At 40.5% G+C, this 72,089-nt stretch overlaps 1 protein-coding gene across 1 annotated transcript; it reads right to left on the minus strand.

Moving 5' to 3' along the window:
* Positions 1 to 6,256: 6,256 nt before the first annotated feature.
* Positions 6,257 to 21,370, minus strand: TSPAN8 (tetraspanin 8). The gene is made up of 8 exons (XM_009812436.2): positions 21,311 to 21,370; positions 16,668 to 16,730; positions 13,833 to 13,961; positions 13,118 to 13,192; positions 12,925 to 13,032; positions 11,074 to 11,223; positions 8,897 to 8,980; positions 6,257 to 6,310 (listed from the first exon to the last, which is right to left on the minus strand). The coding sequence occupies exons 1-8, from the start codon at positions 21,368 to 21,370 to the stop codon at positions 6,257 to 6,259; spliced, it is 723 nt and encodes a 240-aa protein (XP_009810738.1).
* Positions 21,371 to 72,089: the final 50,719 nt, after the last annotated feature.

A 72,089-nucleotide genomic window follows, 5' to 3' on the forward strand; every position in this document is an offset into this window, starting at 1 on the left:
CAAAAAGCAGTTTAATCCAAACCACTGCACAAAAAGAGAGCCCTTCAGTGAAAGGATGAGAATATTGCTATTGACAGGGGTGGGGAGAAAACCTGCCAGTTTTCTTGATATATAATTATCAAGAATAATCGCATTGCCATGGATGAAGCCAGAAGAGATCCAAGCCTCCCTTTGGTCCCTGAATGAGGTCCTAATGTAACATTTCCCCAGATCGACACAGCCCAGTTCTCTCCTGGAGGAGAGGTGTCCAGGCAGCTTCCTCAGCCTGAACCTTTGTGGGGGTAGATTTTGGTTCTAGCCTGGAACAGCATTAGGTATGCTCTCTATAACTGGCTGACCCAAACAACCCAAAGTCAAATATCCCCTCAACTGAGGAGGGTTGAATCCAGCCTAAATCAGCCGAGTTTTCTCCCATGCCAGAAAACCTTTGGCTAAGCAGTTAGGACAGGTCTTAAGCAGAGCCAAAGAACTGGCTTTTAATTTTGTGGTTTCAAACCTATTTCAGAATTTAAACTGATAATCCTTCGTCTTAATTTAAAAAAAAACCCTGCTGCCTCACTTAATCATGTTTCTAAACATACTTGGGTCAGATCTGCAGTGCCCTGGTGTCCTTCCCAGAGGGGAAGCCAGCAGTTCCAGCTCCTTAGGTTCACTCTCCAGGCATCCCTGAGGACCATACAGCTAACAGAGCTATCTCTTGGGGCACCCTTTGGCTACCAGCTCTGCTCTGATGAGCCCCAGCTGCAACATTGGCTTCTTAGGGGCCCTGACAGCCAGCCAAATTTGGGGCAGATTAGGCATTGCATGAACAGGTTGAACTGGCTGTCAACACAACAGCCAGGACACAAAGGTGGATCGGGGCCAAATTCCGCTCACGCTGAGCTGAGTGCAGCAAACCCTTGGATCTTGATAAGCTCAATATCTTTATTCTTTTTTCTTTCAAATTAACCTCTCCTGTTTTGCTTCACTCTTCTTTCATTTTTCAAAATCAGATTTCTTTTTTGTTTGTCTATCTGCCTCTGTCTTTTTCTTCATTGTTTTGTGTTTCCAGTAACAGATTTATTAACACTCCCTTCATTGTTTATGGCATTCCTGACATTGCTTTACTGACTCATATTTTACCATAAACTGTAACTTCTTCCTTTTTCTATTCATGCTGTATTTTTCCCCCAAATGCAATCCCCTCTGAGAACAACACGTTCCCCCGAAATCCCTTAAATGATGTAACAAATCATTCTTTGGAGATAGTTTGACCCATGTGTGATGTCTTATCTCTTGCCATTAAATCATTGTTTGGCTTTGACATGAAAAATCACTAGTTTATATTAAATAGACTTGGTTTTAAGTTGGCATTCAGCTCTCCTAGCAAAGGCAGGGACGCATTGTCTTTCTTCCTACCACTCTTTTCTTATACTATTTAAGATCATAATATAAGTTTTTTCTCCCTTTGCTATTCCAAAGCACTAAGGTCTTGGCTATGTGTCTTTCCTCTGTATGCTTGATTTTATTGGGTAACATTGAGAGGAACATAACCTTTGATGAGATTGTTGTGAAAAAACAAAAACAATCTTCTCCAACACCCCACAAAAGAAAACCCTTATGGTTTTATTGTCCTATCAAGGATTTATTGTCAAATTCCATTTCAGCAATTCCAGACATCATGATTAAAAAGTGGATGTGGGCTCAGAAAAATGTCCCATTGTTACTTTGAGTCAACTGCTAACTCAAAATATTCTCTGATAAAAATACCAAGAGGACTCCATGAAGCAGTAGTGCTGGGATCTCTGTTACAGCATCGTGGCTCTGAGAGGGACTTCCTGCAGAGCAGATGAATCCATCCTACCAGCCCAGAGAGTAAGTAGGACTCATTTCCTAGCAGGCTGGATTGACTGAGCAAAAAGGTCAATGTATCAATGCATAATCAATGCACCCTAATGCAATATTACACTAATGCTTTTTCTTGACTGACCGCTGCTTCTATTGATTTTAAGAAGTTCAGTATTGCAGGGCAGGATTCATTCACTCCAGCTTCACCTATCTGCAATGCAAATGACTCATCTTACCTCTTTGGACATCTATTTTAGAATGAGATGGCTCAAATCCTAGATGTGCTTATTTCTCTTCATTGATTATAAGGAGAGTCCAAACAGGTAGCTCAGATACAGCAGAGGGGTTGGACTAGATGATCTTTAAAGGTCCCTTCCAACTCAAAGCATTCTGTGATTCTGTGATTCTATGAGATTAATTTCTACTGTGTAGAGTTCTGTGTATGGCCAGGTAAATCCCATCCAGACAGATTTCTATTTGTTTTGTGCTTGGTATTTTGCTGTTTCCATGGAAAAATGGAGGAGAAAACTTCAGGAGGCTACAGAATATTATAAGTAAATAAATTTTCCAACATCAAAGGCACTGGGCGAGTTTTAGAGGCAAATTCACTTCAGTGGCAAGTTGGTAATATTCTGAATTACTTCCTTGATTCAATCTCATTTAAACAGTCATAGTAGCATATAATCATAGTACTTCAGTTTTATTCCTTAGAGCATTAGGAAATAAAGACAAATTGTCTAAATAAACAGAGGAACTGTTCACCTCACTCCAGATGAAACTCTTGTGTCAAAGTTCCTCACTGAAGACAATATTTTGCTGTTGATTTTAATGGCACCACAGTTTTAACCAAAAAGTATGTTGTATCATACATCATTATGTTGACACAAAAGGAGGATATTTTGAGGGCTGTATCCAAAATGTTGAAGTACTATGATTATATGCTACCATGACTGTAGGAAGGGCCACAATCCCTTCAGAGGTACACCTGCTGTGGCACAGACATAACCATGGCCACAGACACTTCGAGATGTACCTGCTCTGGTGTGGACTTATTCATGGCCACAGATGCTTCGGGGTGTCCTGCTCCCATGTGGACTCATCCACAGGTCACAGTCCCTTCAACTTGAGTTCACACTGGAGTTCCAGCAGCACAGAAACAGCAGCGATGCCCTGGCCATCTGCCAGCCCAGGTCTGTGTCCATTGCTGTTGTCAAAATGTCCCCAGGCACAGCAGAGTCAGATGATAAGCAGTACAGCAAGCAACGAAAGCAAAAAGCAGCCACTAATGAGCACTAGACTAATACACAGTGAGGCAGGCAAGCCCCATGGCAAGCACAGAAGCCTGCCAATTAATAGGCAAACAGCAATAACAGCAATAAATTCAATCTAGCACATTCCAAGCAAACCTGTCATTATCTCAAACCCTCAAGCCCCATGTTGGGCGCCAAAAAAGGACTGTCATGGTTTAGCCCCAGCCGGCAACTAAGCACCACACAGCCGCTCACTCAATCCCCCTGCAGCGGGATGGGGAAAGAGAATCAGAAGGGTCAAAGTGAGAAAACTCGTGGGTTGAGAAAAAAACAATAAAATAAAATAAAATAATAATGAAAATAATAATAATAATTTGTAAAGAAAAGGAAAATAACAAAGACAGAGAAATAAAACCCAAGAAAAACAAGTGATGCAAATGAAAACAATTGCTCACCACCAACCGATTGATGCCCCGCCTGTCCCCGAGCAGCTGCCTCCCTGCCAACCTTCCCCCTAGTTTTATGGCTGAGCATGACATCATATGGTATGGCATATCCCTTTGGTCAGTTGGGGTCAGCTGTCCCGGCTGTGTCCCCTCCCAACTTCTTGTGCACCCCCAGCCTACTCGCTGGTGGGGTGGTGTGAGAAGCAGAAAAGGCCTTGACTCTGTGTAAGCACTGCTCAGCAGTAACTAAAACATCCCTGTGTTATCAACACTGTTTTCAGCACAAATCCAAAACACAGCCCCTTACCAGCTACTATGAAGAAAATTAACTCTATCCCAGGCAAAACCAGCATACCAGGCTGTAGACAAACAAAATTTACATGTATGAACACGTTGCTTTTTTACATCTGTCTCCCCCAGAGTAGATACAGGATTGGACTGGTGTCCAAGCCAGCGTACATTGTGCCAACCTCGGGTCAATGTTCATCACAAATCCCTAGCAGTAACACTCAAGTTTACAGCTGCCTGAAGCTAGCAACTTCTGGTAGTAAGGGTGAGCTGCAATTTCCCCTTCATGTGCGTCTATTAGGCATCCGCAGCTCTGAGCCCCCTCTCTATGGGAGACCTTCTGGTCCTTTGTTCAAAGAGGAAAACATCCCTTCTCATGGGAAGGAGTAGAAGGAAGAGGAAGATGCAATTGTCTCTGTGTTTTGCCCCTCTACTCCCAATTTTTTCTGTAGAGATAATCCAAGAGTCTAGCCACCATCTCATGATCTGGGTGATTAAGGCTCAGCTCCCAGGATTTCAAATCACGGGTAAGATATGCCCAAGGAAAACCAGTCTTTGGAGGAGGAGGAACCAGAAGTCAGTATTTCTCCTTCCAGTGAGTATGGCTAGGTTATGGAGTTATGCTTTTTCTCTGGTCTAGCAAAGTTTGAATTCTTCTGGCACAGTTTCTGAGGTTCGGCAGATGGAAGGGCAACTGCCAGAACTGTCTGGTAGCTAGATGACTTTCCTGGGAGACACACGAATTTCTGAAAGCAGCTCTCACTGCTTGGACTAAAGGTCTGAGTGCTAGGGAAAGGGTGGGGGATGGGACAGAAACTTTTCCTCCGGACCTGTTTTAAAAGAAAGTGGTTGCTGCAGGTGAATTTTACCTGAACCCAATCCTGTCAGTATAAGGCACGGGCAAAGGTCTCTGCTCAAGGAGATCTTTTAATGTATTTATAAGCCACAGTTGCATGGCTTTGTCCAGATGGAGGCAGTCTGGGTGTGCTTTGAGACAGTCGTGGGCACTTGAGGGGTCTTAAAGTAGAACAGCATGGTACGTGGTTTTCTCTTAAGAGCAGCTGTCTGAAGGTGTTTAAAGTCGCTCCTGAAGATGAAGATGGGGCCCTGGTGGAAACAGCTAGCCCCCAGAGCACAGCAGTGAGGCCACCAGCACGCTGTGGAAAACCTCAGCAGAATCCTATGGGCATACCTTTAAAAAATCTGTTCCCTGACGCCATTTGCTTTCTGTCAGGGAGCCGCCTGGGCCCCACCCGGGCTCCCCTGGGGTGACAGGGCAGGGCCTGGCAGCCAGCGTCCTTCCCACCGCCCCAGCCAGGAGCAGGGCAGCAGGGGGGCAGCAGGGCAGCCCCAGCCCCCGGCATCAGGCATCATCCTGGGGATGGGGATGGGCTGAGGCCAGGCCAGGACATGGGCCCACGGGTGGGCCCAGCTTGGTGGGACCCCATGACCAAGCAGGGCAGGGCTGTGGGGAGCTGGAGACTGGCCCTGCTGCAGCATGGCTGGGGCAGGGGCTGACGGCCCCAGGGGGCTGACATGGGGTCCTGGGCCGTGGGCAGGGACAGTCAGGGCTGTCAGTGCCTCAAGGCCCCAACACCTGCAAGCACTGGTCAATCCAAAGGCAGGAATGCTTTACACTGCTGCTGCATCACTAGCTGTGCCCTCTGTGGCCCACCCGCTGCTGGGGAGCCCACTGCTCACCTCAGCCGCTCTGGGTGAAGCCTCACCTGCATGACTTCTGTGTACGTCTTGCCTCCACATGGATTTCACCCTTGATGCATATTTGGAAACACGTGCCACTAAATCCAACTCCCGTATGCAATCTAAGAATCATTTGGGCCTGACAGTGACCATTCTGTGATCTCAGCTGTCAGGATATTAATTTAAATATCCCTGCAGGGAAATGCAGCTTTCCTATTTGGATGACAGCCCCCGTGCTTCTCACAAGTAACAAAACCCTGACCGTATATACCATACTGAGTGTCAAACTGACCTGTGACACTTGTAATGAAAATACTCTGCCCCACAAACAAAGCTGCCTGGGGGCATTTGATTCCCCGAACCAGTCAGCCACCGCAAGATCGTTTGCAGCTGTTTAGGGTGACTCTGCTACGTGTGGCGTAACACCCATGTGGACACACTGCGTGGTGAACTTGGAATATCAACATGGCTTAAATGCTATCTTCAGACAAAATAAACTCCTCAGAAACATAAACAAAGACGTTTATTGAAAATAAAAATTCACACTCACATCATTAAATCTTATGAAGTATAAGGAGGTCATTTTGCAAATTGTGATGCATCCATGTGCACAAGGCCTGCCGTTTTAATCAGAACAGCTGCCTGGGACATGCATATATTTATCCGAATGTGCCAAGCCAAATATCCCTCTATCTACAAAGGTTTTGATTTGGCTGATGACATCGTTCTGACACTTCGACAGTTTCATTTTCTCTGGATCTGGCAGTAAAGGCTCATAGAAAACCCCAAACCAAGAATCTGGAAAACAAAGACATTTCTGGTATTACTTGGCAGTCCTGGAAATCCCAGGATACAACTGATACACAGTGGGAACATTTTGTTTGCAAAGGTCTTGGATTTACATGCAGGCTAAATCTGCTATGCAGAAGAACTTTTCCAATGTAATTCTTAAAGAACATTACTCCAGAATATAGCCATTTTAACGAAATCAGTATGTACCACAGGTAAGACTGCAGACATGATAGAAAACTGTCATTTGTTTAAAAGATGGATTGCCTCTGTGGATGGGGAACCCTGTAACTCTGGGGGTTTAAAATGCAGTTGTTTGTTAGCTGCAATGGAGCAGAAAATACTGAGAAGTTCAAGAAATTGGGACAAAAAGTCAATCTTTTATTTTCTAAGAAAGTTGGAGGAACTTTCTCATTCCATTGTGTATTCTAAGGGTTGTTTCTCTTTGAAATCTCTTTTCTTCCACTGCCAGTCTCTTTTATGTAAATATATGTGTAAAGGCATACATATGTATCTGTATACAGGCATACATCTATACACATACCCCACCATTTTGAGTAGCAAATGATCATGCAACAAATATTTTACATTAATCAGTAATAGATTTGGGATAGAAACACTGAGTCCACTGAAGAAGCTGTTGCTTGAAATATAAAATTCAGTAGGGTCACCTTCTGTAGGTTCACCTTCTGTGCAATTACTGGGTGAAATTCCACAGCCTATGACAGACAGCTGGCGAGATCAGAAGATCAGAAAGCTTCCTTCTGGATTTAAAATTAGCTAGTCTGTGAAGGTGTTTCACAAAAGTGCAAAGTATCCAAACGACATTTATGAAGCCATGAACACCAGGATGCTTCATTTATTTAAGGAAGAGACATTTAGGTGGAGAGCATAGAGAACACAGGGGTACAGCTAAGATGAGGGGAGGAATGCACAGCTGGAATAAGCTTCCCTAACATACCATGCCTGCATTTTCACTTGCGCCCAAGTGAAACTGGGCCCTTCTTCTCACCTTCTTTCAGGGTGAGATGAAACCATTAATGGCCCACAAGTGGCATAATGGAGCAGGCAGAGGGGGGATGCTAGGAGAGAGCGCTTTTCCTTGTCCACTTCTTTTTATCTGGGTGTTTCCAGAGCAGAGAGATGGTTAAGCATGTGGCCTTTGATTTGCAATTGCTTGAGAAGTATCTTAATATCTTTGGAAAGACTAAATGTTTATCAAGTGTAAATTGCCAGCTGACAATTTGTACCAGCTGAAGGTCATATTGTTTATTCATGTTGTTTTCTAATCCTCTTATGTTTGGGAGAGGCAGCCACCACAGAAAATGCCAACTAGAGAACAGGAAAGAATGATAGCTAATGAACTAAAGGCTACAACTCATGTAACTGCAGTAACTAGAGCAAAGTGCCTTATAACTTACCTTTGGGATATGGATCCGATTTTATACTTCTATTATATTTTTAAAGGCCTTTTACTATTGGTGTATTTCACCTATTTTCCCCCCAAAGTCTACGTATAGGCAAGAGACCTGACCCCCCACATATAGCACCTTAAATAACATGAAGCCTGTGCCGAGTAAGAAGTTAGTGGCCTGTCCTCTCCCAGCGCTGCAGCTGTGTAACTCTTCCCCGCTTACTATTATTTTCCTGGAAATGTATTTTTGAGTTGGGGCTCCTGCCCACTCTTCTACCACGAGGAACAATCCTCTGCCAATGATGTTAAGAAGTTTTCACTCGGAATAACAGACTGAACTCTGCACAGCAATCTTTGCCATTTCTGCTTTTCCCTCAAACATCCATCGGCGGGGGGTGGGGGAGGAGGGAAACCACAGAGGAATAGTGAAAAGAAAGAAAATGACTGAAGAAAGCAACATGATGAAATCCCCTGTTTCTTTGTCATTTTCTCCTAATCAAAACCTATCATTCATCAAGTAGCTGACTGGATAACCTCACTGTTTTTCCTCCTCTCTTTGGAGAAAATTTTGCATGTTATTCTTCAGTGTATGATGAAGCAATTAAAATAAAGAGCTCACATACTCTGTTTTTTTTACACACAGGAATATATGGAGCAGCACAGGTGTGCACTCAGGCGCATTCATGCACCATCTTGATGGATAAATTGTGCCTCAGAATAATAATTTTGTACCATAATTTCTCCGTGATAAGAATACGCCGTTTAGGGGCTAAGTTTTCTTACGAGATGACTTTTTCCTCAAGCAAAGAAGGGAAAGAGGAGGAAAAGACCAGCTATTCTGCCTCATGTCTTCCTGGGGCTGGGTATCCGCACACCCCTCTGTCCACAGGGCTCGCTGTCAAGGCACAGCCTGGCTCCAGGACTATCAAATCTTTGCAGAAAAAGTGCCATGCGATACACTTATGCAGGCAGCAGGGTGGTCTGATCCCACCTGAAATTCTCAGCTCAGCAGCCGTACACTGTTTATATGAAATAACAGTAAGATTATAGCTAAAGTGAGAGGTGGTTTTCCCTTGTCTATTAATTGAGCAAGCCAGGTGTTTAATCCCATTCCCAGTGTATTTCTAAGTAGAACATATTGCCTGTCAGCTACTAAATATTTTAATGGTGTATACTGGTACCTCGATAATGGCCAGTCCAAAGGCGATCCCCATAATTATGAGCAGATGGTGTTTAAGGTATTCGATAATCACATCTCCACAAGGCTGAAAATTAAGACAAAATGATTAATTATAGGTAAGCAATATTATCCCAAGGATATGAGGAATGCATCCTCTAAAATAACTCCTCTCACCATCTCTCTCTTTCTCTCTCTCTCTGTGTTAAAGAAAGGCTATTTGAATTTACTCTGTCTTGTTGCTAACAGAGAACACAGCTATATGTACCTTGTGCTCTGGGAAAGATATCTAGTCTTTGCCTTCCCAAATATGAAGACGAATTTAATAACTGACCAAAAAATGGTACAATTTCAAATTAAAACATGCAGCTGTAATGCCTAAGATTTATATGATTTTCAGTTGACAAGGAAAGAAACATTTATTCTTACTTTCACTTGATAATCATTCACTGCTAGGAAAGAGCCAATGCAGCAACGATCAGATCTGAAAGAGAACTTCAGTTTACCACTACTCTGATAGTTGGATTTGAAACTTCAAAGCCTATTATTAGAATCAGGCTCAACTATCAATATTTGGATATAAAACCTAGCTTAAATATTAATTTTGACAAATGTTTGGTGGTCTTGGGTTGGGGCTGGGAGGAAGAGAATGATCATATCTGAAGTTCTATGCAGAGCTACTCTCCTTTTTAATAAATGCATACATCTGTTCTTATAATGACTACATCTTCTCCAGGCATTGACAATACTCCTTTGCAAACTGTAGGGAAAGCCAAGTAAGGATTAAATCCATCAAAACTATGGTACTGTTCCAACACTACAACTGCGTTCCCGCCAAATATATTTATACTCTTTCACCATATTTCCTCCCTCACATTAAACACATGGGTCTTCTCCTTCTAGTCCTTCTAAAAAACCCCTCATTTAAGCTGACTCAGAACTGTACTGAATTTGAAATCTTTTTTCCTGGGTCATAACAATTGAATGTCTTTACTAGCATCTAACACCACCATGAAATGTTCATGTGAGCGGTATCTTGCACCTGCAGTAATTTCACTGATGGCTTCTTATGTGTCCTTTGAGGGTTTGCCTGAGGCCAAAAAGACATTAAAATGTGGCCAAAACAGCCTCTTTGTATACATCTTATTTCCAGATTGGGTTCTGGCATCCTCTACTTAACCAGACTGTTCCCTTGCTTTAAAAGAGTATTTGCTTCTGTGGGACTGCACAAGGAGGAAATTAGTGTTCAGGCAGGACCTGGATAAGGAGCTATGCATTTAGAGAAGTATACAACCAGATTTGGACATTTGCTAAAATCTGCTTTGTGCTAGGTGCAGACTGGCAAACTTTGTACCACCAGCATTCTAAAAATGCAGCTATTTTGTGCTAGTTTTCCACTTCTTTTTCATATTTTTCATTGTATGCAGGGAGTCCAAATTTCCATATAAAGAGACAGATAAATCTTGAAATTAATTAATTAAGATCTCTGCTGCCCAACTACCAATTTTTGAGTATGCTTTCTTGTTGCCTGTCACCGGACATTTTTGACTTATTATTATATTAACTGTCACAAGCTTTTCAAAATGCTGTAGTTATAGGAAATTATATTTTGAGTATGCTGCCATGAAGCCTATGTTATGTAAGGTTTCTTTCCAGCAGATTCTGCAGAATGAGTGTGGGGTTTTTTATTAAAGGACTATAAAACACCAAAGGTCTTGCATTTAATGTGTTCATTTTTCAGTGATGTCCCTTAGCCCTTTGAAAGCCTCTGAGTCAACATGTCTACCACCAGAATGAGCCTGGGTGGGAACATAAGCTTCTGAGGGAGGAATGAAAGCCAAAGGCTAGCTGACATGCTGCTCTGACCCAGAGGCATACCCTGACCCCAAAGCCATAATAGTTTTCACCCATAGTAACCATGCAGACTGCTGGGGTGTCCTAAGGGTACTGCACTGCACAACTAAGATAGAGGCATCCCAGGAAGAGGAAGCAGCAGTGTATTTCACGAATGCACAGTAATTTCATAATAGATGGCATGGGGGTAATTCTGGCTAACGAAGAGAAGGCAAAACTTTGCCTTTTTGGAAAGACACAGAACTGCTGACTATGCCCGTCACCAAAGACGACCTTGGGTTAAAACCTCTTTTTGGAAAGAAGAGTGGAACTTTATATTTTTCTTACCGTTTTATAAATGTATCTGCCTTGAAATGAGGTGCAGAGGTCTGCTGAGGGGTTCTTCAGTTCACAATCACAGATTTGATTACCACCAAGAGGAGTATTAAAATTTTTTCCCCAGTCTGCAGGTCCATTCAGCAAACCACAGCACTGGTTCTGCAACAATGGAGGAAATGGGGAGATGAGGAAAAAAGTGGTTATTTGCAGTTCGAGGAGAGTAGACAAGCAAACTGAGAGGAACAACGAAGGAGAAATTTCCTTCCATCTTTTCCCATGTGGAAGTTGTCCCAAATTGGTATATCTCAAACACCCTTTATATTTCCATACCAGTTACAAGAATGTAAGTCCACAAGTTTAAAAAAATGTAAAAAAAAAGGAAAAAAGACCAGATTTTCAGTATACAGTGCTCAGAAAACATTAACATATTATAAAGCTAGTAATTTTGAGTGCCAGAATGGAACTGGAACATGGAAAAATGCTGGGTATGGTATTTTTTGAGAATCCAGTCTCCTTTCTGCAGGTTATACTTGCAGAAGGTAAGTAACAGCTCCAGTAACATCCACATTTCACATCTTGAAAAGCCAGGCTAAAAATGTAAAATTCAGGCACATAAAAATCTGAAATCTAGAAAAACAACTACCTTGAATGACGGTTAGCTCTTTCTTACAAATTAGAAATGGACTGAGGAGGCCAGGGTTCCATTTGGGGTTTGTGAAACCTAAACCAGGTGCAGTTTCACTTCATGTTCCACTTTATTCAAGCCACTAAAGCTCAGGGGTGCAGACTTTGGTTTGAGGTCCTCCCTCTTTTAAAAAGCAGCTGCAAATATTCACATAATTTTGTATAAAAGCAAAGGCCGTGGGACATAATAAAACAATCCTGGTCTATTTAAAAATTAATACAGTAATTATGGGATTTTTCGTTTTGCTCACCCTTCAATCATCTCTCCAGGGAATTGCTTATTATATCAGAAGAAATAAGCTGGCTCAGAAGCAGAGGACAGGGCTGGAGGTGGAATGGGGAAGGAGAAGTGGAAGTAATATAAGCCACCCAAATATTGTTTCTTGCTTCCTTTTCCTTCACACCAGCAGCCTTTAAAAATATAGGAATTCTTTAAGCCTACCCATCAAAGTCATCACCCATTAGGGACTAAAAAAAAATATAATGGCAGGCACTCTGTCAATGTATAGACACAGGTACTAGTGGGAGGGGCAGGGGTCTACACCATCAGTGATATTAGTGATATTCAGGGTATTCTCTGTTGATACCCAGGGGCCAGCTGGGACTAACTGTCCACCTTCTGGGGTCCTGCAGGTGGGGGAAGCCAGCATAGGTATAACAACAGTGAAAACAAACCTCCCTTTTATCGTATTTTCTTCCCCCTTCTTACACAATAAAGTATGGCATTTAACAACTTCATAGCAGTAGGATATTCCAAATTAAATACACTCCTGAAGTTTTCCTTATCCCTGGGATAATCTTGCCTTAAGAGTACTGGATAGTTCTTAGCTGGGATACAGTGAAGGAGCAATGTCCCTTCAGAAGGGAAAGCTGTAACAAAGGAGCAGGCAGCCTTCTCAGGAAAGAGCTTAGCTAACTGCAATCTCATTTCCATGTTGTGCGTCCTTGCTCCATTGCTCTTATAAATACTATTGCACAATGGAATCATCACAGAAAGCCCATGTCGTATCAACACAGCAGAAGCCCCTTTTCTAGTGTTTTAACTTGCATTTAAGTCAGACCCTTCCCCATCCCCAGGGAATGAAATTCAAATCTATGGCCATAAAATGAAGCATAGACAAATGCTAGAGATGGAACCGACAGCAACAACCCCTACCCTTTTTACATTTTAATTACCATTCTCTCAAACTTCTGGAACTTCTCTTGAAACACTTTAGATTCTTCTGTAGAGCTTTGCAATGAATTCACACTGGCCAGGAGAGTCTTGTTAAGGGATGTTTCAAGCTGCAAGTCCAAATATTTTATTAGTTTTCAGGGTCGAAACAGAACTCTGGGAAGACATCAATGAAAATACAGAATAATACTGTACCTGAGATCTGTACACTGCTCCTAAAATACCTCCTGTGACCTGAAGGATCAGGATCAGAAGCAGCCCAATAAAAAACTAGGAAGAAAACAAAAGGGGGAGAAAGCTCTAGAACTTTTGACCAAAATGATATAATTTCTTCTAAGTGAATGATAAGCTTTCATGTGCTTGCATAACCATGTAGTTAGAATGAACCGAAGTTCCAGTCAGAGCTGCTCCAGTTATTCCCCCTTTGGTGATGAGAAAAGGGGGTGCTTGAGAAAGAGTGTGCTCAACTGGTGATCAAAACAAGGTGCACACCAGAGTAGTGGCACGATGGGCAGTGTGTAGATGAGAGGTGTTGGGCAGGAGGACAGGGAGGATGTTCTCAGAGGACCAGCAAAGGGAGCAACTGGGAATTTATGAAATTAAATGGGATAGGTAGTGGGGGAGGAATGGTGGAGGGAACTTCAGTGATGGTTGGATGGAAAAAAAGCTAGTGACATGCTCAGGGCTCTCTGGACCCTGTCTTCTTGTTGATGAGAGCACCCATCATTTTTTCTGCCCTAGAATTCAGAAGGGTCTCAAGCACTAGGTAAGCAATGAAAATATATGATCATAATCAAGCATTTGGTTAAACAAAAAGGCCCCCATCCTCATTTGATACTACTTGCAAGGACCTTATCCATCAAATGTATCTGTGGCTTGTTAAAGGTAGCCAAATGTTTTTCTTTCCTACCAACAGCAGCATGCACCGGCTCTCCTTTATGGCACCACAGCACCCCAGAAACCCAAGGACCATAATGATGGAGCCCACGGCTATCAGTAGATCAACCCCTGCAAACAGGCTGCTGTCTATCTCCAACTCCTGAAAAGAGAGGGGGAAAAAAATCTTTCAGCTACAGGAATCTCCTCCTAAAAACATCTGTATCCCCCAAAACAAGAGAATTACTTCATAACTGATAAATATACTGATTAGCAACCATGGAGAAATTCTGATCCATAAATAAACAAACCTCTAATGCCCCCTTCTTAAATATTTTGTTGAGGAGCTCGGTAGAACCTGGCTTTTCACGGTCTTTGTTTCTGCACAAGATGAAAGTCAAATTTACAGTGTAAATGAAGATCTCTTGTCTTTAAAGTGGCTTTCAGTTAGTTTTCAGCCAATGAATCTTTGCTTTTTACTCGAAGTAGCAAAATTGATTATCTCGAAATCTCTCCTACATTAAGCAAATGTTAAAGAAACAAAACCTCTGTTTATCATTAGAAGTCCAGGAACATACTCTGTGGCTGTTCCTGAGAGAACACTTCTCAGAGCAATGCTGGATATACCAGAGAAACAGTTAGATGTATTTTCCAAAGCAGCTTTCTTTTTCTTTCTTTTTAGGCACGATCTCTAATATTACCCTCAGAGATGAGGACTGTACTTTGATGTGTGGGACATTCAACTAAACAATTCATATACCTCAATATTATTAAATATCAAATTATTCAGTTCCCACAGGACTGACTAAGGCCAAAGGCTAAAATAGAGAAAAATGTTCAAAGAATATTTTCCAGTGTGGCTGGTGCCAAGATTAGCAAAAATGTCTGGAAGTTGTCACATTTATCTTCTGATGGAAATTGCAAAGGTATATAGACAAATATAATTTGAAGAATGTGTTGTTCTTTCCCCTTCCAAGTTGGATTGAACCTCCTGTTATTTATTCTTAGAAAGCTCTATTCATCTACAGCCAAATCCTTATGGTCTGTTCAACTATTACTCAGGCAAAACATACATTCATTTTGAATGAGAACTTTGCCTGCTTAGAGGTAAAAATGTGAGAAAATGCTTTCAGTTTTGGTCCCTACTCTTAATTCACAGGTTTTGGGGAGTACTAAGTGTCACTTCAGGAAACCAGTTTGGGACACACTTAAGTATGCTTTTCTGAACAGGAAATCTCTCAAAAAATAAGAAAGGATAGTAGTGGTTATGGTTTTCCAAGCTCCGTTGTACCATCTGAGCCATCATACTAGAGGCAGTCAACTAGCAAGCATGGCAGTTTTAGCTTCTTGCAAAAAGTTGATTGAGAAGTGAAAGTTGTCATTCTACCTCTTCCACAGCAGAGAACGGCAGAGCTCTCCACCATGACCTTATTTATCCCATGGCACAACGTCATCACAAACTGAGTTCTGTTGCATCCATCCTCTGCCAGACATGAGGCCTCTGGGACTGGCTAAAGGCAACAGTGTCATCAGCCAAATGGCAGGAAATATATAAAGCATTCTTCTTATCTCCACCATCTTTTTATTTCCAGATGGAAAATACTGACTTAAAAATCCTTGTTCTTAACTGACAGACTGCGGTAGAGCAGCAGAGGAGTGATCTGAAGATTTGCGACTTAATCTATACTAAAGGCTCAATATGAAAGCTGAAAAAAATGTTTCCATGTCACACCTGGCCATTTTTTCACTTCTATGGCCAGAAAGCCTTTTTGGAAATAGAAGTATGGAAAATAAATTTTCAAATTCATTTACATTTCTATGGCCCAAATTCACAAGCAGAAATATACTGCTTAAACCTCGGAGTCAGATTGTTCTTCCTGTCTGTATAACAAAGCACCAGCATACAAAGATCGTGCAGTGCTTTTCAGAGAGGCATCTACAAGCTGTGAAATCAGCTTCACTCAAGGGTGGCAGAAAACATGCTGCGAGTCAGAGGCCAGTGCCACTGGGAGCACGCTTGGCAAAAGGTTGGCAGGGCTCACAGGGCCAAAGGGCCTTTGCACCAACAGGACCAGCCTCTGTTGCATGTCTGCGAGATCAAGGGCTCCTCAAAACTGTATTTTCCCTAGCTTTGCAGCAAAGGAAACTCAAAAAGTCTGAAGTAATTTAATAACCCTGATAAAATCCAGAAGGGGAACTCAGGGACTTTCTTCTCCCCTCCAGGAGGACTGTTAGGACATTTTAATCCTATGTAAAGATTTTTGGGTCTCTAAAACTCTTTCTATATAAATATGAGGGAAAAAGGATAAGGTGTTTTTAAGGAGCCACTGAAAACAGAAGGGAAAAATCCTTGCTCCCTTTCAAAGTTGCAGTTACTGGGGAAATAAGAATTGTGTTATTGAAGATAGTGAGAAAGGTAAAAATATTCCCTACAAACATATGGAAGGAACTCTAGGAATATATATGACTATATTATTCTAATATGGAAAGACACTGAAACGTCTAGGAGCCACATGGCTCCTCATTATTCTCTCTAACACTGAAATCAATAACAAAACCATCATTAGTTTTCATCAGAGGAGAGAAAGACACGTTTTTGAAGAGAAATCAGTGTGCATCTGCAAGAACCTACATTAATAACACTAGAAGACGCTTCTTGTAGTCACATGTCTGTGCTGACATCAATCACTTTATCTGACTACCTGCACCATCTTGTTTAATCTTAAATATCATAAAATGCATTAATCTTTACCCACACAAACCACATCAACAAAAACATAACAAATTTGTGGAAATGAAGATGGGAAATGAAGGTGTATGCAGTAGCTTCCACATTTTATGTGGTTCTGGTATGACTGCATACATTTACCTGTTGAGCATCTTTGCTAACACGTATCCATATAGAGACTCCCAAAATAATGGAACCACACACCTGCAGAAGAAAATAAAGAATATTTAGAAACATCAGCAATTTTAGATCAATGTTGAGCATCCAAATTGCACCAGATGCTGGCCAAAATTCTGAAATCATTTGTTTGGCAAAGTGAAAGAAACATGAATTGCTGGAGCATAGAATATTGATTCATATCCAGGAAACTTCATAAGGGTAGTTAAATCTTCAGTTATGCACCAAATCCCTGATGTTTCTACCTCCGAGGACTCTGCATTTCCTTGATGATTTATACATGTGGTTGGGAAGCACACAGAAATTCTGTCAGATGAGAGGGGAATATAAATTGCTATTGTATGTATGTAACATGACTGTAAAGAACATTGTTTCTTGTATAATGGAAACACACGAGACCTGATAAGGGATGTTTGCATAAATGTTGTTTCTAGACTTATACAGGACACATATCTAGAAATATAGTCTCTGCAGTAAAACTATCAGGCAAAGTTCTAAATGAAGTCTTTCTGCTGTTTCTATTACAACAATATCTAGCCATCTCCAATCCTTAGAATATTCCTCCTGTAAAATGCCTATAGTTATTATTTCCATTACATTTTTACAGAAAACAACCATACTTGGTTGTGTACATGTGAAAGTTAGAGCAGGATGACTTGCTTTAAGATGTTGAAGTCAGGGCAGATGAATCCCAGGTCCAGACACATTCCCTAATCACTAGTTGTGCTCCTGTTTTGTTGATCCTGATTGTTCCACTATGGACCAGTCATCCTACACCTAACCTTGTCTGTGATGATTCTTACATAGAATTTCTCTTTATTAACTGTTGGAGACAGGTAATTAAGAGGCTAATCAGGTGTAAGGATTGTGCCTACTGAGATGACTGGTAGGAAAGAGAGATAACTGGGGACCAGAGACTAGTCAAATTTAGAATTATCTTCCTGTATGTCATCAATCAAGTCATAAATGGCCCTGAAATGTTGTTATGAGCTTCCCATGAAGACTGGGACTATTCCTATCCCTTTAAAATTAAAAGAGCTATTTTTATATGTTTTAGATATTTTTTCTTAAAAAATACTCTCCCTGCAAAAGGTTTCATATAATATTCACCATCAAAGACCATAATGACTTTAGCAGATTATTTAATATGGACCAGAGCCAGCACTCAGATATGAGTACCACACATTTTTCTGCTCTAAGTAAAGCTCCTATAAGTACATTTTAAACATGAAAAGGAAAGTCGTACAATTGATGACAGCTATATCATGTTATCAAATTTAACTAGAACTCCCCACTGAAACCTTCTGAATCCCACTGAATTTGCCTAGAAACTGATGGTATCATATGACTCTATATTCAGTTGTTGTTCAGCAGCACTATGTGAGCCATGTGGCTATATACCAGACAACACGGGCTCACTAATGTGAGAATTTCCACTGAAGCAGCTATTCCTACAAAACCAAACAGAATTTGGCCCACTGCCTTATTGGTTACATAGGACCTCCCATAAAAATACAGCACAGTAGTAGAAGTAAATATAGCTGAATGTACAGGAACTTACCAATCAGGTGGAAATGCTACAATATTTATTTCCTCCATTCAAAAAAGAAACATTATTTATAAATCAAAATTATTAGTAAGGTGTATGCATTTTAATTATAAAATTAGAGTTGGTTTAGACTCATAAAAATGCTCCATTTCAGTAAAATCTTAATGTTTGGTTTCTGTTTATTTTCATAATATGTGTACAAGAACACACAAAGAAAAGTTTTGAAATAACAAATCAAAATGGTCTGTTCCCAAAGAATCAAAGTCGAACATTTCAAATTTGCTGGAATACTCCATCCTAATTATTAAGTTTGCTTAAAATAAAGTTTCGACTAAAGAAATTTTCATTTCAGGAAATTTTGGTTTTAATGAACCAGTATTTTCCAATGGAATAAAAAGAGCTTCTTTGAAAAGGTCCTCGCCCATTTTCCCAAAACTAGATGGCTATCGTAGTTTTGCTACAACCCTCGACCAAGAATCAGTAGCCTCGTCATGTTCTCATAAACTGACCAGGAACAGGACTGTTGTCCCTCAGATTCAATTGGTCCTTCTCTTCTCGAGCCCTTCAGTCTTGGTGTGATGAAGAAATACAGCCTAATTAAACTAATATCACCTCAGATGAGCCTGCCGTCACTCCGGACCAGCAGTTTATCGAGACCTTGCACTTCTCAGACACAGGAATACCAAACCTATGGGGAATTCCCTCCACAGTCACACACTTTTTAAGCAACCAGTTTAAGGGTATCAGGAGGAGCTTTCTACAAGGTTGCTCCTGTTCAGGAAAATACTTGACTGGAATACTTCCTTGAAATACCTGAAGTTAACACTGCTAGGAAGGTCCTACAGAGAATGTGGTCTATAGCTCAGCATATGTGCTAAGTTTGTGTTGCTACTTTCAGGGATCGAGATGTTCAGATGTAAGGTATGGGGAAGAGGCCACTTGGGACTGCAAGTCTGGTATCGACAACTGATCAAAGATTGCTCTGTCACTAATCGGGTTGCCTCAAACTAGGATCAGACATCAATATTTAGTGAAAAAAAATGATAATTCTACAATTTTGCATGATGTGGAGTAGCAGAAGCTGACAGAATGAGGGCAGCAGGTGAGGCTGGATATCCTGCAAACTCTGAAGAAGGGAAAGAGGAAAAATCTGACCTAGGTGTCAGGTTTAATACACAATACTGACTTAAGGATTAACTTAAGGACTATTAAAAGCTCCATATAGGCACCCAGCTCCAAAGCACAGGTCTTCAAAAGCCCATGCTCAGCTTTCTTTCACCAAACTGGGAAGATGCAAAACTCTATGGACACACTGGAGCCCAGCATGCAGCTCGTGGGGCTGTAGATTCCTAGGGGGTACACGTCATGTAGTGAAGCCAGAGCCACTTTGCAGAGCTAGATTAGACTATTCCAGGGCTTACACACTTAGTGCTATGCTGTAAGAGCTGCTTAGAAAAAGGCATCAGAAAGCTGGAAAGTCCATTCCCAAGTCCCCTAGGAGGGGACACTCCCAGAGAGATTGCAAAGGGCTTAAAATGAAAGGACGCCAGGTAAATATGCAGCCGTTGCTCTTATCTAGTTAAGGTCAAAGACACCTTCATTTCCCAATATCAGTTTAATTTTCCACTTGCCAACTGCCTTGTGCACCAGGGAGAGCAGCTGTGGGACCAATGTCTGTAAAGACATCACTGTTCCATGTAATTTACTACAGCAATTTAATGATTTCCAGGAATTAGAGACAGGTATGTGAATCAAAGAATTCAGTTTCATTGTACTCCATCAGCCCATATTCCTGTTTGCACCACATCTGTTCTTCCCCATCTTGGTAGTACTAAACACCTTCTTTTAAAATAAGTAGCTATAGTTGCACTCCTGTCCTCCTCTGTCCCATCCAGGCTGTCATGTGCACAGCAAATGCTCTTAGCATATTCTTCCCCAGTATAGAGTACAGATTTGAGTGTGAGCAGGAAAAACTTCCTGAGGGGCAGGAATTCCAAGTCAAAAACTTATGGACTCTTGTAGCTATCTTTGCAGAAAAACTTCAACACAGATGTCAAATATCTTCAATCTGCCTTGATGGAGGTTGAGGAAGAAGAGTGGGGAGGCAGTCCAAACCATCACTGGCCTGTTAGGAATTCCATTGTGAGGTCCACAAGCAATCAAAGAATTTTGCTAATTCTTCTCATTTTGGCTAGCCACAAATTTTCCAAGGCTACTGTTTGTGGTCCCTTTTGAATGGCATCACCTTTTCACTTGAGAAAAATCCCTTGAGACAAAGCCCATAATGTGGCTAGTAGTTCCACTTCTGGTTTCAGTGAACCTCTGGTGAACCTGACAAATCTCTGTCGGGAAAGCTGACAGTGAGGTTGGCCCATGAGAGAAATGTTCTTTAACTCAAACCTTTCCAGAGCTTCCAGGTCATGAAATTCTTGCAAACCAGCTGAGATGTGATAGACGAATACGGTTCAAACAACACCCAGAAACCTGCCTGCTGCCCTGTGCTGTATGTGCCTTGATACAGCTATTGGCAGTACTGCCAGGCCATACCATTTTACAAATATTTGCTGTCCACCATCAGAAACTAATTATGCACTGAACATAAAGCAAAAAACCACAAAGAAGGATATGAAAACCATTTATCAATTAGGAGGCTAAAAATACAAGTGAATTTTCCATATCTTCTGTTGCAACTACATTTTCAGGATTATGCCATTTGGATGCAAGCAGCAGACAATGAAAGCAAGAGAATGATGCGTTGTAAGTGGGGCGACTGTTATCTTCTGACTGAAATGAGTGATGTCCCTTGACATGAGGGGTACAATATGGGCAGGGAGACAGACTCATGGCCGGTCTACTTTTGAATGTGGAGGGAAAGCTATTTTGAAGGAAAAAGACAGAGGGAAGGGCAAAAGTTAAACATATTCCCCCCTCCCTGATTTAGAATCGTACTCTGGTTCCACTTATGCTCTATTTTCTTTACAATTCCTTTGACTACAGCATTCAGATAATGTTGAACACATTTCATGCATCACTAATAACAATTTAAACACCAACTTACCCAAAATAAGAAGTTGAAGATGAACATGGAGTACTTCATGCAGCTGCTTACACCCGCCATTTTCAACAAGCTGAGACAAAAACAAGCCCTGCAGAAGAAACTTTCCTAAGAGTTTGACCTCGATATAAAAGTTGTTCCTGTGTCTTCAGAAAACCTCTCAAACCATGTCAAATACACCATGCTCTGCTACTGAAAGCAAAAATTGTGACCAAGGCATCGACAATTATTTAAATAGTTCCTATACCACAGGTAAATATTAACCAGAGCATTGGGGAAGCACTACCAGCTGTTATCACTGAGTCTCCAGGCTCTTACTGCGACTTTATGATTTCTACTTTTCTACAGTCCTATTAGGCTTGTCCTACGCCTCAAAAGTAAACAGATAATGCAGCAAAAGTCATAGTTTCAAGAGAAAGGGAAGTGAGCATATAAACATTTTACAGACCTGCTGTTAAGAGGTGGAAATGATTGCATTTCTTAATGCTTTTAAGTTACAGGGTTTACTCTTTCATTGCCCACTGATCATTGCCAACTTTCATTTGGTTGTGTTCACCCTCCCACTCCAGACGTTCAACCGACATAAAGGGATGGGTCTACGTTATCCCGGCAGAGAAGGGGTAAGGAATCTGCCACCATTTTCTCCCTCTCGGTGTCTACTTCAGATCCTTTTCCTCTTCCTTACCAAATCAGGACCCTGGGAACCTGAGCACTGTGGTGCGCAAAACATCCTGCTGTGCAGGTTTCCAAAAGTATTGTGAGCCCCAGCACAGCAATCACAGTTCTGGCATCAAATGCAGGATACCTCTCAGCAACAGGAGCTAGATTCGTCCCAGAAGAAAAGGCAATAAACCTGTTTCATTAGCTTTGTTTTATGTCTTGTTTGTTTTCTTTTGTGCTCCTCAAACTAGGGATCCTGAGGGGAAAATAAAGGTCTCGTTGCTCTGTTTTTTCTATCAGCCCATTTTCTGGAGAAGCCTTGTATAGCAGTCCTTGGAGGGATGAGGGTCAGACACAGGTTCCCCTGAGTTTGTCATAAAAAAAAGAAGCTTTATTTTGCAGGTGAGCACAAAGGATTTAAATGTGATAGATTAAGGACATGCTGGACTGAACTGATTTATGAAGCCCCCTTGGCCCAAGCCCATTTTTCAGTCTTCACTGTCAGTTCGCATTCTTCAATTCTGCTGTCTGTATTTGAAAAAAAAGTGGAAAGTGTTAGTATAGAACACACCTGTAGATGGTGACAAAAAGATGTAACTTAGAGCCTAGCTTTTGTAGGATCCACACAAAAAAAATCTAGTCTACATGGAAAACAACTTCCTCTAGCTGCTCTCTAAACCAGCTTTTAAGAAGGTGTGATGTTGTAATCTCTCCATTCTCTTTCACTAATTATATTTAAACAGAAACAACCATTCCCATTTTTATGAGTGGTTCTATACCTGCCTTTGACTTTCTGGGCTCCTTTCTGGAGTAATACTCTTTTTTCTAACTCTAGGAGATCAGCTGTCTGATTAGCTTATTTCACAATATCCACCCTGAATCTGAGAATGTTCCTAAAAATAATTGCACTCATGAAATACAGATTTTGTAAGGATTGGGAGAAACAACTGTGTGGTATGGTTTAGATCTAAAGCACTCAACAAATAAGTAAGCTGAGAAATGTGGGTGTCTTTATGGAGGGATGCCATAGCCACAGATGAATCATGAGGAAAGTTTAAAGGGACATATAAAATTGTATGAAAAAGGCCATGAAGGGTAATAAGAGAATCACAGATGACACAGGATTTGAAGAGAGAAATCTGCAATCAAACCACACTATTGCAGTAAACTAAGTTTATTATAAGCGGAGTACAGAAACAGCATTTTGTACCAAAAACTACACAGCTATAAATCTTCACGCACAGTACATACTCATTGAAGAAGGCGTGAGCTGTAGCACTGTTGTCTGTGAGATGCTTAGCCCAGGCATTCAGTCAGACATGTCTGAGGGAAACTGAGCTAGGGCAGTAATAATATAGGAAGCAAGCAAGAGCATTCACACACTGGCCCTTCGAAAAATGCTGGTATGCAAGGACCTTCCATGAGCAAGAGGCCTGCTCCCTCTTCGCCGCCCCGCCTTCCTTCACAGCACTCTTGGATTTTGGGCAGGTAGGGGTCTGCGCCACCAATGCCCCGGTGTGACTCCCAGAGTGGTATACAGTCCCAGGCTGTCGGAGGACCCCAGGTCTGTCTAGGGGCAGAGAGCTCCACAGCACCTCTGGACCCTTCCCCAGCCTCCATCCAAGGGAGATGCAAGATCAACACAGCTGAGTTTCTCATTCAGTCTAGGACATTCAAACAGCTGAAGATAGATATGATTTAGATCTGAAACCTGTTTTCATTACAATTTTATACTTATGGCTGTAGATGTTGAAGAAATTTGCCAGAACTACTGGTATTTTTTTTTTTTTTACTTTTTTTTTTTTTTTAAAATATGCCTATTGAACATTAGCCACAAGCAAGTTTTGGTAAGATCCCAGTTCTTCCTAAACCTTGAGGAATCTACCTGCATTTTATATGTTTACCGATCTCTTTGGAAAAAGAGGACCTAATAGAAGCTCTTTTTCTAAGATGGCAAATAGAGAATAATGTCAAAGTTAAATAAATTTCCTAGCGGGTTTGCGATGTGCTAAATATGGCTGCTGAATAGAAACTCAGTATCTGAATTTACTACAATTCCTACATGTTTCATATTTATATTTAATGGTATCCCAAGTAAAAATATGTCATCTAAGATTAAAAGCAAACAAGCAGTTTCCATTAAGTGACAGATTTTCAGGTTAAATCTTCTGTATGAGATGATGATTTCTTGTTTCCTGGCTACACAGTGCTTTTTTATGTGTCTTAGAGAAGGGGAAAGCCACAGTTATGGCACAGATTATGTTTGCAGTTGTACCTACAAGTATGAAGGTCATGCAGATAATTGCAGAGGCTTATGAATGACAGCAATGGCATGAGAAATTTTGCCTCTATTTGGCTGCATGTGAAATTGCTCCCATTACACCTCCACTAACTGTTTAGATGATCAGCTATGCCCCACCAATAACAAAGCCCGTGCCACAAACTGCTCAAAAGCTTTTGCCAGTAAAGAAGTTGTAAAACCCCATTCACTTACTGCTCCTCCTTATGGATTAGAAGAGGAGGATTATCAGTGCACAGCCTGGGTGCAGCGCAGGGTGGGAGCCTCTGACGCAGCACACACAGCTCCCCACCACAACAGGGGAGCTATGATGACATGCTGACTTTGCCCACAGTGTCACACAAGAAATCAGAGAGGGAGAGGCATATTTTGGCAGAAAAAAATGCCAGTACACCTATAATGAACCTGGAGTAAAGCATCTCCCCTTTGATACTTCCCAAGCAGCTACAGTTGGTTTTATAATGCTTTTATCTTCCTTCTCTGCCAAGCTTTTCCTCAGTTTGAGTCTTTTTCTTCTTTTTTTGCAACCTCCATTTCCCCTTGTAAGGTGCCTCTCCATGGTCAGGCTGTGACCAAAGCCCTATATCTGATGATTCACTGTATAGCCAGTCATATGTTCAGGTCCGGACTTGAAAAACTGGTTTGTACTGGGTAGCAGCGAGGTCTTTGAACAATAGGATGTCGATAGTGGATAATAAAAGTTTGTTTGCCATTTGAATTTCTGCTCAGCACGGTGATAAACACACAACAGAGAAGACTGGTAAAAACTATATTCAGCATGGAACTTGCAACATCAAAGAGATCAGTAGATCTCTGGATCTGCTGAATCAGTAGTGACAGCCTATATAAGCTGTACAGAGACAGATCTCAGGCTGTCACAGCATTCGTCCTTCAGCCAAAAGGATACTTCACCTCTTGCAACCTCACCTCTTGCCCTGAGGTCTCTATTCAATACAAGTTTCTGCGTTTCCTGATTAAACTCCTGTCTAAACAGTAGTGCAAAGTATAAGAGCTTTTTCATGCTTTCAGAATAAGTTGCTCACCCATGATGCCAGGTGAAACAAATGATGTGTGCCATCAGCCTTGACAGCATTTTGGCACTCATCTAAATGGGGAATGCTGCCTAAAGAAGACATGTTTGCAGTCCGAAGAGTAGAATAAACACCTTCAAACCAGTGGGAAATAAAAGCTTCTGGTTTTGTCCTTGAAGGTATTTGCAACACTGGGTCTGACTAAGACTGCAGTTACTCTACTACACCTCATGTCTTGGGTTCAACCTTGGCAAATAGATCTCACTGCAATATCATAATAGTTAGTAATACTTCAATTTTAAAACTGAAGTATACTCCCATGTCTGACTCTTACTGTACTACAGTGTCCTAACAAATCTTATTTATGGAGAATTATTTTGCATTGGAATATATGTGGCACTGACATGGCTGCTGAGTTTATACTCAGCTCCCAGAAACAAACAATTACAAGATTCCTTGCCCTCATTTTAAAATATCCTTTCATTTAGGCCTTGAGAGGAAGGGTAAGAGTGGAAAGCATGACAAAAATATACCTGAAAACTCCAAAGGCTGAATAAAAAGTAGAAGAAAGAAGACAGCAGTATTGTATTTAATCACAAGTCTTACACCATTTTCATTACTTTGGGTAGCTGACTTCTGATTGACAGTAGTGTACTAAGTGGATAAACTTTTTGCAAACTTCTATGCCTTACATGGCTTAGATAGTTATGATTGAGACCAAGGTTGATCCTGCAATTGACCACATGAAAAGGAATGAGAGTATTTTCAACCAGTGTTAGGCATGTATACGGCTGGCTGAGTCAGCTGTCTAGGGTGCGTTCATAGCTTCTGCAGAGGAATGGGGACTGCTAGGGAGTGATTTCGCTTATCCTAAAATAGGCATGAAAATGGGCCACATGAACAGTGCCCTTAAACTGCCTTTTTCTTTCCACTGACCAAAAAGGGAGCCCAGGAAACTGAAGTCTTATGAGACAGATCGCAACCAAGATCCTCTCCAGCAGGACAGCATCTCTGTTTCACAGCAGACCCTTTCTGCTCTTATAGTGGTCTGAAGGAAGAACATGTTTCTTTCCCTTTTAGGACTTCTTTACTCCGTTAGAGTGATGCAAAAAGTGCAAAAAGAAAAAAAAAAAGGAAATGAGGATTTGGCCTTAGTATTTAACACTGCGGGCAAGTCTGCACAGTTTTTGCCATGAGATGGTTATGCCCTGACCCAACCCAAAGCTGGGTAGCTGCCTTAGCATGGTGTGCAGCCCAAAGCAGCAAGCCCAGTCTCTCAAGAGGCACTGATTCGTTGCAGCTCAGCAGTGCACTGACCCCAGCACCACCCCAGTTCCACCTCAGAAAGAGCTAGAATCCACCCAGAAAGCAGTCCGGTGTGGTCCCTCAGTGCCAAATAATGCTACTGACTTCTCTCCTTTCTTTTCCTTCCTCCTACCACACCCTGAGCTGTTACAAGGATGAACAAAGTTGTGTCTCAGAGAAGGATCTGGAGCCTCTCAGTTTTCTATGGGCTATATGAGTGAACTGGGCTCCTATTAGTGTCATACTGGGAACTGATTTCTTGCCTGTTAGGGCTTTTACTTTTGCTTTGAAATAATAGGGGGTTGTAGCCATTAACAATGTAAACCCTTCTTTCATGATGACTATGTTCCTCTGCACTCCAGCCAATAAAAATGTAAACTCTATCTAAAAGATACAGCCCAACACATGAGTTTGTGAGCAACCCAGCTCCTAAGAGGCAGTGGCCTGACCATTAAAACCAACCTAGATGTCCCAGCCATGTCTACACACTCAGGAGCTAGCAAATCCTGCTGTGTCCCATGTCAGTCCCAGCTCCAGGCTGGGAAATGTATAGCTGGGTTAACCTGGTGCTCTCCCCTCTTCACAAGGTCTGGAGAAAGGCAGCACAGATGTATAATACCCCTCATCCTAGAACAGGCACTCAGAGGGGGACTCCTGTGGCCCAGGTTAGTGTGTTGGCCATTGGGCTGTTGGTCAGAGGTGCATCATGCCCTCCCTCTGACTACACTTTTCATGTTAACACTGGAAATCTTGTCCCTGGAGAGGGAGTTTAAATGGGGATATGTCTCCACAAAAGGTTCCTACTCTGACAATAGAATTTCATCAGAAAATCCCCAGCCAGCTCTGTGCTGAACTATCCAGGCACTCCGTGGCCTGGCGCCAACATCACTCATATGTTCCTGCTTAACAAGGTCTAGTGTCTCAAACACTCTCACTTCCCCTAAAGCAACAACTCTTCCACCAGAAAACAAACCTGGAGCAGCAGGTCTGCCTGTGATCCACTCTCCCTCCCAAAGGATGCAGCCTCCTCTTCCCATACACCACTGGTTTTCTTCTAAGCCTTTCATCTGAAAACTCTCTGAAATACATATTTTTAAGCTTTCATTGATGTTTGGCTCATATTAAAACAAAAGAAATCCTTAAGTATGAATAAACTCGCATACCTAATCCACCTATTTTTCTTTTCACCTTCCCTGGCTCCCCAGACCTTTTCATTTACTGCTAGCCTTCTTGGCTGTTTTTGCTCATTTATGTACTTCATGAACTAAGCTGTTCTTTTATGTCAGAGATTTCCTATTTCCTAGTGCCTGGTCAGGATTCATTTAAACTATGTCTCTGGGTTAAAAAAATTTTGGTAGTTTCAAAATTAATTCATCATGGATTAACATGCTAATCAGTGTCAGTAAGGGTTTCACTATCTAGCCTGTAAGTATATTATTAAGCCTAACTTTGTTAAAAAAATGCTATCTAGCTAAAGAACACATACTGAATACGATTCTTGTAGGTTTATATTATGTAGGCAGGGCTCAACGCATGGGAGCTGTTACTAACACAAGAGGTGGTATTTTTGACCCCTGGCATTTTCAGCATATCTTGAAACTGTCTGTGCCATAATGTACAGATTGCTGTCAAGAACGAGGCCTTAAAAGTATAGAGAACAGCCTTTGTCAGTGAAGAATCAAAAGGCTTCAGATGCATCTTTAGAATATCACCTTCTTTTTCAAGCACGGGGGAGCTGATGTAGGAGTGTTTCTCCTGGAAAAGGACATGCATGTTTCATATTCAGGTCTAAACACTGGGAACTTGATTCTGATTTTGTTTATGCCCATGTAAATCAGAAGAAGGTTATAAGGCAAGTCACTGTCAGTACAGATTAGAAATGATATATCTAACCTTCCTCCCTGCCCTAATTTTTCCAAGGGAAAAAGAATAAACCTGCCAGAAAAATGTGACACTTTCTCTCTGAATTTTCGCTACTGCCCTCCAGCTGTGGGTGGGAAGTGTCCCAAATGATATGAGACCCAGACAGGTATACAGCTATTTTGTGATCCAAAAATCAGATACTTATATGTTAGAAAATGAGTTTATTCTGTTTATTCTAGTTTATTCTGTTGTTGTTTTATAGACAACAGTTACATAAGTATAATTATATTATTCCCTATAAAGATGCTTTCTTAATGCCTTATATGAAAACTCTATATAATATGGGCAGGCAGGCAATGTGGTCACCAGTCATGTTTAGAATTAGTATACGGGAAGTACATAACATCTGTCATGGAATTTTGCTCCAAAAATGCAGATTTGATATTTATTTTGACAAGTGTATTTCTTCTATTTCAGGATAATATGACACTCAATCCCCACTTTCACTGAGGCATACCTCTGTTTGGCAAAGTAAGTAAACACATACAAAAATTAAAAAAAATATATAAGTAAGCAAGCTTTAGTTTTCAACATTATTAATTCCTTAAGTCTCATTTGGGGTAAAACATCCGTGCTCTCAAAGTTGAATGGGAGCTTCTTTATTTTTCTATGGTTGCTGTAGACAAAGTGATGTTATCAAAATAACACAACCCCCTGAAACTCAGAGATCCTCTGGGACTATTCTACCAGATGTGTATAGTCTTTTCACAGCCCAGAGAGGAGTTTCCATCAACCATCATCTGCTCACTGACCTTCACAATCCCACTGACATCAAACTTCGCTGCTCTGCAGTGCTCTGTGGACACCGGGGTCTTTTCTGATTCAGATAGTTGTATTGTTTTTTTTGTTTAATCCCCTCACACACAAACCTTTCATTTCTGCCCGAGTGCTGTTTTTTACAAAGCTTGCATATGAAAATCCTATCATTTGCAGACTATAAACATTTGCTGAAAAAACTCGTATTTTCATTCCCACTCATTTTTGTCCCACAAATGCTATTCATTTATCCCCTCTATACATAAAAAGGCTCTTTTCTTTCCAAATGTTTTTTCTGTACCTGAAAGGACAGGAAGAGAACTGAAGAGTATTACTGAAAACTTTATAGTAACTACCAAATAGCAGAGTTAGCAACTTTACCTACTGGCAACAATCCAGATTTATAACTTGCACATGTGCAATTCACATTTGTACTAAAAAAGCTAATTTCCTACTGATGCCATTGAAGAAAGCTGCCGTAAAGAGCCCAGTCCTCAGAAAAGCTAAGAAGCCCATGCTGAGGGACCGTCGGCCTCCCAAGACTGTAATAAGACCTGAGAGTGCTGAGCTGCTTTCAGAGGAATCTCAGTACCATCCAATGCTAAGCTCCAAATGTTAACCACTACTGTAAAAATAGTTCCCCTTTTTTCAGCTTTCACAAGTTTTCTGGGATTACCTCCCTCTGAACAGACAAGCACATGCAGCTAGGATACTCTTGATTCTCTTTAATGCTACAAGAAGTGTCCAAAACCCTCTTTTACTGACATGGAAAGAAAGAAGACGCATACTGGAACAAACCTGGGGCTTTTGTATCTACAGAAGTTCTTAGAGACCAGCTCAGCCTTTTGGAGGCCATGATGTGCTTTCTCACTTACTCTCTGATCCCCTTGACTCATTCTGTGTCAAACAGTACGATACCAGAAGGGATGAGCTTCTGAAGAGAAGCCTCTGATTGCCACCACCCATGAAGGATTTCAAAGCTCTGCACACAGTTTGTCTTAGAGCTGACTCTGAAACTTTAAAAACCTCCTCTGCAGGGTGAGGGAAGGTAATCTTTATGGAACTACTCTGCCTCAGAGTATCCGCCCTGGGTGAATAGCTGGAATGGCAGAGGCCCCTGTTAACCTTACAGTTAAAGAGCTAACACAACAATTCAAGCCAAAATTAAGTTAGTAAACTTCCTATTTTATGTTATCAAAGTCGCTATGAGAAATACTTGCTCCTGCAAAAGTATTTGGCCAAGCCAAAGCCAAATCTTGAGCAACCATGTTTATATCCATGGCATGAGCCAGAGGAACTTACAGGACATGTGAACTAAAATCAATGAAAATTATGAAACTTTAGTTTTAATTTAAAATAGAATCTGTATAATAGATAATATTTAAAAGAGAGGTGGGAATGCCAAAAGGAAGAAGAATGAAAACTTCACGGCTAAAAGTGAAACAGGATCGTTTTCATGTCATGCCTCCTTTGAGCACAATCACTGTTAAGATAATCAAAGACACTTTTCCATTAAGCTGTAGGCTCCCCATCAGCATATGATTAGGCTTTGTGTCTTCTCTTTGCTAAACCATTTACTATCTCAAAGTGAAGAATTTCTTCCTTTGTCATGTCCATAGATGAGATTAACAAACACACACACCTTATACACTTCCTTAATCCTTGTGATGATTCATGCGCATGGGGGTCATACTCTAATCCAAGTCAGACCTCTAAAAATACTTGACCTCCAGATAGCTGCTCTGACTGCTGTAGCTAGGAGCAGAGTTTGGACACATCGTCTTTCTTTTCATAGCACCGTAGTACGGATTAAACATATTCAAACTATCCTTATGAAAGATATGCTTAACAGTGTGCTGACTATACATAAAAAAGGTCATTTGGGCAAGGATTTTGATTAGGCTGAGATTTAGTTCAAAGTCTGGCACCATTGCACTTTGCTCTTGAAAGGCTCTTTGGGTACTAAAAACAAGGCATAACCACAGTGCTGCAAACAACAAGCTTGTTGTCACAAGATGTCAGACACAGTGGGAGCATCCTCCAGGGCGCACACTGCTGGTTGCACAGGACTGCACTCGAGGGTGCCTGAGATCTCTGGAAGGGATGCCAATGAAATACTACAACCAAACAGAAACGTTGCAAGAGAAGAATAACCATGAATCTCATCACTATTTAGCTATGCTTGGGTTCAGCTGCATACTTGGTTTTTAAGGCTCATAGCTCTTTATGAGGAGTCAAATTTATTCCCAGATCTGAATGGCTTCCTCTCCTGTCCTTTCTCCCCGTCACACAGAAATCAGACCTCTGTTTGCATCTGAGTACGGCTATTTTGTTTTATTTAGTCTTACCACTGCACTATGCCAGATTTATTCTATGACAGCCACCCAGAATACCCTGTCATGAGGATATTTCTTTTCCAGACTTTATAAATAGGATTCCTTTCACTTGATTGCAGCCACTTAAAAGGTAAGTCAAGTCTGTAATTTAAGTTACTTTTCTAACCTGAAGGAGATCCATCCCAAGTATATAAAACAGGTGAGATGGCTTATTGTCAGCAAGTATTTCTCTCTTTTTTCTGACTGTAGAGAGAATTTAAAGGATTAGCTCAGATTATGTGCCAGATTTAGGAAGCTAATATTAAAGGAAATAGATATTACCCTAAGAGCTTTCTATCTGTGTAAGAAATTAAATATTGTGCACTGCACACTGCGAGCCATAAAACAAAGTCTCCTGGCTTTAGTCAGAGATAAGATATATAGCTATTTTCCATCCTGTTGGATTACTTAGAAAATATTTACTCATCCCAGGAAGTCTGTTAATCATATGCATAAAGGATCAGATTCTTACCTTGTGTAAATGGGAATAACTTCACTGATTTAAAAATTGGGCTCAACAGGAGAAAGAACATACCACAGGCCATTAACTCCTCCTGAGACTATTGAAAAGGAATTCATCAGATCAGAATAGATGCAGGAAGTTTAATACCTTCCACAATGATCCGTCTGATGTATTTCCTCATAAAGCCTGTCAACGATGGCAAAAAAGAAAAAAAAATCACAAAGGTCAAAAACTGTTCTCTCAAACCCCATCTGCATTGCAGTTTCAATAGATGTTACTGTTAAGTGTGGTGGATTCTACTTCACTTGAAGCATTTAAATTAAATCTGAATAGCTTTGTGAAAAGATATGCTATAGATCAAAGAGATGCATTCAGCCTGGAGCAAAAATGAATGAGTTGGTTTCTATGAGCTGTATTACATTAGAGTTCAGAATAGGTGATCTTAATGCTCTCTCCTCACCTGAACATATGAATCCAGTCTCATCTAGCTAGACAGTACTTCACTGCCATAGATATGCTGATTTCATGAACTGTAAAAATACATCTAATTTAAGAAACTGGCCTTTGAGCTCAGTCAGTACTCCTGAGTCACATAAACCCATCTCTTGTTATTGCAGACATCATATTATATCTTTTTTATCAACTTCTGTTTTAGCAGTTGGTTTTCTTCACTTCCTCTACTCCCATTGCTATACTGGTTGGGAAAGTTCTTCTAATTTCCATTCTGAATTTGCACATGGCCAGTTTGCGTTTACATAGTTTATTTCTGTCTTTTCTGACCACCCCTGTCTTTTAGCTTAAATAGTTATTTTCTTTCTGTAACACCTTTATGAACTGAAAGACTGCTTTGCTAAAAAGATGCTACATTCTTCTAGTTTCTCCTCTCAAGATGCTTGCCATTGCCCTGCTGAACCTAACCACGTCTCTCTGCGCCTGTTTCCTTTGAGTTCATCTTTCCTGAATAAGGAAGTCCCACCTAGGACATGGAGTTCTAGATAAGGTCTAAAAAATAGCCATCCCTCTTTCTACAGGTAATTGCTCTCCTGACCATATTTGTCTTTCATGGCTGTATCACACCAGTAGTGCATACTTATTCTGGTAAATAATATGCCCAAGTTCCCATCCTCAGTTGATTTTACCTGATTAGTTTCTGGTTTATAACAGAAGTTTTTTCTTATCCCTGTCCAAGCTAAATATTTGACATTGTGTTTTGCAGAAATCCATCCCACTCTAATCCCCCAGCCCTCAGGCCATTCAGTTTTTCTGTATATCTTGATCGTTCATATCTTGACCATCTCTCAAACCTTTGTGTCACCAGCATTTCTCATCAGTGCTCCCCCGTTCTCCACACCACAGTGAAAATGTTAAAAACAAAAAGATCCCAACTCTGCTCCTTTGCTGCTCCAGCTCTGCTGCTCTATAAACTAAATTCTTTTAATGCCAGCACCTTCCCTTTCAACACTACCTGATGACATCTCTATTTTAGGCATCTCCTTATCCACCATAGAGTGCTTCTGTTGATCTCCATCTTCACTGGTTTAACAGATAACCCCCTATGTGGCATCCCAGCACATGCTTTACAGAGATGGGAAGGGGAGAGCTCTCCTTCCCCTTCTCTTTGGAGACACTTCCATTGTCTGCAAAAGTGGTTGTCTTATCAAGCATATTTCACGTCTTTCAGGACAAGGCCAGTAATGGTGATTTTCTGAATATTAGCTGAAGTACTTCCCTGAGAAGCAGAAGACTTAGGGTCTAAGCAAATCTCAGCCTTGAATGGGGGGAAGAATCCCCACTATCAGGGGACAGTGCATTGTGGGGGGTGTGTGAAGGTAGGGTGTGCAAACACAATCTACTTCTCCTGAAGCTAGGCCCCTGTGGAGATAAGAAAGCAGAATCCAGGTGACTAGTAGGAAAATAAGGTCAGTTCTGTATTAGTTTACTCGCTAGGATGATAAACTAACCAGGGATCAGTTGTGGGATTCAACTACCATAGGTGTTTATGCGTATTGTTTTAAATCGGTCCTTGAATATGTGACAGAAACAGAAGATCCTTGAGCTTCCACCTTTAAGCATTCACCTCTGCCCAGCACATTGACTTTCAATTTGTTCCAGCAAGGATCTTGCTTTTCAGAGAGGTGGGTGAATCTTCCTTTACTTCCAACAAGATTGTTTGCCCTCCCCCCTGCCACCCAAGTCCTCCTCTCACATTCCTTTTTCAGAGAGACATCTTTTCTGTGTATTTTTCCTCTTCTTACCAGATTGTGACTGTCAGATATCTCCATTCTTCCTCCTGTCTTTTGTGAAGCTGGCTATTCTCTCCAAATTCGCTCTTTCCCACCTTTTCTCCCTTCCTGTTCTTCATTTCACAGCGCAGAAAACTCATCCCTTAATTACCTCTGTGTCTTTCAGTTGACTCTCTGTTCCTTTATGGTTTTCCTATGGACATACTTCCCTGGGTCAACTTATCTAGAAGAACAGCTTTGAGATTGCCTTATGCAGTAGGTATCTGCAAATTCTGAGTTTTCTGAAAAGCCTTTTCTCTACCATATCTTCTATATCCATCTGTACTCCTGCACCAGTTGATTCTACTGTCTGTTGATCTTTTCTTGGAGCTCTTAATGCATATACACTTAATTACACCTAATGCATATACAGCTTTAATCAGATATACTTTCTAAGTTAATGCATAATATGAAGTGTCTTCCCTGACTAGCTCTACTGATTCTACAATTTTTTGGATTTCTTCTCCTAGTAGTCTCCTAATCATCATTGTCTTCTCTGAATAGTCCCTGCTTTTAAAGTTAAAAATAAATTACGTTTTAAAAACAAAAAGAAAAACAAAAAAACAGAAAAAACCCCAAAGCTGTATAAAGTTAGCCTTCACTACTTTCTATTCACTCCTGCAATAATTTAATTTTGATTACTGGTATGTGATATCTGGCTGAGATCTCTCAGCATCAAACTAGAGTTTCATAACCAGCTATTGTGTTTCCAGGCAATGTGTCTCCCAAATCATGACAACATACCAATACAGACATAAAATGTGTTTATGAGCCTTCAACTGCTGTGGTGGATGTGAGATCATCGGGCTGAATACTTGACCACAATAGGCTTGTTTGGGTACCATTGCAGCTTTCATGAGAAAACTTTAAGGTAGTTAAATAGCAAACCGAGTGTAGAGGAATCCTCTACGTTCACCAAATTGGTGTAACTACTCTGGCACCAGCTGTGGTTATAGAAAGTCTTTTGGGGCATGGCCAAGCAATAGCGACCCTGACTGCCAGAGTACCACAACACTCAAAACAGGCTTTCGCAACCCTGACACTTCTCCAAACCGAATGCTCTGCTCCAGCATCAGGAGAGGGGAAGAGAACGGGAAAACAGAAACAAGGCAGAGAATCGATGGCAAAGAAACTACCAGGGAAATCAGGGGAAGGAAGAACACTGTGGGCTACTTAGGGCAACTGAAATCAAGAAAGACAGGGGCTGTACATGGACGATGCTACAGAGTAAACTATTAACAACAGAGATCAGAGAGAGACAAATTAAAATGCTCCTGAATTTCTTCACAGTTGAGGTAATAAATCACAGCTTTAGATACACATTCACACCCCTCAGTTTGTGAGTCATGTAACCTAAGGTTAAGCAAAGGAAACGCTTGTTTGAAACTGCACCCAGCCTTTCTCCTCCCTTATTCTGTTAATAAATAATTTTCATAGATAACAATAACAACGGGCATGTGGAACTCATTTAATGATGGAGACTTCACTCACATTTACATTACACATTATCTACAAACACACCTTGAGAGATGATAAGAACCTGTGTGTGTTGATGTGTAACTGTTGGTGCCTGGTACATTACTGATTAAGCTAAAATATGGTGTGTACTGTAACACACACGTTTGCGGAAGAAATGGGAAGGAAAAGGAACACTGCGGCAAACAAAATGTGCTTCTACTAAAGTCTCCTTCTTTTTTCAGCATGTGCCCAGCTCCTTTACTAGGCACATTTTGGAAAGTTTTAGTAAGATAATATTGTCCCAGAAACTATAAACTAAACATAGATTTATCATAGCACTTCACACCTTCACCACTTTTTAATTCATTTCTTGGAGGCTTTTTGTCTGTTGATTATTTCTTACTCCTCAGTGTGTAAATAACGTCCTTCTACTGCTGGCAGCAGTCTTTACATTAATTCAGACTTTGGCCCTGAAAGTATCCTGCACCTGTGCTATTTCAGAGCCCTGCTGAGCCCCCAGTGACCAGCTCTGTGCCCAGAGCTTTGCCTGGAAAGGTTCATTGCCCCCTGGGTTGCTTCTACAGCCAGGCACATTAAACTCTGCTTCTTGCTCAGGACTGCAGAGAGACTCCTCCTAACCACACAAAAATAGCAAATAATTGGTGTAGTAAATATTTGCATTCATGAGCAAGGAAACAAACCTTACAGGTTAAGAATGGCCAAAAAGATTTGGTGGAGTAAATAATTTTCTGTTAAAATAAATTACAGTACAACCACAAAAAACCAACATTCTCTGTATTTTGAGGTCTTAGGCAAGGATTACTTAGCTTGTATTGACTCCACTTTTATGACAAACTTACTGTGCCAATGTTAATTAGATGTGCTTAACATCACATAAAAGTAACCCCAAGCAAACCTGGAAAAAAAGGCAATTTTTTACTTAACTAAACTTCTGTGGTGAGAGGAATTTTATTGAAAACCTTAGCACCGCAAAATCGCACACACAAATAGGGAGTACTCTGTAAAAGTCACAATCATTCATAAAATGTAGTACACAAGGTTGTTGGAAAGAGCTAAGAGAAAGACCTTTCTATTCCAAAACAAATTTACAAAGTCAGAAATGAAACAAGGATGAGTGGAAGGTAAGAGAAAGCAGAACAGAAAGTATTAATTATTTTGTACAGGGACAAAAATGTAACAAAAGAAGGGAAATGAGAAACAGCATTTTGCCAGGAAAGCCATTATATGAGCTTTAGATGCAGTTGTTCATAGAAATTGGAAAGAAAGGGACTTCTACATCCATAACTCCAAGCCAGGGGTTAATGGAGCGATGACTGTTTTAACCTTATACTTCTGGGACAGCATTTGTAAATAAAGACAAGAGAGAGACACATCCAGAGCCAAAATGAGATGAGGAAAAACATATGATAAACTATAAATCACCTTCTTAGGAAAAAGCAGAAAATAGCTGAACTCCTTCCACCTTCCTAGGTAGTATTGTAGCTTAGACCCAAATAGCAGGAACAAAAATTGGTGGCTGTCACTATTATTGCCACAGCAAAAGCCTCACAGAATATATGCATATATATATCTTGTAGCTGAGGTTTTCTCAAAAGCTGAAACGTTACTTACTAACTGATATGAAAATAAATGCAGCAGAATGCCACTACAAATCCTGGATGCTGTGAGATAGCTGGCAGCATGGTGGATGGATACAGCTGGAAGGAAAAAATGCCACCTTTATGTATGCAAAATATTTTCAAATATTCATACCCGACCCAGCAATGGCAAGGACTAACGTGTACTGAGGTGGGGGCAGGCGTATCCAGAAACTGCTTGGCTAAGACTAAATGCATCAGCAGCAAAAGCAGAGTGGGACCCCCTTCAGAAGGGACATAGAGCTCCCTCCCGCCCCCATATCTGTTGTCTTTGGGAGGTGTCCATTTAGCAGCCTTCCACCTTACTGAATGAGTGTAATCCTTCAGTCTGGAAGTTTAAAAGAAAGAGATGGCAAAGGAGGGTTCCCCACAGCCTTTACTCCACCACAACTGATCGAGGATGATAACCATTACTGTGTATAATTCTGCTACAATAGCCCAAGGAGACAATCCCTATCTAAACCCAGGCACAGGGCAGTATTCAGTATCACTGTTAGCTGGTCGGAGCAAATTAAAGGGGCAACTGTAAGCCAGGCCTGTCAGACAATCAACAACCTCTTGAGACACATATGGTAAAGTTACATGGTCACTGGGCACATTTTTGTCAGGAGGAAGCAAAACACCCGAGCACCTATGGGACTGCGCAGCCATCTACTATCACCGTGACGTAGATGGTTTCTTGCTTCCTTCTTTGTCTGCCCTCTTTATTGGCTCCAAGGATGCAACCTGTAGACTTCTTGCAGGGATGCTGGGCACCTTACCTTACCTCGTTGGGGTGGACAAAGCCCCTTCCTCAACAGGGGGTGGGGTGGGGGGGTGAAAATCAAGGTGGAAAACCCTCAGGGACCTTTGTCAGCTATTCTCCATCTTCATGTGTGTGCTCAGACACCAGATGCTCAGGCAGGGACGTATATAAGCACTTTAGAGAATAATTTCAAGAAAGCATAATTACTATTGTAAACAAGTAATTCTCAATTATTTCCCGGTGTATGACTATAATCACATCTTCTGCCCCGGGCAAAAGCCCAGGTCCTGCTGCCGCCGATCAAAGACCTGTGCAGGAGGCTGAAGCGTTTGTTCGCGGGCTCGCAATACTGCGAAGAGGCAGAAGATGGCAGAAGGAAGCCCTGAAATGGCGTCCCACCAGCCCAGGTGGGAAAGCCGTGCCCGGAGCTGCTCCGCGCAGAGGAAGAAGTAGACACATCTGACCTCAGCGTGAGGGTGGCTTTTCATCTCGTCATTTTGGAGTGTTTTCTTTGCCTTTGCCATTATGTTTCTTTGACAGCAGAAGTACTGGAGAATAGCTGAACGCTGTGGGAACATAAAACGCTTAATCCAGTAATGGGCTGGGTGTGAATTTCTCTTTTCACCCTGTTACTTCATACTGCTTTTGTAGCCACGGCTATTGCTGAGATCAGATTTTGCTCTTTTGTGGCAACCTTTGCAGAGTCACGTTCCAAAGGACAGCAATCCTGTGAATTCTCAAAAACAGGTGAAACACCAGATTTGGAGCTCTTGTGCAGCTTATTTTGTATGTTTTAGCCTGGTGCTTTGCTTAATAAGACCTTCCTGCACTTTCTGCTTGCAAGTGTTCATTTGCAAGCTGGTCCCACCATGCCATCAGGAAGAAGAAACAACAGCACAGTGCCAGTGCCAGTCCTGCTCGCTTTCATTCAGTGTTAAGCAAGCTGTCAAAGGCAATACTCCTTCCTTTTGAGTGAAACTTTAGTGAAATCACAAAATCCTTTCATCCACATGGAACTTTAAAGAGGGGTTGTTAGATTTCGACAAAGTCTGCAAGGCTGAAGACAGAAACATTACTTGATCCTTGAATGTTTGTTGCTTTCCCTCTAGCCTCCTCACTTGATCAAATATCTAAAAATGAAAGTCAGCAGCTAAAACGATCTGTTCTGGAACAGATCCTAAAGACAATGGCCGAGTGAGCAGTGACCGCACCTAAATCTCCCAAGGTAGCTGGAGGTCCCACAGCAGAGCTATTGCACAGTGGATTGACTAGGAAACTCCCCTTCTCCCACTTCTCTGCTCTTTCCTATCTACCCACTTCAATCTGCCTGGGAAGCCCAGTACTCAGAATGGCTCCCTACCACCACTGCTTTTCTGGCAATCTCCTCTTCGCAGCCTTCTTCCCCCACATACCGGGAGGGCTGAGTGTCTCTGAGTGTCTCCCACCAGGCTGCTTCTCCTGGTGTGTCTGCTGCCTGCAGCACCATGAGGTGACGGCAAGGACAGGCAGCTTCTGCCCCCACGGCTCTTCGTGGAGCTCTGCATCACTGCAAACAGACCCATGCTCATAACACCAGTAAGAATTGAAAGTAGAGGTTCTCACACTTAGTTACACTAACACCGGGTCTTTTTGCACCGTCAGAAAGGTGTTAACCTGACTGCACAGACTAGGATGAAGGCCACTGTGGTTTTTTTAATTCATCTGTTTTGTTCAAGACAGGGCAGCAAGTGGCTATGCACATTTTTACAGGAACTGAACCTCTTTACTGTGTCTGTCCTCCCTCCCAGGCCCAAGTGACCAAAACAGGAACCCCATTGCCTTGATGTCCCATCAAAGGCCAGTCTAAGCATGGCACCGTGAAGCAGCACTCCCACAGCGTGCCCACTCAGCTCACTGTCCACTGATGCGCTCACCCTTGCTTGCACTGGCCTGATAAAGTGTGGTACAAACTGAAGTTGTTTGGGCTGTTAAATAAGACCAGCTGTGTTAATTTTATCTCCACTCAAAACAAATCAAAACAAACACACAGAGAAACGGTTTGACAAGGGGAAAGAGAAGAAGGAAATCAACAGGGAAATAAATAATGTTTTTTAAGCTTCTAAGAGGGTATTAAAATAATGCAGATTAAAGAGCAAACAAAAGCTCTGAAGCAAGCTGACGGTGTCCTTTTAAGTGAACATGTGTGGGTTTACACATTCACATATGCCCTACAGGTGCACTTGCCAGCTATCCAACCAGACTGTATAAAAAATATGCATGATTTTCCCTCCTTTCCCTGCACCCCACCAGACATGTTTACTATAAAATAAGCTGAACAAGTTTCGTCTCTTCCTAATAAAAACTGTTAATAATTATTTCAAGTATACAAAGACTTGCTGCTTTTCTTTTTCACTTAAATCAAAATGATCGGTAAGATGTTCTGTTTATTACTCTCAGCACTTCAGGCATCACCCTGGTTTTTAGACATTGGCTAGAAATTTAGTAGGAAAAAGGAATCACTACCATCTCTTCAAATAGTTTCTTTGGCTTTTGGCCTCAGTTTCTCAGCAGAGATCTGTGAGAATGTTGTTGGTACTCTGATGGAGTTAAAACCTGCCATAAAATGGGTCCTGGAGCAAGTTTGAAGGCCAGCTCATCCTGGTGTCTCCCAGCAGAGACCAAGTCTGCCACTCTAGGATTAGAGTGAGCAAAAAAAGTGCACAGAAGCCCTTACTGCCCCTCTCCTCTTGAGACTGGCAGGGAGGGTGTCATGTCCATCAACAAGAATGATGGGGGTGTGGGGACTGGGAAGTACAGAAAAGCTGAACCGTGGGATGCTGATGAGACTTAATCCAACCTGGCTGCAAAGCTGGTGGTTTTGATAAGAATGACATGTCCATCAAGTATTTCCTGGTCTGTCAATCTGGTGACTCCCATCAGGGCTCTCATTTCTCACCAGGTGAAAAGCACAGGATTATCTCACTGTGAAAATTAAAGGAGCCACATAAAGCTGCTTGAAGAATGCCCAGGGCCTCGTCATATATCCACACTATTTTTTATATCAAATCCATAGAAGACTGGGCCCATTGTCCATTCAGTAGATTGTCACATTTTGGGATGGGTCTTGTCACTGCACTGAAATTATTGTCCTTTTTCATAAAATTCACAAGCTCTACTGTGTCTAGTATTGCCAGTAACCCCTATCAGTATCTGGAATATCTGGAGCTGAGTCAATTGGCTGTGCACCCAGTGCACAACCTACTGTAGAAGTGAGAAAAACGTAAAAAATTTAAGAAAATCATGCTTTTAGTAAGCAAAGAAAGGAAGAGTTGTTATTGGTGATGCCTGTGACATTTCCAGCTGCATGGACATCAGGACAAGAGAGCCAGAGAGGCAGAAAGATTTCTTTAAAGATCTTCCAGCTCTACCCCATTTGTAGGTGTCCTTCCCCTAAAAATTTAGCTCTGCAAATGATTCCTAAGTCTCTCACTATCTCTTTCTCTACGTAATTCTCATTCTAACACTTCGCTTCCACATCTTTGACAGTCAGCAATGGCTAAAACTAAATTTTCTGTCCATCTTCCCCAATTTTCCACTGCTCTTAACCTCACACTTCCTCCAGCCCACGATCAGGGAACATTTTAGATTCTGCTCCCACTTTCAGTCACTGTATGATCCAAGTCTATTTGCCTCCTCCTACATAATAGCTCACAGATTCATCCTTTTTCTCAGCAGCTGGCTAAGGCTCATAGCAGGATCCCATCATTTTGCACTTTGTCTGTAATAATCTGGTCTCCAGCCATGTTCCAGCACTACTGCTGCCTTCACTTTCATTCAAAAGACTGAGATTAGAACCACGTTCCTGGCTCGTTGCTTTGGCTGCATTACCACTCTCCTTGTGTCCTTCTAGTGGCTTTGCATTTTCGAACACAAGCATCTTATCTTTGCCTTTAAGATCCTTCACATTTAGCCTCACCCTATCTGTCAAATATATTGGCCTATCAAACTGTCAGCTCCTGCCTGTGATCTGACAAAGATGACAGCCTTGATCACCACCTCTGCTTCTTCCTCAGCCACCTCTATGCTTTCATCTGCCTGTCCCCTATGCATAAGGCAAACTACTATGGAGAATTCTTAATTTAACCTCCCCTGCAGGCTTCTCCATCTGGGGACAGAGAAATAAATTCCATACCTCCCCTCCTGCACTGGCCAAGCAAATGCAAAGCTGTGATTTCAGCGTAACTGCTAAACCCTGTTCACTTTATACTTGTCTTATCCTTTCATCTGACTCCCACTGAGTTCATCCACCATGAGTGACATGGAGAGGAATTGTATCCTTTGCTATCTGCCTCCAACCTGCACAGCACACAGGAACCCTTGCTACTTAACAGAAGTGGTAGTAGTGACCATGAGGAATCTCTCTTTGTAATTGGTACTAAGGAATCCAAATCACCTTATTTTTGTAAGGATAGGGCCCAGGTCCGTGAAAGGTATTAGGTGCCTAACTTAACATTTAGATGCCTTAACGTTTAGATGCCATGGACCTTAACGTTTAGATGCCATGGAAATCAGTAGCAATTTAGGTACCTTATAGAAACTAGACAACCTCTTCCCGCTAGCTCTGCAGATATGTCTTTGAGGCCTCAAGCCTACCAATGGCTGCAGCAGAGGCTGTGGATGGTTAGCACTACCTACGGCCAACTACAGAGCGAGGGTTTCCGTATAACTGCATCTATTCCTAACAAGGGAAGCTCCATTTCTGGGGCAGTGCTCTGTTAGTCTCAGATTGTCCTGCTTCTTCATCTGCTTTTTCTGCCTTACACAGAGTTATGCTCTTTCTCTTCTCTTTTCTGCTTCTGCCAGTCAGTGAATGTCATCCATAGATAATGGCAGTATCCTATAGCCATAGTAGTATTCCTGATTACACTAGTGACACGGTGGCCAGTTCCAGCTTAGCTTGTCACTTGTAAGGTCTTGCTCCCTTGATCTAGTTGCGCATTATGAAAGAACTGCTTCATGCCTTCTGCATATGAGCTTTTCCATTATGGTTGCTCAGCTGCCACAATCAAGACCTGCCTTTAAGGTAATGACCTGGTCACAGACTCTAACATTGCAATGATTGATTTTACTGAACAAAGGTGTTTATTCCCAGCTTTCATTATTATTCTGCTTGCTTAGGTCTTGGGAACCTCTTTAGGCTGTTGGCTTGATGCGTTCCGGGAGGGGTTATAGCACTGGATTGCTCAGGACTTTGAGACAGCTAATGGATATTAATGACTAGACTCATTGTTACATAATTGCAGAATATGGGGAGGCTGTTATACTCAAGTAGTTATGGCCACCTCCCCTTCTTTCACAGAGGCCAAAATCTTATACCTGAACTGTTTTGCCTAACCAAACTGTGGTCTTTCTGGCCATTTTTCATTTGCTTCTTCTACTACTGTGAATTCTTGGCAGTGAACCTTAGTGTAACAAGAGTTATGATATGAAGTTAAATGACAGAGTATGGAAGAGGTTTTAACTTTATTAACTCTTAGCCACCAAAGTGGAATGGTGTTATATTTGCATTTTTTATTCTTTTGATGTTTCTAGAAATCCCACTGAAACACTGCTGACTAAAGTTCAGTCACTCATAAAACTTTATAGATCATTAAAATTTCTGTTTATTCCAGCTCTGAGGGAGATGTAGGTTACACTATTTTAGATGTTACTAACTTTTATTCCTTAAGGACTAATAAAAATCAGGCCCAAATTAAATCCCAGAGATTTAGTTTAGAGGTTAATTTTTCCAGTGGACAGCCTGGAAAATTAAATTTTGTCCGAAAGAAATCACATTCATTTATGTTTAATTTCATGTCCCTGTGTGTAAAACATGAACCAAAAGTCAGGTAGACAGGTATCCTTGTGGCTTTGCTAAGTTCGTTCCCCATCCCTTATAGGAGGTCATACTTTTTAGTCTAAAACACTAAGTTCAGTTCACTTACTTCACTTCCCATTTCCCTGGGATTTGTACGCTGACCACTGATAGTGAGCACACACAAGCTTACCCTGGCCCCATTCTGGATGAACCAAGTCCCTGAAAATCAAAACCTTTTAAATTTCTGGATTACAAGTATTGTTTAAATATATGTGTAAACTGTGTTGTACTGTTATGGCAAAAAGACCTCTCATGTGCCTTGTGGCTTCTTTGGACAAGCCAACCAAGGGTTTTCAGCAGCACATCCTGAGGACAAATTCTGCCTTAGACAAAGGGATCCGTCATAAGACAGTGAATTTAATGATTGTGACTTCTCTTCCACTATGTTGTGGCTATTTGCTTTTTTTGCTCGTTATCAATAATTATGTGTTTGTTTGTTTGCTCCTCTTTCTCAGTACTGCTCCAGTATACTGGCTTTCATACGTACGCAGACCTGCCTCAGGGCAGCACTTAAGCACATGCATAACCTTCAGCATGTGAACTGTCTCAGGAGACTTTAGCTTGTGCCTAACTCTAGTGAGTTTTTCTGATCAGGGTGTTTAAATATTGAAATGCTGGCAAATATTCAGATAGGAACATCAGGTAATTTTCTTCAGGCTCCTTCCATCTCAGTACAAGTTTTGCAGGGTAGTTATTCTTAGGTGCTGTCTGTGTGCAAGGCTGAACAGCACCAGTGATTTTTCCCATGCTAAATCACCTTCCTGGTCAGTGTGCTCCTTTGGTGTTTCAGGTTTCGGTGATGACTAAAATAGAGAAATCTTCAGCTACTCTGAAGTCAAAAAGATCTCCATTAGAATCTCTAACATTTAACATGCCCTGTTGATGCTGCTCTTCTCTACAGAAACTTTTTAAAAGCTTTGCATATTAAATGCATGATTCACATGCAGTCCATAACTCGCCAGTTTCAAAGGATCTGCTTTTCTGTCCAAGAGCTGCATAAATACATCATGTTTTTCCTTTTTTATAGGATTAGTTTAGAACAAACACATTGTATTATGATCGGTAATTAAATCAATAAATCCCTGAAACAATTCACAGCTTTCTGATTTATTTGAATGGTCAGTGCAGCATCTTGTGTTCACATTCTGCTCTTTGAAAATTATATATGGCTATGTTGACAAGTTAATTTTTTCCATGCCATCTCTTTCTCACTTCCTAATGAGACTGAAGACTGCATATAGCTCAACAATTTTTCATAATGTACTTTCTGGAGTACTTAGCACTTATGTTTTATATAAGCTTTTATTTCCAGTAATGAATTAGCACTTCAGCCCAGAAACCCTCTGACAAGAGCCTAAATTGACACATATTTTCCCAAGATTCATGAATAACACATACAAATATGTGCACAATATACATGTGTGTTTGTCAAGCAGGGGAAGGAGGGCCTATCAAAACATTTGGATCTTCAGTTCAGACAAGCATGCAGAAGTTTGGATGTTTGTTCAAAGTCTATCCAAACATATCTGAATCTTTTCACTCTGGAAATCAATCGGAAATCTTGCAAGGTCAAACCTTCTCGTGAGATTACCTCTAATACCTCTTCAGCTTCAGTCAGGCCAGTAAAAATACCACAAAATACTCTCTTGTCCACTTTTTCTCCCAGCTGAAAATGGAAAAGATGAGGAATGTGAAAATTAAACAATTAATCAAATTTTTTCCAACCCTCAGGAAAAGGCTTGGTTCAGTTCAAGTATTTTTTGCAAGGTTTCAGGTTCGCTCTTGTTTTATGCAAACTTGTTCACTGAGCTCAAGTCCTTATGTGAATTGCACTCATTCTCATGGTCAGAACTGCTCCTGTTAACTTTAATGGGCTTAATAACAGGTCCATAGTCTTTCAGTCTCAGAGTACAGTGTTTACTAGGGGTTTCTATCTTTACATGCAACTACATTCCCACTTTATTTCCACTTCCTGCTATTATGGGGTACTTTTTTCAACAACTCTCCTGACAAGTAAAGAAAACACTGCTCTATAAATCTATTTTAACTGTGCAGAGGCCTACTCAAGCCTATACATCACACAAATTATACTGGGCTAATGTGGGATTTAATGTGATGCAGAGGTATTGTGCGGGAGTTTTGCATATCAATGTACCATGCATGGTTTTTCCCCAGTGATGATTCTCTGAAACATTATCTTCTACTGAGAAGGAATTCCAGGAACACTTTTGTGCTGATCCTGATCCTGCAAAGATCTTCAGAATAGGTGACCTCCTGAAGTTCTTTTCATTTTCTAAAGCCTAGGTCTCATGCAGATTAGGAATAAGTTTAGATTATTGATCAAACAACATTTCTTAAAATCACTGTGAACTGTTACCTCAAACTTGCATGTAAACAAACCACACAGTTTGTAATAAACAAAACAAACCAAAATAAAATAAAATAAAATAAAATATGTATTAACATCCATATACCATTCACTGTTTGTATCTGATGAGGATTTTTAATAGCTGCTGATTGCCACAGAATAAGTGGTAGAACCAAATGGAAGGATTCCAGATGGAAATTCCTTTCTTCTTCTTCATTATCCTTTACACTGGTAAGTCAAATGTGAACGAAATTATTCCAAAATTAATTTTTTGCCAAAATGCTCTGTAACCAAAATAGAATAAACACAGTCTTTTTGACCACTTCACAAGAAAGGAAATTAGAGCCATGAAATTGCACAAATCATATTATTGGATTGTTTGCTTTTCTCTGTAAAGAAGTTCATGATACAATAGATGAAAGGTCTGAAATAATTAAGGAAAAAATAATACAATTGCAAATACAGGTTTGTATTTTCTCTTTGCTTCAACAAATGTGAGAATGCCAAGTTTTCATTTCTGAGGGTGTCCATGTAGCAATATGCAAAACATAACTAAGTTTTTCTTTTAGATTTTAATGCCATCTCTGTTTTTTTTCCCACTTGGACTGAAAAGAAATCATCAAGGGTTGTATGTTTGCCAGTCATCTTGCTTTGTTCTGAATACCACTGTTAATTTTGTCTGCAGTTTGATGATTGAGTTCTTTATAGTCCTCTATACATCTCATAGACAAACATACACACACTGTAACAAGGAAAGAAATAAAAAGGACTTATCCCAACAAGAAGCCTTCACTTTTCCAAGAGATCAATGCAACAGAAGGTGTTTTGCACACTCACGATGCAATTAAAATGACTCATTGTACTGAAGTCATTGGCTGGCATGAGGCAAGTAACTTTACTGGGATTAGTCTCAGTTGCATTTCACTTCAGCTCCCAAATTTCAGCTGCACTGAATTATTCCTGGTTAGACAAGGGAATGAAGTTATGGAAAAAAATGGAGGGATAATGTTATTTCAGCAGTCTAGGGACATGTCCATCATTTGTTTTAAAAGTTAAATAGATATATTTATTCATTTTCAAAGGCTTGAGTTTATTTCTTAATGGTGTGCTTACTTGTCTTCAGCATTTTTCCTCTGTTTCCAAATTACCACTAAATGGCAATATTCAGTGAGACTTCGATTTAAGTCAGAAAGACCGATGAGAACTCATAACACACTAAAATGTGTGCTTTCCGTGCAAACCAGTTCAAGCTTACTCCTTAGTGTTCCAGGTTTAATGGGGTGGATTTTAGATATTTTGGACTATGTTTATGCTAGTAAAAAGGTTACAGTCAGGACATTGGTATGAACAATTTCCCAGGATCATCTGTTAAATATAATGGTTAGAGTACTTCCCAGTTTTGACATGAGACAATTAATACTCTCCCAGATGATGCTAAGGTATGATACAGGGGTTAGCACAGGACAAAGACTTTTCCCAGGAGGAGCACAGACAAGGTTGTCCTGTTCTGAGGAGGAAACATGTTTAGCAATCACAAGATCTGCCATGGCACTTGTTCCTGAGATTGAGAGCTGTCCCATTTTCTCTACTGTAGGGATCAACTCTCCATATGCAGGGCAGGGAGTCAGATGTGCTTGCTGGCGATGCAGTGGTCAATGCAGCCGAAGATGGAACTTGAGCAAGATGCCATGAAGAGAGCCAGATCTTGAACTGCGTTCTTCACCAACAAAGACCAAGATATATCTGAATTGGACGTGTTTGGAAGAGTAGTGGTAGGTCCTTTACACGTCATTTGTTTGACAGATGAGCTACATATCTTTCCTTGTGCACAAGAAAACAAATTCAATCATAGCAGATGAATCTTGAACTGATGGAAATAGGATTTCGTGCATATGATGGTAGTTTTATACTTAGAACTAAATGACATCTGCACAGATGAGAATGCAATTAGATGAGACAGCAAGTAAGAAGCTGAATTCCTCATGAGATTTTTTTTATCCCGAAGGCTGGCATAACCTCTCTGTTACGTTGTGTTAAGCAGTTATAAAATTCTTCCTCCAGTAGTTTGTGCATTCCTTGGCCACAACAAAATAATTCTTTTTCTCTCTTTCTTATTTTTCTTTAAGAGAATGTAATCACTGTGAGTGCTGTCAGATTTGTAGCACTGGAAAAAGAAGACCTGAGCTTTATGGAAGGTAAGCCAGCGAGTGGCCAGAATGTAAATATATTCATAATGCACTTCCACTTTTTAGCTTTACAAGGAAAAATCATCTCTGTGACATTCTGTTTTTCACACTTTCTTTGCGAAAAGCTCCTACTGTGCTCTAAATGCATCTTTCTATATGTATCAATGTGTATCAGAGTAGATGATGGAAACATTTATGTACCCTTTTCATAGGGTTTCCTTTTCTTTCTTCAGTCAGAGTGAGTGGTTGCTGTCCCAATGAGGGAACTGCAGAGGAGTTGTCTCCCAAAGCCAATGGCTCTCTCAGTATCTGGTGTTCAGGAGGTTGCACCAAAATCAAAAGATCACAGGTAGAGAAACCATGGGAACCCAACATTAGTTCACAGGTCAGATTGCAGGCAGGCTTTCTGCCACCAGAAGACATCCTGTCTTTTCTTCCCTGGAACTTCTTTTCCCCATTCCTCCTAGGTACCTGCACCACAAAGGTGGGAGGCAACTCTATTACCCATGACAATCTCAATATCCATCAACTACTAAGGGTTTAAACAATGGCCAGTATGGATCAACTACCAGTCCTTATTTCATGCTCATCTATCCTTAAACCAGGTGCGCATAAGGACAGGCATCCTGGGATCATAGGAGAGAGGTTTGGAGCTGGAGAGAAAGGACGAGACAGCAGAGTTGACACTCTTGTCTCTGCACCTGCAGTACAGCATTCATGGCAACCTGGATCTTACACTGGGAACCGTACTGAATTGCATGAGGAATGCTGAAATTTCTGTGATGGGAATAACAAATGCAAATTTAGGAACTAGTCTAAAACCAGTTACATATTTCACTGGGTAATGCCAGTGATAAATTACCAAATTTGGTAACTAGATTTTACAGGAGTATGAATCTTTTATGTGTCCAGAAGAGAAGATTTAAAGTGAAATGGGATACAGTGTGGTAGGAAAGAATTCCAAATGGCTGCCACTAGTAAAAACACAGTTTGAATCTGTTGTCTAAGCAGAAACATGCAGTTTTCCAGGGTATAAATAGAGTTGGTGAAGTTCTGTGTCAACAAAAGGGCAAAAATGGTTTAAGGTAAGTTAATAGAAAGGCCATAGTTCAGTGCCAATCATTTCAAATCAGCCTCTTCTGACTGCGTATCAAATGTATGCAGACTGCTCTGGTTTCAGGCTTATTGGTTTGGGATTTTCCAGTGCTCTGTGCTGCTTGATCAGGAACACATGAGACCATAGAAGTGTCAAAGGATATCATTGGCAATATCCCAGTAGCAAATCTTTCCTCTTTTCTTGCACGGTCCATTTAATTGAACACTCGTATCAGTGGCAGATTCATTGCAAAACACATTTTTCATTTTTATGCCCTTTTTATGAAAGCTGTAAAGTTATATGCTTAAAAGACTTTGGCTAAAAAAATTATGTGAAAACGAATAACATTTACTTTTCCTAAGCTTGGGGTGGAGTAAGCGGTTCACATTGTGAATATGTCTGAATATAATGCATTTTTATTAACATTTCTGTTTACAAGCTATTACCAGATGTCTGATTTAAAAAGCATTTTTGAAAGATTAAATTTAAAATACCTGTTATCCTTATGCATCTGAGGGGGTCCAACTGTTCATACAAGACACGTTTTGGAATATGGAAAAAAGCTGGCTGATGACTTGGTTTTCCTTATTTTTAACTTTTTATGCCAACCTGAGGTTATCTTAAGTACATTAAAGAAGCTTTCTGCCCACCAGTGAGTGTTCAGAATACTGGCACTATCTGAAGTGGCCCAAGCTGACAAAAAAGTCAGGGCCAAAGCTGAGTCCCCACTTTTTATGGAAGGAAAATTCCCATTGACGTCAATGGGAGTTTTGCCTGACTACAAAATAAAGAAATTGGCCCCAAATGATATCTCCAAAGGGGGCTTTACTCACAGCACACAGCTGTATCTCATGAGCCAGATCTCCAGGATTCCATTATTATTCTCCCGCCCCTTTTAGTGAACTTACTAAGTGAGCCAAAGTAAGAATAATACCTCTGCTCCGGGAAGTGAGGTTAAAATGTGTGCCACACATTCTGTATGTACATGCACAACTTCCAGCCATGTCATTGTTCTCAGAAGAAAAGCTATAGTTACAGGCCACCATGCTTGCTACAGTAAAATGAAGGGAATTCACAACAGGGTCATCAAAGCAATACAGTGCCATAAAAGTAAGCAATGAAAGGACCTATGGTTAGGTACAAAAAGACTTAGGCCCCTGAAAAGGGTTTGTTTTGGGTTTTTTTTTCAATTCAGTTCATTTTATCTAGTGACTTCTTGATATAGTATACAAGGACAGTTCTCTGAAAATAAAGATCAGGAGTCCAGGACTCCCTTCCTTCAGGAAATTGTCCAGATCTCCCTCTTTTTCTCTGGCCCAATGAATCTTGGCTCCTTTTTTTGCATTTACTTTGACAAAATGGACTAAGATCACTTTCCTATGCTCCCCCACAGCCAAGGATTAAGGCACTCTAGTGGGAGATCTGAATCTGCGTGTCCTTAAGATGAAGAGGGTCTGAATCCAGATTTCCTACATCTCCAGGCTGAAGGCTCACACCATTAGATTATTATGTAGAGGAGGATGGGGAGGGTGTATTTATGCTCTAGCTTTATAATGAAGGTGGCACCCACTGACAAATTTTGTGAGGAATGCCCTTGTCAGTACGTTTTTAGTAGGTCCTGCTCTCCAGATGAAGCCTCTCAGTGTGCTTTGGTGAGGAGGTGTCTAAGTTCTGAACCCCAGATGAGCACAACATCTATCCAAGGCTACTTAGTTTACTGGGGCAGTCTTCTCTCACATGCTTCATTTTTGTCCCTCACCACTCCTGATCCATGAACCGATGTAGAGTGTCAAGTGGCTCTCAGCAGCAGCCCAACAACAAAATTCATAGAAGGGTCCTTTGTCACCAGTAAAGCCACAAAACCTGGGTCTTTCTGTTGCCTTTAGACACCAGCAGATAGGATGGGAAGAAAATGAGGTGAATGACCCCATGCATATATATACTCTCTTTTTAGTAAATTTTGCTCCAGAAATGGGTAGTGCTAAGCCACCTTGCCCGGTGCAGTGACTGCACATGAGGTCTTCTTTTCCAATACCTCCCTGACACAGATCCTATAATGCAACATGGGTTCTGGGCTATGCAATGTGCACACTGGTGTTTCAGTGAGCAAAGCACTGAATGCAGGTTATGGAGAATGCAGCCTGGCTGAGCAGTGAGACTGCTGAGTAATAGCATATGTTTTTCTTTCTGATCTTCACTCCTTCTGGCATCACTAGCTGGAAAATTATTAAAATAGAGGTGTGGTTCAAAAATATGAAAGGAATGGAAAAGCAAGAATATTGAAAATTCACCTTGAAAATATGGGGGCTTAAATACAAGGATGTGCATCAGAAATAGCTTATCACTGTGAGTCAGAAATCCTTTAAGGAACAGAACCTTAGCAATCCTTATTTATCCTCCTTTACTGTCTGAAGTGGTCAGTTTGCTGGACTGTTCTCAAGTTGTATGTGATAAAGGTCTGACAGTCCAGTGACATGCTTACTACATGGTCCATCCACATGCCAGTCAGCTACCTGGGAGCTACCACTTTGGAGGCCTCCGATTCTCCTTTTTATTGATCAAGATATGGCATTATGGATTAAAGCATGGTGCTTCATTCATTTCAGCAGTTGAATGGGCTGCTGCCACAGCAATGCTAGCATCTTCCAGGTCAGGAAGTGGGACATATCAGCACAGTCTAGAGAGAAAATTCACATCTCTCACATAAACATGGTCAGCATCACTGTCAGGCCCTCCTTGTAGAGAAGTCCAATAAGACTCTCTGGTGTATCGGCCATTCCTCCCAGTTTTATGTCATGAGCAAACTTAGTGAGGGTACACTCTGCCCCATCATCCAGATCTTTAATGAAAATGTTAAACTTGTCTCTTCACGGAGTGAAAAAACCTTGCAGTTTTTCGAACTGTGACCTGATTTTCACAACCTATTGATGAATTCTCAACAAGGGCACAGGTTTCAAATTAGTTCCTAGTTAAAGTTAGGTATCTGCCAAAGAGAAAAAGCAATTAGAATATAGAGTAATGTTTTGCAAATTGATGCAGAAATTTCTCTGATGTTGAAATGAACATCAGAAGTGCCGCCAGCTAATGTGATTAAATTGGTCTCCTAAAGCTGAAGTAACAGCACGTGTTTCACCTTTAACAGTCTCCTTTCACAACAAATTTCTTGCAGGAAAAAACTCTTGTCAGCCTTTTACAGTCAGTGAGCCTATACTGGAGAAGGCCTGGGTGACAGCCAGAAAACGATTGTCTTTAGAGGATTATGGGTAATGCCTTGCTAATTAACTGTAATGGTATGGTATCCTGGTAATGGTTAATAGTGGGTTAGGCATTGCTTTCCTGTCTGTCAGATGTTATCCGTTCAAGGAGAAAAATATTTGTAAGGTGATTTCACTTATGGTTTCAACATACTCTAAATGAACAATCTTTGTTCTCCCACGAATGGTATTGTGTTGGATAACACAGTTGACAAGGTTTCATAAATCCTTTTCCAAGTTCAGTTTAATTACAGTTCAATATTCTTTTGTTTCTATTAACCCAGGTACATAAATAGAGTGAACTGGCAATTTTGAACTGTGATCTATGGCATGGTCCCCAATGTACTGGCACACACGGAATTCTTGCAGATCACAAATCTGCAAGAAGCATGTTTGTGTCTTCCAACAAAATGTCATCAAACCTCTGAAAGAATCCATATTTATACTTTGTATGGTGCACTACAGCTTCACATTAGAAGCAGGCAGACTCTAAAGCAGCAGGCTTGAAACAGAGGGAGAGGGAAGGTTCCTCCTTTGAATGTTACTCTTCCCCAGTACTAGAATTGCAACCTATTTAAACTAATTCATTGTACAATGAAAGTAATTATCTATTTTTTTCCATTCTTTCCCTTTTCCACAGAATCCCTTTGTTATTTATTATAAAATGATCTTCCATGCTTTTCCTGCACTACCTAATACCCCAGTTCTCTGCTAATACAATGTATATTTCACAATTCTCTTTCTCTCTAGCGGTGAAAACCCCTTTTAATCTCTAACTGGCAAAGACTCACCATAAAATTTAACAGATTTTGGTGAGATCCTCTATCAAAGAAACTTTAAAAAAACTAAGCTGTTATAGGATAAACAACTGCTTAAAATATACAAAGTAAAGATTGAGGCTAAGAGGTCACTTTTTATAGGAGTATATCTCTGTTGTCCTATGTCAATCTGTTCTGTTAACACATTTACACAGGAACTGGATGAACAAGAAGGCAGCAATACTCGCAGATCATTTAAAATAAAACAGAGTAGCCATAATCAAGATAATTGCAAAGAATTGCAGAAGAGTTTCAGAATATTCTAGGGCTAAGAGAGAAAATGGAATTTGAAGTTTATTATTGACAAGTGTAAAACAACACACACAGGAAAAAGTACCTCACAGTTCATTAATTTATTAATTCTTACTGTTAAGGAAACCAGTTCTGGAGTGATGGTGAATAATTACCTACAAAAATAACGTAATGCTCAGTAGTGATCAAAAAGACAGCTAGAATGTTAGGAAATATTAGGAAGGTAACTGAGAACAAAATACATCAATATGATCCATGCAGTACATATGTGTTGAATACAACATGCAGTTCCGTTTCCCAGATGATATAATAGAAGTAGAGACAGTATGGAGAAAAGTATCAGAGTGATTAGATTGAAACAGTTTCCATACATGGACAGATTAGGAATAGTAGGACACTCTTAATCCTGGACAAGAATCCTGAAGTCTCAGGGGAGCATATGATGGGGAGGGTTAGTGGGGTACATTAATTCACTGGCCTAGACAAATGCATAGAAGACATCACTAATAGCTACAATAAGAAATGATTGGTGGGGGGGAAACCTCTGGCACATGGAGACTGTAATCTGCTGACTACCAGAAGCTGGGAGAGTATAGTGAGAAAAGATAATACTTGCCTTGGTCTTGCATTATTCTTTAAGTATGTTGTCTCAGGCATCAGCCATTGGTGGTACTAAGCTAGGTGGTCTGGTCTTATGTGGTAGTTTATCTGTTCTTAGTATCTCCTTAGGTGAGATTCACTTTATCTCCCTTTGGATAAGGGTTTCTAAAGTGAAGAAAACTACACCTGAGGTTGTCACTAGTGGCTGTCATTATGTAGAGAACCAGGCATTTTTAGGACATGATTCATCCAAACTAGTTTAGACACCTACCATCGAATGAGAAGAATCATACTCTACAAATGTTCGTTTCTCTCCATTGACTACAAAGGCAGACCAAAGTGATTATTTTTATTGTAGATGTTTGTGTTTAGTCAGATGAATTTCATCCACTTATTGGAATAAAAATGGTTAGGAGTGCAGCAGAGCAGAAACAATGCCAATTAAGCACTGTAGATGCACATTCATGACGAGTACCCAAACCACATTCTGAAATATGATTTCCAGGGATTCAGAAGAGAGGCAGATGAGCTTATGTGGCTGTTCAAATCTGGTCGTGGTTTAACCCTGCTAGGCAGCTAAGCACAATACAGTTGCTCGCTCACTCCTCTCTGGAAAGGTTGGGAGGAGAATCAGAAGGGTAAAAATAAGAAAACTCATGGGTTGAGATAAAGACAGTTTAATTGTTTTTAAAAATGGAGGGGAAAAATTGACAACCAAAAAAAACAAGTGATGCAAAAGAAAAATACTGCTCACCACCAAACAACTGATGCCCAGCCAGTCCCTGAGCAACGTCAGCCCCCACCAACCTCCACCCCCCAGCTTTTATTGCTGAGTACGATGGCATATGGTCTGGGATATCCCTCTGGTCATTTGGGGTCAGCTATCCCAGCTGTGTCCCCTCCCAGCTTCTTGTGTACCCCCAGCCTACTCACTGGCAGGGCAGTGTGAGAAGCAGAAAAGGCCTTGACCCTGTGTAAGCACTGCTCAGCAATAAATAAAACACCATGTGTTATCAACACTGTTTTCATCACAAATCCAAAACATAGACCCATACAAGCTACTATGAAGAAATTGAACTCTATTCCAGCCAAAACCAGTACAAGTCTGAATAAGGAAAAGCCCCAGTAGGTAATTTGTAGCTACCACCTCTGCTATGCACCGGAAAAAGTTTTTTGCTGCACTCCTGTTCAGGATATCTATGGCATAATGAAATGTTTCCTAGGATTCCTCCAATGGGTGTCCGGGAAAGCATGAGAGAAGTCCATTTTGGCAAAGCCCATCCATTAGCACCACCACCAAGTTGAGTTTTATATGTACATTACACCTAAAATGCAGAGAAGTCAGAAGACTCTCTTGCTATCAGTACAGGCAGGTATGTCCCAAGATTTGCTTTTCACAGAGTAACCACAAGTAACCTTACCTGCACATACATTGTCAACACACAGGTGAAGAGCTGTCACTACATTTTACCATGCACATATAAATTCAAACAACCAAAACATCTCAAGTGGTAGACTGACCTCTGTTTTAACCAAAACACTACACTTAAAACCATTGTGGTTCTGCTTAAAAACACAACAATAAGATCAGGTACACAGAATTCCACCTTCAGTAGTGGTTCAAATTTCTCTCGTGCCTGAGTTAAAGGCAAAAAGGATCTGCTGTTTCTTCTGAATTGGCTTAAAAATGAAAAATAAATATTTTTCATGGAGTCTTACAGGGTTTTTGGCCTTCCTGCATCACATTGCATCTGGAATTCTCCACCCTTTTGTTTGGGTGGGAGACCCAAGTGGAACCAGCTAGCACAACCTTTGGCATCTCTGAAGCTCTGGCAATCTGTTTAGGCTAAATAGGTCAATAGGGTGGAGATAGCCCCTAAAGCTTCAAACTCTTCTTGGAAGTTAAAACATCACCAGCTATTTCTATCAACACGTAGGTTAAGCTCAGGTTCTCGTGAAGCATAAGAAAAACCTGGCCTGCCAATGTCCAAAGAGATCAGCGACCCTGAATTGGAGAGAGGTGGGGGAAAGACTTTGCCTGTTGCTGCCCCAAAACAAACTTTAAAAGGAGGAATTAGGAACGATAAGGAGAGTGTTCTGGACTGCTGTGCTGGCTGCACCACTAGAGGCAGGGATTCTGAAGCAAAAGCAGAAGAGGTGTGGCTGAGCCCTGTAGACATGTATGATGTGAATCCAATGTTTACGGAAAGAGAACCGCAGCCAAATATTTGGAACTTGATGAGCATTCTCAGCTGCAAATAGCCCTTATTTCCACAAGCAAATGGGTTTCATACTAGACTTTCTGGACCTTAGCTTTCTCCTCAGGCTCCTCTGTGCTCTGTCTTACTTCCTCATTCAGACTCTTCTTCTACCACTTACACGTTGTAACAAACATGCCACAAATGCAAGGGAGTAGCAGCACACCAGATAACCCACTCCTTCCTCCACCTTTAGTATTATTCTTACATTAATCCTACGAGAAAAAATAATTTTTGTGCAAATTACAATTTCAGTATTTACATGCTACAAGGTAATGAAAAGCCAAATCACCATCTATGCCAGCAAAATTGCACCTGAGGGTAAATGACATCTGAGTAAACCTGCTCCTCTAGCGTCATTCATCCCAAATGCCTCCTAGTTTCTTTTGAAGTTTTAGTGACTAGAATGAGGACTGTAAGGCTACTCCCCAAATTTGATCTAACCAAGTCATGTCATATCAGTGACGTCACAAAAATTCTTTGTACATAAAACCACAGTCTTCATCAGACATCAAGTGTGGCTACATGATGTTTTAACTTCATTCAGTTTCTTAAAAACTACAACATTCAGATATTCAAGCAGCAAACTGTTTTAACAAAGGAGACAAACGCATTTAAATTTAAATATTTCAGGTTTAAATCATTAGCACAAGGGAAAGTATAGATCATAGACATCTGCCTACATATATATGCAAGTCTGTGTTTGTTCGACAACACATATTAAGAGTTAAAAGGAATAAATTTGGGAGGGTCAGTTTGTTTTAAAATGGGACATGAATGGATATTCATAGGGAATTTGGGATGTCCATGGTGATCATAAAATGCAGAAACTGACATTGCTGGTATTGTTATATACTTTCAAGATCATCCAACATAAACATTCCCTTTTTTTATTTTAAAATCTCTGTTGCTTTTTGTCTACAATCCTTCTAAGCTTATACACTGTCGGACTTAACTTTTTTCATCTCAGTTGGTTCATTCACGGTTTCAGTGCTGTCACATGTACAGAATTCCGTATTGGCTGCACATGTTTATATAAATGGATTCACATTTTAAAACTAGCAGTATGAGCTTGCGTACCCCTAAATTATGTGACAAATCCTAGCACATAAATAGCTGTCTGAGTACATACGTCTAAAAGTCCCAGTACAGCATAAAAGTGGTTAACCTACCAATATACAGGCACATACCAATTTTGTGTACTGAATACATTTGCAATAAGAGTTAGATTTTCCACTCTGGCTGGTCTATATTTGGAGATGGTGGAGAGAAGGGCTGAAAAAAAAGCTGATTGTAATTCTTTCATCCCAGGAGATCTGTATTTAGAAGTAGGTCTTTTTATTTTTCCACCCAATAAAGAGCCTCAGCAAACATACCTCAGTCTCAGCCTGCTCCACTGCCTCCCCACTGCAATCACTGTCCATGTATGGCAAATGGCTCTCATTTATTTCAAGGGTGAAAATGTGACCAATGCACAAGATACTTCCATACCGCCACGATCTTTCTGCAGGCAGAGGATTCCCTTGCAGCAGGAAAACCTCTGCTGGTTGCTCTGGTTATTTTAAATTCGTTTTATACCACATAAGCAGACAGAAGGATTTAGCCAAGCCTGTTCTAGGTAAAGCATCCCATACATCTGAAAAGGTTGCCCTGGATGCTGTACTTCAGTACACAGACCTTGATTTTCTCTTTACAGGATTTGACTTTCATCTGGAGAAAAGCTACAATTTTATTCAATCTTCTCATATAAATGCTAATATATTTAGTCTAACACCTCAATTACAATTCCGTATTTAAAGGCTTTGCCAACACTTCTATTGTACATGTTGTTTCCAGAGGTATCAAGCTCAGCCAGAAAAATTTGGTAAGTATGGCATTTGTCTTGCATAACTGTATGTTAGGAGCCTATTCACCTTGTAATGACTTCCTAGATAATCCATTAGGAGCATTTTGAATACCAAGGTGAAGTGAGGTTAGAATTTACAAGGAGAGGCAGATACAGATTCTCAGCTGGCATAAGCCATTCCAAAAGCTACACTCATTTAAATTACCAAAGGATCTAATATTTGTTCCATTAAAAAAATGGAAAATTAATCAACTGAGTCCTTGTACAATATGTTGTGACCAGATTTTTTAAAAAATGCAGTTCAGGGGACGTACCCTCCAACACCGAATCATACTGCAAGGGAAGCATCCCTAGCATCAGCAAGCGTATTAATGGATGTAGCTCTTACTTTTAACGGCATGCAAGACATAGAAAATATGTTGTGTCGCTGGACGGGAGAGATGCCTGTTTCCAGTCACAGGATCTGATGCAGGGTTTCACAGTCTTCCATTACAGCACTGGAAAAGAGTTAATTCTCTGAATGAGAGAGACAGGGAGACAGGAAAAACTGTTGTCTTCATGAAAATGCAAGAGAAATGAGCGTTCAAAAGAGTTCAATCAAATACAGGGACTAGCTTCTTTTGCTGGGACCATCCAGTCTGATTTGGCCATTAGAGCAATGACTGATTGTTCTAAACATTTTCAGAGATATTTTCATTACTATAACCAACACAACTATTATTGTTCTTCCATTCTAGGCATTGCTGTACAAAATGGGCATCTTTTAAACTTAAAATGGGCATCTTAAACAGGTTATTTTGCATTTTAGGTACTGGGCAAAGCGTTAGCGCAGTCAATAGGCCTGGTTTTTACTCAGTGTAAAACAGGCCACCATAAGAAATGTAGTTTTTCTGAGGTCTCCCTAAGCAGATGTTGGAAAGACCCCAAGCAGATTTGAGAAGAGCTCAGTTCTGCTTCAGTCTCTGCCCCCACTTGCTGGGTGGCCTTTGAGTACCTGGCTGCTGTTTCTCCAACCACAAAATATGGACACTGCCATTGATCTCCTTAGAAAGGCCGTGAAGCCACTGAAGGAATTACAGCCAGTGCATTACAGACAACCATGCACAACCAGTGCATAATTACTTAGTAATTATCATTTTTATTAGGATATCAAGAACTGGATCAATACTCTCACAGGCTCTTTAACAGTCCTCGGGTTACATGATCATCACGTGTTTGCCTTGTTCTTGGAAGGTACCCCCAGGGATGGACGGGAATTGCCAGGGAGCAGCTGGAGTGGGGCTGCCCACTTCAGGACGACCCGGGAGCTGCAGGCAGCCCCCACAGAGGCCCAGCAGTGGCCTTCTAGCGTGTGCAGGCCTGCAGCGCCCGAGCAGGGCCATGGTGGCGACAGTTACAGCGCTGCCAACCCGCTGGCAATCCTTGGAGACAGTGAGGGAAGGCAGCGGGGCTGGAGTCTATCCATACAGCCCCACCAGGCTCTGCGGGGCCTGGGCTGAACACAGGGCTGCTGGCAACAAGGGGTCAGGCCTGGGGTCCCAGCCTGAGCCTGCCCTGAGCTCCTGGACCCACAGGTGGAGCTGGGGGGTCTCGGATGGCTGCTGAGGGACAGGAACATCTGGGTTACTGAGTCCCCTTCATGCCAAACAGCTCCCATTCATTAAGCTCCATCTTAAAAGCTGCTAGCATCTTGCCTGCACTATTGCACTAGGAGGGCTGTTCCACAACCTCGCACTTCTGGTGGCTAAAATACTTCTTCTCATTTCCAGTTTGATTTGAACACATGGGGTATTCACCATGACATTCCCTTTCAATCTTCTTGATAATTTATTTTAAATTCTCTCAGAAAGCAGAGTCTCCTCCCACATCAGTCAAGCACCTCTCCTCTGTTTCAGGACAGCTAGCTTCCCTGAACAGAGGCGAATGCAATTGCCTCCCTCCCCCTCTCTCAGAAATAGCTCACCTCACATGTCCTAGGATCACTTGTGCCTTCTTCACCTTCTGTATTATGTGGTGGTCCTGTGATCAGCTAGTCTTCCTGATTTTTCTCAGCCTTACGTTGGCACATACGCATCTTTCAATGTGTCTGTTGTCTTCAACTAATGAATCCCTGGTTTATTTCACAAACACTTGTACATTTTCCTTGGAACATTCACCCATTTCTATCTAGCATTGTAATTCCCAGAGTAATCCAATGCTTCTTATATGCTAGTCAGATCCTGTTGGATATTGGCAATACCTCTTCACTTTACGGCATTATGAAACCTCATGATCATCCTCCAGATTTTTGTACCGCTTTCAATAGTGAAAATACTAAATAAAATCTGTCCCCAAATGTGCTGCATTGTTCTCTTCTCAGCACAACACACTACTGGTGGTCTTACAATTACCAATAGCATTTGCTCTCCAATTTGCAGCAGGGAAATTAATGTCCCCAACGTAATGCCTAGTAAAATTATTTCTAGATTAAAGTTTAAGAGAACACTCTCAACATGTAAAACTGATCTTCAAGATCTGTTCACAGAATAATTTTCTTCTTAATTTCCTCTCCAGATTGAATATCTACTGCCTTCTATGCATGGTCCTTTCTCTCATTGTTTTACAGCATTCTGCATCTAAACATATACAATGCCCGCCCAGTGCATTTACCTTACTTTTTCCTCTGAATACTGCATACCCTTCAACAGGTATTTCTCAGCTTATCTGACTCCTCTGTTATGCCTCTTTTTTCTCTGTAATATATAAGTAAGTGTAATGCATCAGTTGTTCAGATTCCTCCACTTTCTTTTTGAGGTTCTTTGCCGCACTTCTTTCAATCTTTACCTGTTTCAATTGTTTCTTTCTGCTTTCTTTCAATTCTTTAGCTAGATTACATGATTTTAGCTGCAGGACCCACTTGACTGTGACTCTATTCATTATTAATACTCGCTTTTTATTCCTTTTGGTGTTCTTTTGTTTTACAATAACTTTCTACCCTTTAACTGCATTTTTGCTACCCTTTACCTAATTTCACTGTTGCTGTGAAATAAAACAAGACTTGGAGGTTACATGAGTGTCTCTCAACCTTCTCTGTGCATCTGTTTGTTTAAAACTTTCTTTGTGAATTACCAACTTAGTTCCATACGCTGGAACCCACAAACCGTCCCAGTAGCCCAGTTCTTTATGTTATCGTAACTTCTCTGTCTTTCACTTGAAAAGACAGCAGGGCCACTGAGGTCCCCTGCTTTGCTTCTCTCAGAATGCCACCTGGCTGGCCTAGTGGTAACATAGCAATGCTGGTTTTATTTTTTCCACCATAAAGTTTTTTTGCCAATTTGTTTTTAATTCCGTGCATCCCAGAACCTAAAAAACAGTATGCCTTTTTGTCCTCTGGGTCTGTTGTGGTGACAAGCCTGTTGATTCTTCTTAGTGAGGAATACCAATCACACAAACCTGTGTATTTTCCATGAGGGCATGAAGGGAGTTCTTCCATTTGTTTGAAACTCATTTCATCTCATCTGTATTTCTCTTTCAAATCACATGTGTATCATTTATTTTATCCCTTTGGTTCTAATTTGCAGCTATCCTTCATACCTATACCTTATTTTCTTACACCAGTGTTGTCTTCCTCTCTTCCTTCTTCCCATTCCACCTTCCATGTTTTCTTTTGGGTAGCAGATGTCTTCTGTTATCCTATTTCTCTTCTGCTAGGTAGTCCTTCTTGTTGTTGGATGTTTCTTTGGATTTCCCTTTCCACCGAGCTCTGTTTTCCCCATCTGCGTCATCAGAACTTATCTGCACCTATTCAGTTACTTGTGTCATCTTCTCCTGTTCCATCATGTCCCAACACCCATCCCTGATGTTGGACTTGACCTATGGTTGCACACCGAGTCGTCCCAGCTTCTCTGCTAGGAGTGTGAGTAACATTTCAGCCAAAACCACCTTCTGTCATAAATGCTCTAGAGGATAATACTCATCCCATAAAATCTGCAGCTGGTAACCTTGTTCTCCTCTCTTCCTTGAGGCACTAACATCTTCCATTCCCAATCCCTAGCATTAACAAAAAATCGGGACAAAATGCAAACCCTACCACACAATCCTTTCCTGTACCTTTCTTAACTCTTTTATATATTTTCCATTATCTAACAGAAGGAGGACACAGAGTGGTCCCTCTGCATAAGTCAAAATCTGCAAATAATGGGGCCAAAGTTTTAAAAAATAGGAGTTTAAACTTCTGAGGCTGTGTTTGGATATTAGATTGAATTTCCCAAATGCATGGCTGTCCACAGCTCCCAGTGATCTAGGTCATTAGAAAACTGCACTGGTGCAAAATGCAGACTTCAGGGCTTAACATTAAGCACTGTAAAAAAAAAATCTTGACCAAAGACCGTGTACCGAGAATCTTATAATTTAAAATAACAAGCGTTGCCCGAATAAAATATGGAAGTGAGGAAGTGCCTGCAACACTGGATGTCTTATGTGCATAGACAGGTAATGTCTTAGAAAGGATCTACAGGAAAATACATACCTAAAAAATGCAAAACCCACCTCCGTGGTATTACTGGGCTGCTTAACATTTCTAATGTGCACTGAGATCCCAGAAAAACTGAGTTACTATTGATGGGCAAATTCTGAGCCTGGAGTACACATAGTAGTACATCTACAAGTTAGAGTGAGTCTGAAATGGTATTAAATCCAGAAGTGATAAGTATCTCCCCAAAATGAAATAAAATACAATGGTCTTTTATAACAAGAACATGCAAATGAATTCCATGGTCAAGCAGTAATTGAAACTGCAGTCACACAGGGAAAGGAAATACCATATAAACCTGACTAGCACTTTTTCCCCATGTGTGTTGGAGTCTTTTCCTCATGATCCTGCCCTACATTTCCCTTGACCAGTCAAAGGTAACAATGCTAAATTGAGACAAACAACATTATACTAACAGTACGTGTTTATAATGCTAAGAAGCAGAGACATTTTCAGGAGGAGATTAACTGAATATTGGAATATCTACCTTCAGGAATGCCCAAAGCATATAGCGCTCTACAGAATGGAACTGGGAAGGAACCTGTGCCAAAAACTTCATAAACACCATGATACAACTGTGAGATGTCTACGTTGGGTAAAGAATACATCCTACTAGGAAAAGAGGATGAGCTTTGCCACATAGGTATACAGATACTGTATTTTTAGCATGGCTGGAATGCCCAAGAAAGTTAGTAGAAATTTGGAGGCATAAGAAAGGCTCCTAGCTCCTTTTCCCAAAGAAAACTTAAGAATGATTTGGTAGTGGGTAAATGTTATAAAAATATTAATTTTTAGTATTATTTTCTTTCCCCTAGTAAAGTAAAAGTTACAGTTACTTGGTGAGAAATCATAGCTGTGAATTGCCAGTTATTGTTGGCATCACACCCAAGCAGCACAACATTTTTTCCCACCTACTGTGTAGGATAGCCGACGGGTCCCTAAAAATTAATGACCTACTCAGAAACAGATATTTGGACAATATTTTGTGAAGGCTGGAACAGTCTTCACTGCTAGTATTGAGGGATGAGCAGCTATGCAGAACCAAGAGAACTCCAGGAAAGACTATGTAAGTGTAAGAATCAAGCCTCTCCATCTTTCCTTATCCCAAACATCCAGGAGTCAGTCATTGACTCTTGACTTCTAATGTGAGCTGCTGAACTCCAGTCTAAAGCTAATATTCTCGAAAAATGAAACACACTTACAATCAAATTTCTGGTGAAAGCTGCTTGCCTGCCTTTGTGCCTTTTTCTCTTAATATAGCCAGAATATTTTTTTTTCTCCCCCCCCCCCCCCAATTTTGGGAGTAGCAAATGCTACTTAACAAGGCATCAAGAATTTTGTCTTCTTGCAGAACCATGTTCAGGAATTTGTGCTGATTATAGCACAATATATGATTATAGCAGAGTGATATTAACCTGTCCATCATTCTGTTGTGTGAACAGAACAACTACACTCTCTCAGTTACAACAGTCTTTGCAGGATCTGTAGTGACACAGGAACTGAGCAGACAGTTCTCTCTAGAGAGTGACACAAAGAAATTGCCTTTTTTCTAGAGAAATTGTTGCTATTTACATCACTGCATTGAACATTTACTGAAAAACTACTATAGACAGTATTGATCATGGAAAAGGACTTCACTGGAAATTTAAGAATGCAGGTCTCATATTCTGTTAAGAATACTTCAGATTCAGTGTAATGGAGGGCCTGTGCAAATCAGAATCTGTTTGTTTACTTATTACACCCTCTTACACTTGCAAAGCTGTAAATTACTATATCAGTTACTAGGAAGAGGGGACCCAGGCCCAAAACTTAAATACAGGGAGGGTATGCACAATCTGAAATGTTTTTGTATTTTCTGAAATCTAATGAGTTCAAATAATTATGGAATTGGAAAACCAATTATCAGTCTGTTTTGTATCAAGGAGACAATTGCATCAAGAAGACACGCTTGGAGCCCAATGCTGAGTAATAAACCACCCATGCAGTTTCCATTTTTGACTTCTTGCTTTTGGGCGATGTGTGAAATAAGCTGCAGATGACAGTCAAATGCACAGACTTTGGTAGCTTCTTTCCAATAAATATATTTTCCTGGACACTTGCTGTTCTGAATTTTTACAGTGTGAAAGTAAAAAGAAACAGTTGTGCAGTTTAACTGAAGTTTCATTTAAAGGAATTGCATGATGGATTCATTACTGAGATGGCAAGTACAGCTCAATCTAGTCAATATGGAATTTCCTTTTTCCATTCTCTAGATACAACAGGATACAACAGGCAGTGAAACAAGCACTTAGTCACTGTTTTTTTACAAATCATTTTAATTCCCTTATTGCCCAATCTTGCAGTTGTTGTGAACTTGCCAACACTTCTCTTGCCATAATTCCTGCAAAAGCAGGCCCTTAAATGTGGAATATAATTAAAATGACCTTTAGCTGCTTTCCATGGATTGCCACCCATAAAACTATGAATCAAAAAACCGTATTAATAAAAATAATGTGAAATTTGTTTAAAGACACCATCTAATAGGCTAACTACATGTGCTAACTATGGGCCCGATTCACGACACCATTACATCATTTTATTCCCCACAAGAGTTACCACAGCAAGAAACTGGCATTAACAGAATAGGCTTTCCTGTATCCAACACATGCCTTAAGTACTGCAGGAACTAAATTTTGAGTACTTCCTGAATGGTATTCAGAGTTCAGGTCTAAGTTCCCAAGAAAACGCAGATGCAATGAGATCTGCAGTAAGAGGCTTAACTCTGGCTGCATAATTATACCAAACTGGATTCAGAGCCTTGGAGTTATCTTTTTAGTGACTGAATATCTACTGTACATAGTCAGGTCCATGCACCTGTGCCCTAGGAATGGATAGCTGTCTCACCTTTTCCTGACTCTGAAGAAATCCCACATTTTTTACTTGGCCTTTTTCTGTATGTTGCTCTCTGAGAGTTTCATGGATGACCAGAATGTCTTCTAACCTCCCAAGAGAGTTTCCATGCCTTTATATTTTAGAGACATGCTTCTTCATTCACACCCTCTCTTCGGAGCTAAGACTACTGAGATTTTTGTCTTACAAAAATGAACCTTATGTAAACATACATTTGGATGAACTCCAAGTACTCTTATGCAATAATACACACTGATGATGAATAATAGGATGAAAGAGAAATATAAACACTTAGCAAAAGGCTGCAAAATGACTATGCAGCAATTTCCTATTGGTCATTTTGCATCCTTTTCTAATACTGTGGAAACAGAGTAGACCAAAGCCAACCATGACAAAAAGGCAGCTATTTTTTCCAAGTTAAACCAGCAGAATTTGACTGGTAACATTCAAAGTCTGAGCAATATTGTACAAAATGAATCAATTTTTTTTCCTGAAAAAAACAGTCATCTCTTGAAGTTATTGGGAAATTGCATTGTGTGACTTGGTACTTGGATCCACAATGAAATACAATTATAAAAACATTAGGTAATATAGACTTTCATTAGTGATGTCAGCAGTGTCTAGATCCTGACTTCCTAATTAAGCTTCCAGTCCAATTTCTTCCATACTATAGCAAGCCTTTCCTCCTTGATCATTTGACTGTCTTTTAAAATGCCGTATCTCCTCGGATGACGAAACAAATAGGGAAAAGAATCCTCACACAAAAAACCAAGCCCTCATCTTTGTTCTTTCAGATTGCTCCCCCTTTCATACCTCTTTATGCTGTACTGTAGCTCCTTGGGAACTGTCTTTGTGTTAGTACACTTCATGATCAACTAAAATCTGTACATTCAAATCTGTACAAACATATTGCTTTCATTATTTATTCCTTTCATGTCAATGATAATGATCAGTAAGAGTTGCATCAGGCTTGCAAAAGTATTGTTACATTCTCTAAATCAAAGTCAGTATTCAATTGTTTATATACTTTTTAGGCCGTTCTTTTTGCTAATGGCAAGTTTTCATATGTTTGATTCTAAAGACAGATAACATATGTGAGGGTTCAGGTGTGTTTTGCACACTCCAAATACGTTCTGAAAAACAGAAGTAAGGAATTTTTTCCTCTTTCACTTGCCTGCAGCCTCCTCTTCTCCATCTCTTGCCTTCATACATTTTTTATTAGTGCTGTAACCTAAACATAAAATGAGTTTCCCACTCACCTAGGCTAATCAGATCTGACTACATATGAATGATATTTGGGATTATGCCTTGCATGAGGACATTCACTGCCTCCCTGAGGACATAATTTTACTGTTGAGGTTTATGATGAGGAAGACTAATCAGTCTTGTGATGCACACTTCAGGATTTCATTATTATGAGATTCATTTTTTTTTCTCTGAGTGTTGAAAGAAACTGGAAGTACAACTCACTGTTTTATATCCATGTGATTGATAATTTCATATTTGCTTTTCCTTACTCTACTTTAGGGACCAGAACTGTGTTCTAAGCAAAGACAGAAGAAAAATTTTAAAATATTTTATGACGGGTATAAAGTGGTCCAGCCTTTTTAATTGCTTGTGTGACATCTATGAGGCAAGAGCATAAGCCCACAAAGCTTCACAATAATAACTTAGAAAAATCTTCGACAGTACATGAAGTGTGACGGTCTCTTGCCTCGCTACTCTCTCAGGTGACCTACATTGAGAAATACTTGAAGAATCAAAATCTTTTAAATATCCCTGAAGTCCAGAGATTTCATCCATGCAACACTCAGATACAGTTTTGGAAAGAGGAAGCAAATAGTTTGTATTTTCTTCCCATGTCCTGTAGACTCTGAAAACAGACATGGGAGTTACATGGTGGTTGGTCTTGATTTATTTTGCTAACAAATTTATTTTCCTTTGTTATCATGACTCCAAACATCAGTGTCCTCTTCCTCCATCTTGCCCAATGAAAAATATATCTAGTGAGTAAGGTCTTGTGGGTAAAGGGACTCAATTGACAGTACACTTTCACATCCTAGGATTTTAATGGCTTTTAAGCATTAGGGCAGCAAAGTCCTGAAGTTCATGCTGAATTTTAACCAAACGTCTGTTATCACTGCTTAGTACAGTACATAACTATGCACTGAAACCTCATATTGTACTGGGTCCTAGCACTGATACGGTTTACATGCTTGAAGTGCAGTCTGCTTACATGTGTTGCTTATCTTTGGGGAAAACAAAATATTATTTCAGTATACCACCTGAAGCATCACTGACAAAGAAAAATAAGGTATTTAGCATATGTGAGAAGGGCAGTATCTACTCAGGGAATAGAACGTACAGAAAGGCTGAAAGATTATTATAAATTCACTTGCATTAGCTCAGCAAGTAGGAGCCCTAGCCATAGACCATCACTGTAGAACACAGAGCAGAAAGACAGTCTCTCCTCCAAAAACCTTACTCCAAAAGAATGAGAAAAGTGATAGAGATGACAAAAGGCTACGAAATATTTCAAATGGCGATAAGAAGTAAAACAAATCTCTGTCTGCTAGGCAGTTATGGTTGCATCCCAGCAGCCTACCCACTGATAGGTTTTTTGCAGACATCAGCAAGGACAAGTTTTAAAGAGGGGTGTGAAAGATAACAAATGGAGTGGTTTTGCAAGTTTTATAGGGAGCTTTTCTCAACTGTATGGGGCAGCATCACTTGACAAACTTTGATTGGAAATATTAACAACTGAAAAAGCACTTTGCAGGGAAATTATGTAGGACAACCACCAGAGACTCTGGCTTCCTTTCCTGATTAACTTTTAAAATGTTGATAGTCAGCACTCTACAAGACTTACTTAAATAGATTCTTTAAAATCATTAGAGAAATCATCAGAGAGGAAGAAATAACTTATAATATCCACTTACTAGACACTTTTTACTTTTTTCTGAATATTTCAGTAAGTTCCCTAATATTTTCATCATTGGATCAGTTTCATTTAAGCTTCCTTTGCTCTGTAGTCTGAAATAAAAAGCTGGTGTTCTACTTTACTGCTCATCAGGTAAGTAGTCTAGCATTGCTTTTGTTTTCAGTAACATCAGGTTTCTTGCATGAAAATTTACAGAAGTTGCCTACAGAACTTGTACTCTTCACTATTCAAATAATTGAGGGGAAAAAAATTGTTTGCTACTGGGCCTGTTAATACAGGTTGAATTGAGTGGCAGAAAGAAAACAGCTAAAATTGACTTGTTCAAGATTTCAAATGAAATATTTACAGCAAAAAATTAGCACTCTTCGCTAGTTCCAGGAATAACAACAAAAAGTTTTTTCATACACATTTTTTAATTATAAAAAAGAATCTTATTTAAAAAAAAAATTAAAAGCTGCAGACATCCCTTTTTGAATTATCTCTGTGTTTATTAAACACAGCTTGACAGGATTTTCTTTGATATATATGATTTACAAACACTGCACATCAGCTCCACACTCCTTGGTTTAAAATGTTTTATAGTTTTATAGTTTTATAGTTACAAAGTTATGCCAGTAGAAGTGGCTTTCACCAAAGGGCTTAATCCTCCCCAGACTTGGCATAAAAGTCAGTTAAAGACAGAAGAGCTCAATGGTTTTTTTACCCTCCTCCTTCACATTTATGTTGAATATGCAAAGGTTCCTCACTTGAAAAATGTCGTTGCATAAAATTTGTTGACAAAAATCATGTGCAACAGGTCTCCTGTTTTGCCCCTCAGTCATATCTGCAGTTTGTGGTGTCATGTCCAGCTGCTGTATCTGATAGAGTGTGATTCATGTGCATGTAAACATGAAGTTTGAAAATACCAGGGCTTATTCTAAAATGTTCAATTGGATTTTGCTCCAATAAAAAAGATGGAGAAAAAAAGCAAGACTATCAAGAGTTGGCACAAGAAGAACTGCATATGTAAAACTACAAGTTTAATTGAAAAGCCAGATTCAAGCTCTTTTAAGCAGCAAAGCAGTTTAATCTGGTAGAGTCTTGATCACGTAATGGCAACTAACTCAAAATATTCATTCACTCCTAAGGATTATGGTGGAGAAAATGATTCAGGGCCAAGGGATTTTAGAGTGGGTGAGACTTTATCATGATTAGTGCAGATTATCCTCAAGAAGAACAGCAGAATTTAGCCAAATACAAAGAATCTATCACAATGTTTTCTTAGCAAAATGCATTGTTTTTGAAAGGAAAAAAAAAGAGAAAACATTGTATATCCAAGCAGTTTTGGAGATAGTAATCCCCACCCCAACCTCAACTTTTAAAGTGTATGGAAATGGCTGACAGAAAAGATTTACAAGATCAAACCAGAAGGTGAATGAAGCAGTGCAAGAAAAGCAAGGCAATTTCCACTGACTGATCACCATAGTCTAATCAGAGCAACAGCATTGTATCCAGTTCCCTCACCTAACAGCCACTGAGCCATAACGACATAAAAGAAATCATCGAGAGGGTAGGAAAGCAACGCATAGTGGAAAGTTCCATGAAGAGCTCCTGCTGCAGATGGCTTACAGGGATGCTCAGAAATTAACGCTTCACGTGTATTTTGCCATAAATATATCCCTCAGGAGATTTGCATTAGAGTCAAGGACGTCTGTTGAATGTCTTTGACAGTAATAAACTGCTTAGTAATTTTATATTTAACATGGAAAATTATGTCCAAAGTACTTTTTGGACACCAGCTCAAAAGTGTAGCCAGTTTTTGAATTGTCTGACTAATGTATAACTCTCACAGTGCATAATGCCAGTAGAACTGTTTTTCTGAAGTTAAGTCTTTTTTGTGACTGTTTCCCATTTTATTTGTACAGGAAGGTTGTGTTGTTTTTCCAGAATCTGTTGCTTGGAATAAGAGATAATGAGTCCCTCAATCATGCATTACATTTCTACAAATGAAGGGCCTAAGCCATGTCATGTCCTATAGCTCCAGTTTGGTGTCCAAAAGAATGCCATTTTTTATTTGTCTAACCTTGCCACTGTCATTCATGATGATAGGAAGTGACATATTTAGGGAGAAATGTATAGATGCTGAACCATGGACACAGACAATACAGTGGCATTTGGCTGACAGTAAGCTGGTTAGATAGCTGTGCCTCCTTGTCCAGGGTGAAACATAAGCCCTTCATTTCCAACTTCCATGTGACAGTCTTTTTTCTCCAGATGCCCTTTTAATCATTATTTCCTTCATTTTGTGTAACGTATGGTGTCTTCTGTTTGAGTTGATGCTGCTTGCCTAGGAAAAATGTTGGGTTTAGGCACAGATCAAGCAGGTCGCTGTATATGGCATCAGTTCCAGGGAGTGGTAGGACAGCTCCGGCCTTACTGGTTACCTTCTCTGTATCCTCAGGAGGAGTTGGGGCAGTGGAAAACATCTGGGCAGAGGAAATCACCTTGTTTTCCCTGCCAGCAAGGAGACCTGTGAACTCTCAACAGCTGTACCACTGCTATCTGGTTCAGCTCACTTCCATTCCCCTTTGGAGCAGCAAACAGCAAAGGTGTCTACATTTCTGGGGCACCCTGAGCAGTGTGGTGAAAGGTATTCCAAGCCAATGCTTGCCTTGTTATGCTGTTAATTATATTTTGGCTTCCTCTCATTTTCTGTTATTTCATCTGTCTCCAGAGGCTATCATTGTGATTATGTTTTGGCCACTGTTTTAAGTGCGCCTGCCTATATAGAGCTAGCCTACAGCTACAGTTTATAAAAAAGTGGACTTCAGATAGCTGCAGCTTGATATGTCTTCAAGTTGCAGTGCCATACAATAAAACAGCTTTTACAATGGTGTTAAGTATATAGGATTTAATTTTCAAGGCAAGATTTCT

The sequence above is a fragment of the Gavia stellata genome, chromosome 4 (assembly GCF_030936135.1).
Source record: "Gavia stellata isolate bGavSte3 chromosome 4, bGavSte3.hap2, whole genome shotgun sequence".
Taxonomy (NCBI): Eukaryota; Metazoa; Chordata; class Aves; order Gaviiformes; family Gaviidae; genus Gavia; species Gavia stellata.

Excerpts from the sequence above, each read along its gene's own strand:
- TSPAN8 (XM_009812436.2), bottom strand. The coding sequence starts at position 21,370 with ATGGCGGGTGTAAGCAGCTGCATGAAGTACTCCATGTTCATCTTCAAC. Across the intron at positions 13,033-13,117 it reads GAGCAGTGTACAGATCTCAG|CTTGAAACATCCCTTAACAA; the intron begins GTACAGTATTAT and ends TTGGACTTGCAG. Across the intron at positions 6,311-8,896 it reads TTGGACTGGCCATTATCGAG|ATTCTTGGTTTGGGGTTTTC; the intron begins GTACCAGTATAC and ends TTTGTTTTCCAG.